Below are 72,089 nucleotides of genomic sequence, written 5' to 3'. Positions count from 1 at the left end.
GAGGTAGTTGTCTGGACTATTATGCAACGAACAAAACCAGATGACTACATTTTCCTTAGGCAAAATGACGACCATTTTCCAGTGTGCACTGCAATGGAGAACAATATAAGTTATTATACTATTATACATTATTTAAATTCATTTGTTCAGTTTAACTTACCCATTCAAGTAGGCTCTGAGGTACACATCTCTCTTTGAATTCTACATTCAGTTCTTAATATAACTTTCTGATTCAAATTGCAATTGTCCAGATCTCTGTATGGACTGTGGCTCGAGGAATCCATACACATCGGCATTCCCCGCTCACATACTTGTCTCGATCATATGCCTATTGCTGTTAAAATAAAGTAAATTATGTATGAATTTAAAACAAATAGTTAGGCAATAAACAATAATGTAAATTGACTTACAAAATCCATAAGTGTATAATAGACATGCGGAGACATTGACCACCGTGTGCTATGTCAAACAGATTTTCATGCTTTACGTACAAGGAGAAGTTGTCATTAAACACTCCAAACACAGTAGCATCCCACATAACCTGCAACGGCTTAAGAAAAAGTTGTGGGATGGTCAATGTCATCAGATACAGGGGATCGTCGACATGATGATCTGGCCTATGTGCAGGTTTTGTCGGTTCCACAACTCCTTGTTTATCCAACACAAGTAATTAACATAATATATATATATATATATATATATATATATATATATATATATATATATACAATGAACACATTAATTGGAAAAAAAACATTCAATGGCAGTGAAATACATGTTCTGATAAACGCTTGACAAGATGTGTCGGCCAAGCAATGAAGGTGTTAAGTGTCTGCCCCACTAACTGAACCTCTTGAGTGGGTACAGGAATGGGAGCATCTGCATCTCTAACTTCCTCAACACTAACTTGTCTTGATCATGGCATAAAGGGATGTTGTGAACGGTTGTCGACCCCTCATAAAGTATTCCTAGGGCAACTAGGCAGGGAGGATTTTCTTCGACGTACAACCCGCATTTCTCTGAGTCACCCGTGTCTAAGTCATTCCCTGAGGGATCAACACAACTCTCCTTTGTGTTGACACGAGCAACTGAAGGACCAACCTCTAGCTCAGGAGTTAATATGAGTCCCTGTGATTGCATGTGTGATTGAAACTGGGATTGCATCTGGCTGAAGGACAACATAAGTTGTTGAGTCACTTTTTTTGTGATCGACTCCTCTAGTTGGTCCCTAATCTTTTGTGTCAACTACTCCAGGTCTTCGAGAGTCATGGACGAAGAAGTGCGAGTGGTCCTTGGAGCTGGTCCAAAGTATTGTTTGATCGTGACACCGGCTCCAATAGTACGCACACGACCAAGGTGTTCTGGTCGCCTAATGGCAACAGTCAATACATCCTGACGTCCATGGGCGACAAAGGAACCTTGTGACCCTGCTCCTCCAAGGAATCCTGTAATGAACATATTTATTGGTTTACTAAAGCACACAATAAACATATGCTAAGTACATTTGAAAGTGACTTACAATCTTGTCAGCAATTTTCTCTGTTGCCTCAAACGTCATTCGGTCAGTTTTCTTGGTGCGGACCATCTTCCACTTCACGTGTCGTCTGATAGGAGATGGAGGATCAATCATGGTGTCAGTGCTTCCGAATTTAGTAGCTTCTTGCAGTTGTTTCTTTTTCCTCTCATCCATCAAGTTTTTTTCTAGAAATTCATAACCTTCACGAGACAACACATGAGGGGTAATGTTTTGTTTCTGAATGGCCCATGCCTTCTTTTGCACTTCCTTTAAAAATTAAACATCATCCAAAGTTATTATTACTGACAATAATAAGTAAATTTAATGTTTAAAACAATGAAAATCTCAAAGTTACCTCCCACGAAGGGTCTCTGCGGCTCTGACAAAATTAGGTCCACTTGTCCTTGCTAATGTCGTACTTTTCACAAACAATGTCATCGACACTGTCCTTGTCGGCTGCAAGTGCCCATTTCGATGTTAAATCAGACTTGAACTGTCTCCACCGCTCCCTCATGGTCTAAAGTATTTTCTTTTTCGTCCTTAAATCATATGCCTCTATGATATCAAATTCAGCCTAACAAACGAAAAATGCATTTTATTGTTAGTCAATTACAATTTTTTTGTTAATCAACAAAATGCAACATTTAAGTCAAATACCTGAATATCCTCCCATATCAAATCCTTCTGGGCAACAGGGACTTGTTTCTAGTTCTTGTATGTGACATCTACCTTATCACGAGCGACGATCCCCAAATATGTTCTTAACTTCTTTATGTGGGGACTGTCGGCTTTCCCCGTTGCAGGATCCACATGGACCAGGGGTTTCTCTGCCCCAACTGGTCTAGTAGCCAATGATCTTAGGCAAGTCACTTTTCTTGTCCTCTTCATGGTAGAAGGTGAATGTGATGTTGAATGAGTAGGAGGAGGAGGAGGGGAACTGGGTGGTGTAGCCATTTGCCTTTTAAGAAAAAAAATTAATTTTAAAAATGATCATAAAAATATTTTATGTTATATAACTAAATAAACTAAAATGAAGTACATGTAAAAAAAATTACATTAGACGATGTTAATAATTCTCCTTCATCATGATCATTACGATTTTCATGAACATCGTCAGCTTCTTCATCTCCAACGATGTTAGGCAAGATTTGTGTGGACAAAGGACTAACATAAGTATCAATGACTGAATCATCATCTTCAACATTGACACCAATTGTTTTCCCGTGTAGAACCACTTATCACCTTTCATCACAAGGGTCTTGAACATAAATACCTATTTAGCTTGTTCTGCCATGATGAATGGATCATTCTGGTAAGCAACTTTCTTAAGATCTACCAATGTAAATCCTACATCATTGGTCCGCACATCGATATTGTTGTCAACCCACTTACATTTGAAAACACAGACGATGAATTTCATATAGTTAAGCTCCCACATTTCTTCAACGAAACCAAAGTAAAGGATGGACGCTACACAGAGATTGTCATAATGTACACTAGCGAAGTGTTGAGATTTAGCCCTTATGGTAACCCCACTATTTTGCATTGTACTTTTCTCGTCTTGTGCTTTTGTATAGAAGGAATAGTTGTTTATATCGTATCCTTGCCAAGTTATAACATTTCTTTTAGGCCCATCTTCTAGCTTTCTTAACATTTCATAAGCATTATCATCAGCAAAGATTATATCTTTAAATCAATCTAGGAAAGTCTTGTTATGCTCTTTCAAGACCTTGTTCTTTGACATTTTTGGATTACTTTCCTTGACTAAACCTTCATGGCGAAGTATGTATGGCAAAACTTCATTACTATTATTCAATACATACAAATGAGCTTGTTGCAAATCTTCTACACTTGGTGTGATAACATGCAGTCTTCTTGAACCCTTACCTCCCACTTTTTCGTCATGTCGAGACTCGGGAAGCCTAACAGGTTTTACTTTTTCAATGTACTCTGAACAAAATTCAATGGCTTCTTCTGCAATGAACCTTTCCACAATAGATGCTTCCGGATGGTGTAGATCTTTGTATACCCTTTTAAGATCTTCATGTATCGCTTAACTAGGTACATCCACCGCAAATAAACAGGCCCACAACAATTGATTTCTCTGACCGGATAAAAAATTAAGTGAACCATGATGTCGAAGAAAGTAGGAGGAAAATACATCTCCAACTGACATAATATAATAGCAGCCTTATTTTCTAGCTCATCTAACTTGACAGGATCAAGGATTTTGCTACATATGGCATTGAAGAATAAGCACAACCGAGTTATGGCAAGCCTGACTTTGTTAGGCAAAATGTTTGGTATAGCCACGGCTAACAATGGTTGCATCAAGATGTGACAATCATGAGACTTTAAGGCTACCAACTTAAGATCTTTCAACTGCACAAGGCTCTTAATATTCAAAGAGTATCTTTGTGGGATTTTGACACGGCACAGCCACTGAAAAAAAAAACTCATCTTCTCCATTCTAGACAAAGTATGACAAGCTGGAGGCAAGTATATTTTTTTACCATCAGACCTTGGATGTAACTGCGCTCGTATACCCATCTCAGCTAGATCTTGACGAGTATTTAAACCATCTTTCGTCTTGCCTTAAATGTTAAGGAGCGTCCCAATGACACTATCACATACATTTTTCTCTAAATGCATAACATAAATACAATGTCTAACATCTAGATCAGACTAGTACGGAAGATCAAACAAAATCGACCTTTTCTTCCATATGCAAGTCTTACTTTTTTCCTTCTTTTGGGTCTTTCCAAATATAGTATTCAAGTGTTGAACCCGCTGAAAGACTTGGTGACCAATTAACGGTATCGACGCAGTTTCATGCTCTTGACTTCCATTAAATGCTTTTTTCAATCGCTGGTAAGGGTGATGAGGTTTCAGAAAACATCGATGCCTAGTGTATACTGTTTTTTATCATGTTTCAGTTGTATGTAGCTTATGTCTTATTCACAAATGGGGCAAGCACGATGGCCCTTAACATTGTGCCCGCTCAAATTCCCATATGCTAGAAAGTCATTAATGGTACAAAAAAGCATTGAACACAAATGAAAAGTCTCATTTCGAAACCCAACAAACAATAAAACCCCATCGTCCCACAACTTTGTCAAGTCTTCAATCAAGGGACTGAGATAAACATCAATGTCATTTCCTGGCTTTTTTGGGCCCGATATCATCATAGACAACACCATATATTTTTGCTTCATGCACAACCAAGGAGGCAAATTGTAAATTACTAGCAAAACTGGCCACAAATTGTGTTGAGTGCTTAAATTGTTGTCGCAACCTACCCTTCGGCGGGAGGGCGACGCGTGACTCGCGGGATGCGTGTTCCACGAAAGGAATACGCGCGGAGTCGCCACCAACGTTTATTTGAGGAAAACGTCGGAAAAACCGGAAAAGACGCGATCTACGAACTTTTTAGTGAAAGGTTCGGGAGTTGTATTTACGCACGGGGAAGGTATTAGCACCCCACACGCCCGTCCCAAGGGACGGCAGCCTTTAATCGAATGTGCAAACATGACTTTGATTTTTATGTTCCCTTTTATGTTCTTATATCCTTTATACCCTTTTTATATTTTTTTCTTTTTTGTGGTCGACAAGGGTGTTTCCCTTTGCTCCTACGTATTCCTCAATTTGGGATGAGAAAATCAGACCTACGTAGTTCTTTTTATCAAGTGATTCTTTTTTACTTAAGTGGTGATCATTTTAAGGCGTTGGACCTTAAAAATGATCCATTTTACTTAGTGAGAAATTGAAATGACAAACTTCAAAAGCCTATTTTTGTGGACGAGCTTGACTAGGCGAGTTGATTTTAGCCTTAGTTTCACCTTAGTTATTAATCAATTCGATTAAGAATGAGAAATCCCAAAGAGAAAACGTCCGATTGATTTTCCGCTTTATTTTACTAAAAAGATTTTTTGATTATTATATTATTTTTACCTCTTTTTGATTTCCAACGTGGTTACGGCACGACCGAACGGTCGGAATTGATTTTAACCGAAGTTAACGGATAATATAATTCAAACGTTCGGTGGAAATTTATTTTATTTTTAAGTTAAGCGAGAAATGACTTAAGTAAAACGGCTTAAGCACGTCAAGAGGGGGTATAAAAAGTAAACAAAACGAGAGTAAAAATGCACGAAACGCAATGTGGACCACCATGGGTGCATAGAATGAATCGAAAAGCTTGGTTCGAGGTACTTACCCGTTGAAGATCGAAGAACGATGAAGAACGAATGAAGAACGTCGAAGAACGGTTGAAATCTTTGCGAAATTCCTCACGGAAAACGTTACGGAAACGTTTCGGAAGCGCCTCGGCTTAGATTTTCTTCACGGAAACAATTTTTCCAAGCAAATTCGAAAGAGAGAAAAGTGCCTCAGGGGCTGAACCCCTTTCTTCTTCACTTCCTCCCCTATTTATAGCAAAATAGGGGAGGTGGTTGCCGCCCAGCTCGCCCAGGCGAGCAGGGTTGCTTCCTCCAGAAGCAACCGCCTTCTGGAGGAATCTTCTGGAGGGCCCAAATGGGCCTGGGTGCTATTTGCACCCCCATTTTTACTAAGTACACCCCCCTCTGCTGTTTTTTGGTGATTCTTTTTTCGTAAAGTTACGGAAACTTACGAATTTCGTAACGATACTTGTTTTTTTTCTGTAATGTTACGGAACCTTGCGGATTACATAATCATCCCCTTTTTGACTTACGGAATGTTACGGAACCTCACTTAATTATGCAACGATGCTTCCATTTGATTTCCGGTGTGTCACGGAAACTTACGGATTGTGCATCAATATTTTTTTTGGTTTTTCGGCATGTCCTGGAATTTCACAAATCGCCTAATGATGGGTGCCAAGCACCTCACGAGGACCAAAGAATGGTCGCACGTCATCGAGCAAAGGTCCCCGGACGAAATTAGGGTATGACAGTTGCCCCTCTTTACTTGTCTTTTATTGGAGATAAAAGGAAAGTAAAGATAAGACACTAATTTCGTTCCTCTCGATTTGGCGAGAGTCGCGGGGGACCATAAAATCTCCACATGCAAATGACTTGTTGTTCCCAAAATTTCACAAATTGCCTAATGATGGGTGCCAAGCACCTCACAAGGACCAAAGAATGGTCGCATGTCATCAAGCAAAGGTCCCCGAAAATCAGTGTATGACACTAATTTCGTTCCTCTCGGTTGACGAGAGTCGCGGGCGACCATGAAATTTCCGCATGTAAATGACTTGTTGTTCCCGGAGGAACAAAAGGTGCAGAAGACTATGTCAGCCTCTGCATGCTATCAAGCGTTCTGTCTTACAGATAGCAAAAGAATGTTTATACGGATAACCACTCGGGTATTTCCGCGTATCATCGGGCCCGCCGCCTCTGGATGACAAAAGGGTGCGGATAACCGTAAGGTATCTCCGCGTATCATGGGTGCAGAATGACCAAACTTGGTCTCTGCTTGTCATCGGGCCCGCCGCCTCTGGATGACAAAAGGGTGCGGATAACCGTAAGGTATCTCCGCGTATCATGGGTGCAGAATGACCAAACTTGGTCTCTGCTTGTCATCGGGCCCGCCGCCTCTGGATGACAAAAGGGTGCGGATAACCATAAGGTATCTCCGCGTATCATGGGTGCAGAATGACCAAACTTGGTCTCTGCTTGTCATCGGGCCCACCGCCTCTGGATGACAAAAGGGTGCGGATAACCGTAAGGTATCTCCGCGTATCATGGGTGCAGAATGACCAAACTTGGTCTCTGCTTGTCATCGGGCCCGCCGCCTCTGGATGACAAAAGGGTGCGGATAACCGTAAGGTATCTCCGCGTATCATGGGTGCAGAATGACCAAACTTGGTCTCTGCTTGTCATCGGGCCCGCCGCCTCTGGATGACAAAAGGGTGCGGATAACCGTAAGGTATCTCCGCGTATCATGGGTGCAGAATGACCAAACTTGGTCTCTGCTTGTCATTGGGCCCACCGCCTCTGGATGACAAAAGGGTGCGGATAACCGTAAGGTATCTCCGCGTATCATGGGTGCAGAATGACCAAACTTGGTCTCTGCTTGTCATCGGGCCCGCCGCCTCTGGATGACAAAAGGGTGCGGATAACCGTAAGGTATCTCCGCGTATCATGGGTGCAGAATGACCAAACTTGGTCTCTGCTTATCATCGGGCCCGCCGCCTCTGGATGACAAAAGGGTGCGGATAACCGTAAGGTATCTCCGCGTATCATGGGTGCAGAATGACCAAACTTGGTCTCTGCTTGTCATCGGGCCCGCCGCCTCTGGATGACAAAAGGGTGCGGATAACCGTAAGGTATCTCCGCGTATCATGGGTGCAGAATGACCAAACTTGGTCTCTGCTTGTCATCGGGCCCGCCGCCTCTGGATGACAAAAGGGTGCGGATAACCGTAAGGTATCTCTGCGTATCATGGGTGCAGAATGACCAAACTTGGTCTCTGCTTGTCATCGGGCCCGCCGCCTCTGGATGACAAAAAGGGTGCGGATAACCGTAAGGTATCTCCGCGGGCTACCAGCTCTTGAGTCATGGCAACAAAAGGCGGTGTGGTCGACAAAAGCGAGGCTCTTGCTCCTACGTATCCTCCAATGAGGAATTCAGACCTACGTAGTTCTGGATAACTTGTGAGACTTGAAAAAGTCTCGTTGTTTTCTCCACTAAAATGCAAACATGCTTTAGCAAAGAGACAAATATTCCAACTGATTTAGAGCAGCATATGCTTTTTTGAGTGAAAAACAATGCGTCTACCGGGGAAGGAGAGTCTGCTGATGAAATCTCCCATAACCATAAATGAGATTTTGGATGTTAGCATTTCGTTTCTAAATGATCATTTAGAGGAAACACTGGGTTTGACAAAAATAGAAGAAATTCACTCAAAGTGTATCAATCTCGCACAGGTAAGTGTTTCATCCTAATTCCGAACCATAGATATGTCATGACTTGACTTTGCAAATTATTTCCTATCAAATCAAAAATTACACACGTGATCATGGATCAAATAGGGCTTCCCTTGGGGATGGGTTCTTTTGGTGGTTTCTTCTTTCGGCTTTTGTGTGTTTTTGGCTTTTGATTTTTCTGGCTTTTTTCTTTTTCTGTTTTTGTTTAGTGCGGGGCGAGAAAAAAAAAGTCGCTAGCGCACGGGATTCTGGTTGGTAATCAAAGGGAGATGACTATTTTAGGTTGTGGTTCTCTTTCCTTCTTTTTTCGTTCATTTGGTGACAATTCTGTATTGTTCAGATATTGTCTGGTCAAAAGACCTTTCTGCACATTTCTTCTAGTTCTTTGATCAAGAACTTTCTTTCCTTCCTTTTTTATTTTCTCCTATTCTTTGGTTGGGAATTTTCTTTCTTTTCTTTTTGACTTTCTCTTTGATTGGAAATTTTCCTTCTTTTCTTTTTTTGCTTTCTCCCACTCTTTGATTGGGGAATTTTCCTTCTTTTCTTTTTTTGCTCCCGAGGGTAAGGATTGACATTCTCACCCTGGGTCAAGGTTTATGGTGAGTTAGGATTTTGGCTCAAGGCTTGTAGAATGGCTAGACATGATACATGTCAGGGTTTGGTTTGGTTCAAGGATAAAAAGGGATGCCCCACATTATTTCCATGACACAAATGCAAAAACGATGATTTGGAAACTTTATGCAAAACTGGTCATGCATGCACCTATGCGGACACTCAAGTGTCAAATCTTTATGGTCATGTGATGCTAGGGTTCAGGATTCATTTCCTCTATTTTAGTCAACCCAACGTTTCCAAAATATGTTCTTTTATCAATTTGTGCATTCATCCGAGTCCATTTCGGGCGTCTGGGAAAATCTTCACAGCATTCACCCTTCAGGTGTATACACATTTTCCAAAAATTGGTTATGATCAATGAATTTTTTCAAAGAAAAGTTGGAAATCGTCTCTTTTCAAAAGCATGTTGGTTTTTCAGCTTAACAACTTATTTTTTCTTTTTTCTACCTTTTTCCTTACTTGCCCTTTTTTTCTTATTTGCTCTCTTTTTCTTTACTTGCCCTCTTCTTTCCCTTTTGTTCTCTTTTCTATTTCATTTTCTTTTCTTTTCTATTTTTATTTTTATCATGATTTTTTTTTTGTTTATTTTACATATATACTTTTGGACGATGTTCCTAAACGAAGAACTCTACACGGTTCCAGAATTTCAAACATCATTGATAGTAGTGATATATAAATACTAACGCAACAACCTAAACAAAAATGTATGCGCTGTACAAATGACAATCGAAACAACAAAAACAAACGTTAGTCTCTCAAGTCAAAACAATAACATAGAATAAAAATGATAAAAGAAATATGAAAGAAAACATGAATCTGGGGATCTCCCAGTCACGTGTCTCCACTCCCTCCCAAGAAGTCAAGCAAATCGGCCATCTCCTCATCCTCGTGGGCTTCTTCTCCATCGCCGGGAGCTTCCGGGGGCGCCTCTCCTGCTTGGGCCTCGGGCCAATCTCCGGGCCATGCTACCTCTGCCCTGAACTGGTCTGGAGTAGGGCATGAAAAAGAAGCGAAGCCCTGGCTCTGCATGCTAAGGCTCATCTGGTACAGACAGTCATGGGTCCGTACATGTGCTCGGTGGTTGGCCGCCTGCTGGCGAACCAAATGCCGTAAATACTGCTCTATGTCAAATGCCCCAGCCTGGCCAGCCTGATGAGGTGGTGGTGGCGCGCCTGCGGCCTGTGGAGCATCACCCTGAGCCTGTCTCTGGGTACAGTACTTCTCAATAAAAGCCCGGGTGATGGGCGGCCGAATCACCTTGGTAGGTGCAACGGGGACTCCGAACGACTGGCAGAGTCCTGTGATCAGTGCGGGGAATCCCAGAGCCCTGTTGGACTTATCTGGGTCCAAAGGGTGCCTAGTGGGCGTCATACCTGCAAAAATATAGATGGCATCAGCGATCAACTGAGCCACATGGATGCTCATCCGTGTCAGGATGGCGTACACCAGCTGGCACTTCGGCATGGGGAGGTCGGAATTATGATCGGTGGGCAGGATGTTGCTGAGGAGCAACGTCATCCATATCTGGGTCAGGGTGGTCATGTTGGTGCGCATGATTCGCACTCGCCTTCCTGCAGCAGTCCGGGCAAAATCTTGCCCCGGTATACATAGCAGCTGGGCGATGGCCTCCTCATCGAACCCATCAGACCGGTTCCTCCTCTGGCCATACTCGCATTCCTGGCCCTCTTCCAATACCATCGGATATCCCAGGAGCTGGCTGATAGCGTCGGCATCGAACGGGATCCACTGACCCCTAACCCAGGATCTCATGTCACGCACGCCCTCCTCTGTTGGCCAAGCATTGGCATAAAACTCAAGGACTATTTCTGGATCAAACTTGGCCATGGGAGTAACCAGTGGTGCCCACCGCCGGCGCCCTATTTCTTCCTGGAAATCAGTATACTCGTCGTCCTTGAGCTGGACGCGTCGCTCCCGGAGAAACGACCATCCCTTAATGGCTTCGAAGCGCTGCTGGTGTATAACGCTCCTAAAGCGGTGACTGTCGTACTCCGGGGCGGAACTAGTTCCTTCGGCCACCTTGTCCTTCCTGGACCTCTTTGAGGCAAGCTTCCTCGGGGCCATTCCTGCGAAGGCAAACATTTGGAAAGTTAGTTTTACCAGTGGGACGTTACTCTTTAAAGCAAAAATGGCATATAACCTCCTCCCATAAATACAAACATCAATGTAAATTTAGAGTAAGCTTATGCGCATACTTCCTTACAAATGTTCTCTTGCACAAGACATTCTATTAACCGAAAAAATGCACCCATATACAATCAAGGCAGCTCCGTTACCTAGATTATTTACACGTATTTCCAAGGTGTATTTGTTACTTACATCACACACATCTCCTTGGCTAAATTCACATACATGCATACCCAAAGCATTTTGGGGTACCAAAAATTGCACATGTACACCTCTTGGTATTTCTAATACCTATACATACACAAACTTTATGATGAATCTTGACTATCTACACAATAAGGTGCTACATTTCATGCTCTTTTCAAGTTTTTGCTACCTAAAGCCGCATGCAAATTCCAGTATATTTTCCTTTGCTAACTAAAATTGTATTCAAATTAAAAGGTATACATTTTTTTGGTAATGTATCTTCTTTACATAACATGCAACATATTTATGTATATTTTTTTGTGAGACATTTTGACTACCAAAAATTATATGTACATACATCCAAGTATTTTGCCATCATACCCAAAGTGTAAATTGCCAAAGGTATTTCGCTACCTATTCTAAACCTACACATTTATGATGAGCAAAATTCCTAACCATCTAGGCATAGGGAAAATATTGTAGCGTGGCCCATAGCTGATTGCTGGCCAAAAGGGTAACTTTACCCAATATGCACCTCCTTTTGTGCTCTTTTTGCAGAAAATTTCAGTTTCTAGGACTAGGATATATGTGGGGCAATTACTCTAGCCTTTTTCGGGAACGAATACATATTCCAAAAAAAATAGAAAATATGCACAAACCAAAATACCCCATGGGTTGTCTCCTTACAAAAGTCACACGCTAATGCCATTGAGGCATTTCACCGAACACTTGGTGGGCGCGCGTTTAGGCATCAATAGCAAGAGAACGGGGACAATGTGGCATGTCCTATTGTTTCAAAATGCATTATAGGCCTAGGGCCATCTCATACCAACCCCTAATAAATCAAAATTGCCCCACATATTTGAGCACACCCCCACAATTTAGAGCACCAAAAGGAGATCAAAATACACCAATGAAAAGCTAGAAAGCTTAGGGATGGAATACTTACTTGTTGGTGATGAACAAAAGCGCAAAACGGAATCAAAAAATGCGAAAAAGGATGACCCTAGGGCTGCAAATTCGTCAATCCCGTGGGTATGGCTTTTGAAAGGGGGGAAAAGAGGTTTTTGAACGTAAAAACGCCCCCCCTTTCGTCATTTTTATAATTTGGTGCAGGGGTGGCTCGCCCAGGCGAGCCCAGCTCGCCCAGGCGAGCTAACCTGCATGCATTTTTTTTTTTTTTTTTTTTTTTTTGAGGGGAACATTAACCATGTCCCCTCCCTTCTCATGGATTAGCATTTTGCCTAACTTGAACTTACTTAGGTTAGAATTAGGCGTTGATTACTTATTTTATTATTACTCTTTTCCTTTTTAAAACAAGCAAATAGTAAAAGAAAGCTGCAAAATACAAAGGATACGGGGCTGCCTTGCAGCGACATTCCCTGCTTGTTTCGCACAGAGCAAGGGCAACGATCGGTCGGTCGTGACCCCATCCCCGCTTGCGTTCATCTTTAAGTACCTGCAAGTAATAAACAACCAGGTATGGCCAATCTTGACCGCATCATTACCCTACCTTGATTGGTTTCTGCCGTTCATGTTTTGTCTCCCCTCCAGAAGGTAGCCCAAGGTGATCCTGCCCCTGTTTTACCACAACAATATACATGCGTATGCGTATGCGTATGCATGGATGTTTTCAAACGCAGAAAATTTAGGGAAAGTTGGTTCAGGTTCAATTCTAATTAAGCGCTTGGGGGATCCCATGAACTGAGCGGAAGGGCTCAGGCGATCACAAATTAACGCAAGGTGTGAAACTAACGTGAGGACTAAAAGCCTCAAATCCATGTTTATTTCTCTGAAAGATCGTAACAAGAGATACAACAGACCGGAAAATCCTGGGGGGAAATCTAGAAAACGCATAAAGATAGAGAACATGCAGCGACATCCTTAATTGCCCCAGCTTCTAAGCATAATATTGTTTGACGACATCAGAGTTCACGGGTGAAGGTAGCTCTTCGCCATCCATGTTGGTAAGCACCAGGGCTCCTCCGGAAAAAGCCCTCTTCACAACAAAAGGCCCTTCGTAGTTCGGGGCCCATTTCCCTCGATGGTCCTTGACAGCATGGGACATTTTCTTTAGCACAAGGTCTCCCTCATGGAACTTGCGTAAGCGTACTTTCTTGTCGAATGCACTCTTCATTCTTCGCTGGTATAAGCGCCCATGACTCATGGCCGTTAAGCGCTTACCCTCAATGAGGTTGAGCTGATCGTAGCGTGTTTGAGCCCACTCTGATTCCTTTAATCCGGATTCTGCCAAGATCCTTAATGACGGGACTTCTACCTCAAATGGTAACACCGCCTCCATCCCATATACCAATGAGAACGGCGTTGCCCCAGTTGACGTTCGTACTGAAGTCCGGTAACCGTGTAACGCGAATGGGAGCATCTCGTGCCAATCCTTGTATGACACGGTCATCTTTTGGATAATCTTTTTGATATTCTTATTGGCGGCTTCCACGGCTCCATTCATCTTTGGCCGGTAGGGTGTGGAATTGTGATGCTGGATTTTAAACTCCTCGCACATTTCCCCCATCATCTTATTATTCAGGTTGGTGCCGTTGTCCGTGATAATCTTCCTTGGCAAACCATATCGGCAGATGATCTCCTTCTTAATGAACCTGACCACCACATTCCTCGTGACATTGGTATATGAAGCCGCCTCGACCCACTTGGTGAAATAATCTATTGCTACGAGGATGAAGCGATGACCATTCGAGGCCTTGGGCTCAATGGCCCCGATGACATCTACTCCCCACATGGAGAAAGGCCAAGGGGCGGACATGACATTCAGAGGATGCGGTGGGGCATTGACATTATCCGCGAATGCTTGACATTTGTGGCACTTCCTCACATGGACACAACAATCACTTTCCATGGTAAGCCAGTAATAACCTGCTCTTAAGATCTTCCTGGCCATAGCATGCCCGTTGGCGTGTGTTCCAAACGAGCCCTCATGGACTTCCTCGATCATGTGATTTGCCTCCTTGGCATCCACACATCGCAGGAGTGTCATGTCGTGATTTCTCTTATACAGTGTGCCTCCGCTCATGAAGAAACTGGCTGCCAACCTCCTCAATGTCCTTTTATCGTTGTCGGCAATCTCTGGCGGGTATTCTTTGCTTTCGACATATCGCTTGATGTCGTAATACCAGGGCTTTCCGTCCCGTTCCTCTTCCACTTGGCAACAATGTGCGGGTTTGCCACGACACTGAAATTCAATGTAGGGTAGGTCCCCGTGCGGTGTTAGCTGGAACATAGATGCCAATGTAGCAAGTGCATCCGCCATTTGATTTTCCTCGCGGGGAACATGATGGAAGGAGATCTCATCGAAAGTCTCAGCCAACTCCTTGATGTAGGCTTTGTAGGGTATCAGCTTGGGATCTCTAGTTTCCCATTCTCCTCTCAGCTGATGGATTACCAACGCTGAGTCGCCGTACACCCTGAGTAGTTTGACATCGGAGTCAATTGCTGCCTGGACGGCTAGGGCACATGCTTCATATTCGGCCATGTTGTTGGTGCAGTCGAATCCTAGCCTGGCTGTGAAAGGTACACATTGATTGTCCGGAGAGATCAACACTGCCCCAACGCCATGACCTAGAATGTTTGACGCTCCGTCAAACCATACAGTCCATTTGTCCCGATCTTCGTCCAACTTTTCCTCGAACAAGGGCATGATGTCCTCATCCGGGAATTCCGGATGCATGGGCTGGTAGTCGTTAAGAGGCTGTTGAGCCAAATAATCTGCCAAAGCGCTTCCTTTTATCGCCTTTTGGGTGACGTAGACTATATCAAACTCAGATAGCAAGACTTGCCACCGGGCGATTCGTCCTGTGAGAGCGGGCTTTTCAAAGATGTACTTAACTGGGTCCATTTTGGATATCAACCAGGTAGTATGGCTCAGCATGTACTGCCTTAAGCGATGGGATGCCCATACTAAAGCACAACACGTTCTTTCGAGCAAGGAGTAATTCATCTCACAGGTCGTGAACTTCTTACTTAGGTAGTAAACAGCGCGCTCTTTCTTCCCAGATTCGTCATGTTGCCCCAGCATACACCCCATTGACTCGTCCAAGATTGTCATGTACAAAATGAGAGGCCTTCCAGGTACTGGTGGCATAAGCACGGGAGGATTCATTAGGCACTTTTTGATCCTTCCAAAAGCCTCTTGGCAATCCTCATTCCACCGGTCAGTTTGGTTTTTACGCAAGAGTTTAAACAACGGCTCACAAATGGCGGTGAGCTGCGATATGAATCTGGCAATATAATTCAAGCGCCCCAGGAAACCTCGGACTTGCCTCTCTGTACGGGGTTCTGGCATCTCAAGGATAGCCTTCACTTTTTCGGGGTCTACCTCTATCCCTTTCTGGCTTACAACGAAACCAAGCAATTTCCCTGATTTGACCCCAAAGGTACACTTAGCGGGGTTCAACCTTAATTGATATTTCTTAAGCCTTTCGAACAATTTCCGCAGGTTGACAAGGTGTTCTTCCTCAGATTTAGATTTAGCAATTATGTCGTCCACGTAGACCTCGATCTCTTGATGCATCATATCATGGAACAAAGCTACCATGGCCCGTTGATAAGTTGCCCCGGCATTCTTGAGTCCAAAGGACATCACCTTGTAACAGAACGTTCCCCACAGGGTGACGAAAGTAGTCTTTTCCATATCCTCGGGCGCCATCTTTATCTGATTGTAACCAGAGAAACCATCCATGAAGGAAAATAAAGCGAAATTGGCCGTGTTATCTACGAGGATATCGATGTGTGGTAACGGAAAATTGTCCTTGGGACTGGCCCGATTCAGGTCCCGGTAATCTACACACATTCGTACTTTCCCACCCTTTTTAGGAACTGGTACGATGTTGGCAACCCATTCTGGATACCGAGCGACGGCCAGAAATCCAGCGTCAAACTGCTTCTTCACTTCTTCTTTTATCTTCAAGGACGTTTCGGGCTTCATCCTCCTCAATTTCTGTTTTACTGGGGAACACCCGGGATTTAGAGGCAATCGGTGCTGCACAATGTCAGAACTCAAACCGGGCATATCTTGGTATGACCAAGCAAAGATGTCTTGGTAGTCTTTTAGCAGGGTTATTAATTCTTCACGGATAGGTGCGGTAATGCCTGTACCTATCTTTACTTCCCTCTTTCCACTGCCAATTCCTAAGTCTACTAGCTCTGTTTCTTCTTGATGAGGCCCCATTTCTTGGTCCTCATGGGCGACCATTCTTTCTAGTTCCGAAGGAAGTCCCACATCCTCATCTCCTTCATCTTCCGTTTGGTTCATTTCTTGCTCGAAGTTGATAGACGGGTCCCAGGTATTAGTACCTTCGGGGGACTCGTCATCGAATCTGCCGTTTCAGAAAAAGAAGTAAACATGCAAATGAATGAGAATGGGTAGAGACCAGGAACAGATGAAGAAAGATCCTTGTATTATAAATTCAAAAACAAAAGACACAAAGCCTTAACAAAATGAAAACTCTAAAGCCTAGGCCCAACTATAGAGCTTTTAAAACCGTAAAGGTTTACATTATGCTTGTTGCGTAAATGCCGGGGCGTTCCTCCACTCGCCAATTTCCCAGCTGGAAATCAGGAGGGCATGGTCGGACCAAATCCGAAGTACTTGGAACATCATCTTCACATATCGCGAACACTTGACCTTCGTCTCCCAGACCCGCACTTATAAAGCTTCTACTTATGTGGCAGGGCGGGCTTCCTTCACTTTCTTGTCTCCAACGCGAGCTCTGACCACTGTTCTTCCTTCCCGCGATGCTTCTTTTCATGTCCGCCTGAGTGGGCTTATAGCCTAAACCATACTTCCCACGATTTCCTTGGGTTTTTATCAGGCTAGTTATGCCGTCATTGTCTTTGCCTAAACCCATCCCGGGTTCATAACCGTTCCCCAACATAACTCGGGCCATCATTACCGCCGCATCGGACAGACAAGGTTGCCCAAAGAGGGAGTCCACGGAGGAAATGCTGACCACCTCAAAAGACTGGAAAGCGGTTTCTAACGATTCTTCTGCGGCTTCCACATAAGGCATGGAGGATGGGCAGCTTACCAAGATATCTTCCTCGCCTGACACGATGACCAAGTGCCCCTCCACTACGAATTTCAGCTTTTGGTGGAGTGTAGAAGGCACAACTCCTACTGAGTGGATCCAAGGGCGCCCCAACAGGCAGCTGTAGGGGGGGTTAATATCCATTATTTGGAAGGTAACTTGACAGGTGTGAGGGCCTATTTGTACTGGGAGATCGATCTCTCCCCTAACCTCTCGGCGAGTGCCGTCGAAGGCCCGAACCACCATTGAACTTGGTTTTAAATGGGAAGCATTGAATGGTAACTTGTCCAAAGTGCTCTTAGGCATCACGTTTAAACTGGAACCATTATCGATGAGTACCTTGGCCACGATATGGTCCATACACTTGACTGATACGTGTAAAGCCTTATTATGCCCTCTCCCCTCGGCGGGGATTTCTTCTTCGGCGAAGGCAAGATAGTTGTTGGCAGTGATATTGTTGACCAGCCCTCTGAAACCTTCTACCGAAATATCTTGGGCCACGTGAGCCTCGTTCAGCACTTTTACTAGCAGAGCCCGATGAGGCTCGGAGCTCATAAGTAACTCTAGCAGCGAGACCCTAGCCGGGGTTTTGTTGAGCTGTTCGATAACCTTGAATTCGCTCTGCTGAATTATCCGAAGGAACTCGCTGGCTTCCTCTAGCGACACCTCCTTTCTACCATCCCTTTTCTCTGGGGGCCCCTTTGCTGGCATATCTTTATTCGAAGCGTGGGGTGCTTCGCCATCTTGTTCCTCCACCACTTTTCCTTTTCCTTTGACGTCGGCAGGTTGGACTGGTAGGTCCGGAGGTGCGAACACACGACCACTACGGGTCACACCGCTCAGCCCCGTGATATTTGTTACTTTAGCTGACAGCGAGCTGACGTCAGTGACTTCTTCTTCCTTCTTCCCCGGAGGTGTATATTTCCACGGGACCGCGTGACTATTTTGGTACGGGAAAGGAACAGGTTTGGCCATTAAGGGGTGCCCGGGCTTTTGCGAGGCTGCACTTTTAGTGAAGTATATCACCAAGGGTTTGGGCTTCGCAACACCGCTCCCCTCCGTAGATTGCATGCATATATGCTGCTCTTCTTTTCCTTTAATGCCGACTTCTAGTCGACCTTGGTCTATCATCCGTTGTAACAATTCCTCTACTTCCAAACACGTCTCCATGTCATGCATCTCGCCGGAATGTAGCAGACAGGAATCCTCCTTACACCCACTATGGGGAATTACACCTCCCTTTTGTAGGGCCTCAAAGATAAACCTCCTAGGGGTTGCCACATCTCCTAAAGGTTTGGACCTGTGGGGCCTATCGGATTCAACTGCATTAACTGCTCCCCCTCCATGATTGGCGAGCGGGTTGGTCCTCACATTGGGCCGATCCTCTTGGAAAGTCAGCCATCCGGCATCCATTAGATGTTGGACCTTGTATTTAAGGGCCAAGCATTTTTCGACGGAATGCCCCGGGGCACCCCCATGGTACTTGCAAGTTGCATTAGGGTCATACCACTTCGGGAAAGGGGGTTCGAGGACCCTTCCGGGAGTTACCACGGCCAAATGATTGGCGATGAGGGATGGTAGAAGATCTTCGTACGTCATCGGGAGCGGGGTGAATTCCGGCAATGGCCTTGGAGGGAAGTACCTTGTCGTGTTGGAATTACCGGCCGGTCGAGCCGTGTTCGGAGTTGGAACTTGGGGAGCTTCCCTCTGGGTGGGTGCCTTAGGCTGCACGGGTGTTGAGCTAGAGGCGTTCCCAGCATGAGCCGAGAAGCTTGGGTGATGTTGCGCGTACTGATGGGTACCATGAGGTGTTTGCTGGGGTTTGACCCATGCGGGTGTTGAAGAGACGGCATGGGCATCTCCTTCCTTCCTTTTTGCCCCTGTTGCCCCGATTCTTTTGGCGTTCACGTTTGTGGAGGAAACGTAATCAAACTTTCCTCTCTTCAATCCAACCTCGATTCTTTCCCCGGCAAACACCAGATCCGCAAAGCTGGACGGCATGTAACCCACTAGCTTCTCATAGTAGAACACTGGCAGAGTGTCTACCATCATGGTGATCATCTCTCTCTCAACCATGGGAGGAGCTACTTGTGCCGCCAAATCCCTCCATCGCTGCGCATATTCTTTAAAGGTTTCACCCTCTTTCTTAAACATATTCTGCAGTTGAGTACGGTCAGGAGCCATATCAGAATTGTACTGATACTGCCTTAGGAAGGCGGTAATCAGATCCTTCCAAGTACGGATACGGGAAGCTTCCAAATTAGTGTACCACACTACCGCAGCTCCGGCCAAGCTATCCTGAAGAAGTGTATCAACAGCTTTTCATCTTTAGAATGAGCGCCCATCTTACGGCAGTACATCTTGAGATGGTTTTTGGGACAAGTCGTCCCTTTATACTTGTCGAAGTCCGGCACTTTGAACTTCGGGGGAATAACAACATCGGGTACTAAGCAAAGATCCGTCATGTCTGCAAACGGATAGTCCCCAAATCCTTCCACAGCCCTCAATCTTTCCTCAAGGAGATCGAGCTTCCTCCTTTCTTCAGTTGCCGGGGGCGGCCCTTCCATAGACAAAACTATTGGCGATGCTGCGATGTTGGGTTGGGGCAACGTGCCTGGTGCCGGCCCTTCGGGGATCGGGGGATAAAACTCGACATCCCCTCCGAGCATAATCTTGAGGGTCTTTATGGACTTCGTCGGGCTGCTGAGGAGGCTCTTTTTTCATGGACGGGAGAAAGCAGTGTGGCCCGCATCTTCTTGCAAGATGGGTGGTGAATAGTTGGGCGGCAATCCATAAGGGTAAGCCGCTCGGTTGTATCCCAAGGTGAGGGCTGCCATCGTGCCCCAGTGTGTCCCTTCCCCGTCCTACTATGTTTGAGGGAGGATGGTGCGTAGTTGCCAAGAGAGTCGGGTCTGCTTCGGCAGCCGAACTGACAGCGGCGGCAGTGGCCGCGTTCTTCTCCATGAGCTGTTTTATACCTAACATGGCCTCCATCATGGAGGCCATTTGTTCTTTCAGAGCCGACATGTCGGCTTTCATCTGTTCCTGTGTCTCCTCTTGATCACCCATCGTTCTAAGATTTGGATTGGTGCGATAGGGATCCCTTGCGGCGCGTTTAGTTATGGTGTTTTTTCCCTAAAAAACCAAACGTGAGGAGTGGGTAAAGGAAGAAAATGCATGCTAGAGATGAGATGTAGGAGTGATTTGATTTGCACAAGTTTTTTTTGGAGTAGAAACATGGGACCAACTCATTTTATTTCAAAAAGGAAGTCATATCTAGTCAAGGTCTAAGAGACCATACAAGTTTCCTAACGATTTCTAATTTACCTTCATCTTCGTTTTGTTCATTTCTTGCTCGAAGTTGATAGACGGGTCCCAGGTATAGTACCTTCGGGGGACTCGTCATCGAATCTGCCGTTTCAGAAAAGAAGTAAACATGCAAATGAATGAGAATGGGTAGAGACCAGGAACAGATGAGAAAGATCCTTGTATTATAAATTCAAAAACAAAAGACACCAAAGGCCTTAACAAAATGAACTCTAAGCCTAGGCCCAACTATAGAGCTTTTAAAACCGTAAAGGTTTACATTATGCTTGTTGCGTAAATGCGGGGCGTTCTCCACTCGCCAATTTCCCAGCTGGAAATCAGGAGGGCATGGTCGGACCAAATCCGAAGTACTTGGAACATCATCTTCACATATCGCGAACACTTACTTCGTCTCCCAGACCGCACTTATAAAGCTTCTACTTATTGCAGGGCGGGCTTCCTTCACTTTCTTGTCTCAACGCGAGTCTGACCACTGTTCTTCCTTCCCGCGATGCTTCTTTTCATGTCCGCCTGAGTGGGCTTATAGCCTAACCATACTTCCCACGATTTCCTTGGGTTTTTATCAGGCTAGTTATGCCGTCATTGTCTTGCCTAAACCCATCCCGGGTTCATAACCGTTCCCCAACATAACTCGGGCCATCATTTACTCGCCGCATCGGACAGACAAGGTTGCCCAAAGAGGGAGTCCACGGAGGAAATGCTGACACCTCAAAGACTGGAAAGCGGTTTCTAACGATTCTTCTGCGGCTTCCACATAAGGCATGGAGGATGGGCAGCTTACCAAGATATCTTCCTCGCCTGACACGATGACAAGTGCCCTCCACTACGAATTTCAGCTTTTGTGGAGTGTAGAAGGCACAACTCCTACTGAGTGGATCCAGGCGCCCCAACAACGCAGCTGTAGGGGGGGTTAATATCCATTATTTGGAAGGTAACTTGACAGGTGTGAGGGCTATTTGTACTGGAATCGATCTCTCCCTAACCTCTCGGCGAGTGCCGTCGAAGGCCCGACCACCATTGAACTTGGTTTTAAATGGGAAGCATTGAATGGTAACTTGTCCAAAGTGCTCTTAGCATCACGTTTAAACTGAACCATTATCGATGAGTACCTTGGCCACGATATGGTCCATACACTTGACTGATACGTGTAAAGCCTTATTATGCCCTCTCCCCTCGGGGGATTTCTTCTTCGGCGAAGGCAAGATAGTGTTGTGCAGTGATATTGTTGACCAGCCCTCTGAAACCTTCTACCGAAATATCTTGGGCCACGTGAGCCTCGTTCAGCACTTTTACTAGCAGAGCCCGATGAGGCTCGGAGCTCATAAGTAACTCTAGCAGCGAGACCCTAGCCGGGGTTTTGTTGAGCTGTTCGATAACCTTGAATTCGCTCTGCTGAATTATCCGAAGGAACTCGCTGGCTTCCTCTAAGCGACACCTCCTTTCTACCATCCCTTTTCTCTGGGGCCACCCTTTGCTGGCATATTTTATTCGAAGCGTGGGTGCTTCGCCATCTTGTTCCTCCACACTTTTCCTTTTCCTTTGACGTCGGCAGGTTGGACTGGTAGTTCCGGAGGTGCGAACACGACACCACTACGCGACATGACATTCAGAGGATGCGGTGGGGCATTGACATTATCCGCGAATGCTTGACATTTGTGGCACTTCCTCACATGGACACACAATCACTTTCCATGGTAAGCCAGTAATAACCTGCTCTTAAGATCTTCCTGGCCATAGCATGCCGTTGGCGTGCGTTCCAAACGAGCCCTCATGGACTTCCTCGATCATGTGATTTGCCTCCTTGGCATCCACACATCGCAGGAGTGTCATGTCGTGATTTCTCTTATACAGTGTGCCTCCGCTCATGAAGAAACTGGCTGCCAACCTCCTCAATGTCCTTTTATCGTTGTCGGCAATCTCTGGCGGGTATTCTTTGCTTTCGACATATCGCTTGATGTCGTAATACCAGGGCTTTCCGTCCGTTCCTCTTCCACTTGGCAACAATGTGCGGGTTTGCCACGACACTGAAATTCAATGTAGGGTAGGTCCCCGTGCGGTGTTAGCTGGAACATAGATGCCAATGTAGCAAGTGCATCCGCCATTTGATTTTCCTCGCGGGGAACATGATGGAAGGAGATCTCATCGAAAGTCTCAGCCAACTCCTTGATGTAGGCTTTGTAGGGTATCAGCTTGGGATCTCTAGTTTCCCATTCTCCTCTCAGCTGATGGATTACCAACGCTGAGTCGCCGTACACCCTGAGTAGTTTGACATCGGAGTCAATTGCTGCCTGGACGGCTAGGGCACATGCTTCATATTCGGCCATGTGTTGGTGCAGTCGAATCCTAGCCTGGCTGTGAAAGGTACACATTGATTGTCCGGAGAAGATCAACACTGCCCCAACGCCATGACCTAGAATGTTTGACGCTCCGTCAAACCATACAGTCCATTTGTCCCGATCTTCGTCCAACTTTTCCTCGAACAAGGGCATGATGTCCTCATCCGGGAATTCCGGATGCATGGGCTGGTAGTCGTTAAGAGGCTGTTGAGCCAAATAATCTGCCAAAGCGCTTCCTTTTATCGCCTTTTGGGTGACGTAGACTATATCAAACTCAGATAGCAAGACTTGCCACCGGGCGATTCGTCCTGTGAGAGCGGGCTTTTCAAAGATGTACTTAACTGGGTCCATTTTGGATATCAACCAGGTAGTATGGCTCAGCATGTACTGCCTTAAGCGATGGGATGCCCATACTAAAGCACAACACGTTCTTTCGAGCAAGGAGTAATTCATCTCACAGGTCGTGAACTTCTTACTTAGGTAGTAAACAGCGCGCTCTTTCTTCCCAGATTCGTCATGTTGCCCCAGCATACACCCCATTGACTCGTCCAAGATTGTCATGTACAAAATGAGAGGCCTTCCAGGTACTGGTGGCATAAGCACGGGAGGATTCATTAGGCACTTTTTGATCCTTCCAAAAGCCTCTTGGCAATCCTCATTCCACCGGTCAGTTTGGTTTTTACGCAAGAGTTTAAACAACGGCTCACAAATGGCGGTGAGCTGCGATATGAATCTGGCAATATAATTCAAGCGCCCCAGGAAACCTCGGACTTGCCTCTCTGTACGGGGTTCTGGCATCTCAAGGATAGCCTTCACTTTTTCGGGGTCTACCTCTATCCCTTTCTGGCTTACAACGAAACCAAGCAATTTCCCTGATTTGACCCCAAAGGTACACTTAGCGGGGTTCAACCTTAATTGATATTTCTTAAGCCTTTCGAACAATTTCCGCAGGTTGACAAGGTGTTCTTCCTCAGATTTAGATTTAGCAATTATGTCGTCCACGTAGACCTCGATCTCTTGATGCATCATATCATGGAACAAAGCTACCATGGCCCGTTGATAAGTTGCCCCGGCATTCTTGAGTCCAAAGGACATCACCTTGTAACAGAACGTTCCCCACAGGGTGACGAAAGTAGTCTTTTCCATATCCTCGGGCGCCATCTTTATCTGATTGTAACCAGAGAAACCATCCATGAAGGAAAATAAAGCGAAATTGGCCGTGTTATCTACGAGGATATCGATGTGTGGTAACGGAAAATTGTCCTTGGGACTGGCCCGATTCAGGTCCCGGTAATCTACACACATTCGTACTTTCCCACCCTTTTAGGAACTGGTACGATGTTGGCAACCCATTCTGGATACCGAGCGACGGCCAGAAATCCAGCGTCAAACTGCTTCTTCACTTCTTCTTTTATCTTCAAGGACGTTTCGGGCTTCATCCTCCTCAATTTCTGTTTTACTGGGGAACACCCGGGATTTAGAGGCAATCGGTGCTGCACAATGTCAGAACTCAAACCGGGCATATCTTGGTATGACCAAGCAAAGATGTCTTGGTAGTCTTTTAGCAGGGTTATTAATTCTTCACGGATAGGTGCGGTAATGCCTGTACCTATCTTTACTTCCCTCTTTCCACTGCCAATTCCTAAGTCTACTAGCTCTGTTTCTTCTTGATGAGGCCCCATTTCTTGGTCCTCATGGGCGACCATTCTTTCTAGTTCCGAAGGAAGTCCCACATCCTCATCTCCTTCATCTTCCGTTTGGTTCATTTCTTGCTCGAAGTTGATAGACGGGTCCCAGGTATTAGTACCTTCGGGGGACTCGTCATCGAATCTGCCGTTTCAGAAAAAGAAGTAAACATGCAAATGAATGAGAATGGGTAGAGACCAGGAACAGATGAAGAAAGATCCTTGTATTATAAATTCAAAAACAAAAGACACAAAGCCTTAACAAAATGAAAACTCTAAAGCCTAGGCCCAACTATAGAGCTTTTAAAACCGTAAAGGTTTACATTATGCTTGTTGCGTAAATGCCGGGGCGTTCCTCCACTCGCCAATTTCCCAGCTGGAAATCAGGAGGGCATGGTCGGACCAAATCCGAAGTACTTGGAACATCATCTTCACATATCGCGAACACTTGACCTTCGTCTCCCAGACCCGCACTTATAAAGCTTCTACTTATGTGGCAGGGCGGGCTTCCTTCACTTTCTTGTCTCCAACGCGAGCTCTGACCACTGTTCTTCCTTCCCGCGATGCTTCTTTTCATGTCCGCCTGAGTGGGCTTATAGCCTAAACCATACTTCCCACGATTTCCTTGGGTTTTTATCAGGCTAGTTATGCCGTCATTGTCTTTGCCTAAACCCATCCCGGGTTCATAACCGTTCCCCAACATAACTCGGGCCATCATTACCGCCGCATCGGACAGACAAGGTTGCCCAAAGAGGGAGTCCACGGAGGAAATGCTGACCACCTCAAAAGACTGGAAAGCGGTTTCTAACGATTCTTCTGCGGCTTCCACATAAGGCATGGAGGATGGGCAGCTTACCAAGATATCTTCCTCGCCTGACACGATGACCAAGTGCCCCTCCACTACGAATTTCAGCTTTTGGTGGAGTGTAGAAGGCACAACTCCTACTGAGTGGATCCAAGGGCGCCCCAACAGGCAGCTGTAGGGGGGGTTAATATCCATTATTTGGAAGGTAACTTGACAGGTGTGAGGGCCTATTTGTACTGGGAGATCGATCTCTCCCCTAACCTCTCGGCGAGTGCCGTCGAAGGCCCGAACCACCATTGAACTTGGTTTTAAATGGGAAGCATTGAATGGTAACTTGTCCAAAGTGCTCTTAGGCATCACGTTTAAACTGGAACCATTATCGATGAGTACCTTGGCCACGATATGGTCCATACACTTGACTGATACGTGTAAAGCCTTATTATGCCCTCTCCCCTCGGCGGGGATTTCTTCTTCGGCGAAGGCAAGATAGTTGTTGGCAGTGATATTGTTGACCAGCCCTCTGAAACCTTCTACCGAAATATCTTGGGCCACGTGAGCCTCGTTCAGCACTTTTACTAGCAGAGCCCGATGAGGCTCGGAGCTCATAAGTAACTCTAGCAGCGAGACCCTAGCCGGGGTTTTGTTGAGCTGTTCGATAACCTTGAATTCGCTCTGCTGAATTATCCGAAGGAACTCGCTGGCTTCCTCTAGCGACACCTCCTTTCTACCATCCCTTTTCTCTGGGGGCCCCTTTGCTGGCATATCTTTATTCGAAGCGTGGGGTGCTTCGCCATCTTGTTCCTCCACCACTTTTCCTTTTCCTTTGACGTCGGCAGGTTGGACTGGTAGGTCCGGAGGTGCGAACACACGACCACTACGGGTCACACCGCTCAGCCCCGTGATATTTGTTACTTTAGCTGACAGCGAGCTGACGTCAGTGACTTCTTCTTCCTTCTTCCCCGGAGGTGTATATTTCCACGGGACCGCGTGACTATTTTGGTACGGGAAAGGAACAGGTTTGGCCATTAAGGGGTGCCCGGGCTTTTGCGAGGCTGCACTTTTAGTGAAGTATATCACCAAGGGTTTGGGCTTCGCAACACCGCTCCCCTCCGTAGATTGCATGCATATATGCTGCTCTTCTTTTCCTTTAATGCCGACTTCTAGTCGACCTTGGTCTATCATCCGTTGTAACAATTCCTCTACTTCCAAACACGTCTCCATGTCATGCATCTCGCCGGAATGTAGCAGACAGGAATCCTCCTTACACCCACTATGGGGAATTACACCTCCCTTTTGTAGGGCCTCAAAGATAAACCTCCTAGGGGTTGCCACATCTCCTAAAGGTTTGGACCTGTGGGGCCTATCGGATTCAACTGCATTAACTGCTCCCCCTCCATGATTGGCGAGCGGGTTGGTCCTCACATTGGGCCGATCCTCTTGGAAAGTCAGCCATCCGGCATCCATTAGATGTTGGACCTTGTATTTAAGGGCCAAGCATTTTTCGACGGAATGCCCCGGGGCACCCCCATGGTACTTGCAAGTTGCATTAGGGTCATACCACTTCGGGAAAGGGGGTTCGAGGACCCTTCCGGGAGTTACCACGGCCAAATGATTGGCGATGAGGGATGGTAGAAGATCTTCGTACGTCATCGGGAGCGGGGTGAATTCCGGCAATGGCCTTGGAGGGAAGTACCTTGTCGTGTTGGAATTACCGGCCGGTCGAGCCGTGTTCGGAGTTGGAACTTGGGGAGCTTCCCTCTGGGTGGGTGCCTTAGGCTGCACGGGTGTTGAGCTAGAGGCGTTCCCAGCATGAGCCGAGAAGCTTGGGTGATGTTGCGCGTACTGATGGGTACCATGAGGTGTTTGCTGGGGTTTGACCCATGCGGGTGTTGAAGAGACGGCATGGGCATCTCCTTCCTTCCTTTTTGCCCCTGTTGCCCCGATTCTTTTGGCGTTCACGTTTGTGGAGGAAACGTAATCAAACTTTCCTCTCTTCAATCCAACCTCGATTCTTTCCCCGGCAAACACCAGATCCGCAAAGCTGGACGGCATGTAACCCACTAGCTTCTCATAGTAGAACACTGGCAGAGTGTCTACCATCATGGTGATCATCTCTCTCTCAACCATGGGAGGAGCTACTTGTGCCGCCAAATCCCTCCATCGCTGCGCATATTCTTTAAAGGTTTCACCCTCTTTCTTAAACATATTCTGCAGTTGAGTACGGTCAGGAGCCATATCAGAATTGTACTGATACTGCCTTAGGAAGGCGGTAATCAGATCCTTCCAAGTACGGATACGGGAAGCTTCCAAATTAGTGTACCACACTACCGCAGCTCCGGCCAAGCTATCCTGAAAGAAGTGTATCAACAGCTTTTCATCTTTAGAATGAGCGCCCATCTTACGGCAGTACATCTTGAGATGGTTTTTGGGACAAGTCGTCCCTTTATACTTGTCGAAGTCCGGCACTTTGAACTTCGGGGGAATAACAACATCGGGTACTAAGCAAAGATCCGTCATGTCTGCAAACGGATAGTCCCCAAATCCTTCCACAGCCCTCAATCTTTCCTCAAGGAGATCGAGCTTCCTCCTTTCTTCAGTTGCCGGGGGCGGCCCTTCCATAGACAAAACTATTGGCGATGCTGCGATGTTGGGTTGGGGCAACGTGCCTGGTGCCGGCCCTTCGGGGATCGGGGGATAAAACTCGACATCCCTCCGAGCATAATCTTGAGGGTCTTTATGGACTTCGTCGGGCTGCTGAGGAGGCTCTTTTTCATGGACGGGAGAAGCAGTGTGGCCCGCATCTTCTTGCAAGATGGGTGGTGAATAGTTGGGCGGCAATCCATAAGGGTAAGCCGCTCGGTTGTATCCCAGGTGAGGGCTGCCATCGTGCCCCAGTGTGTCCCTTCCCCGTCCTACTATGTTTGAGGGAGGATGGTGCGTAGTTGCCAAGAGAGTCGGGTCTGCTTCGGCAGCCGAACTGACAGCGGCGGCAGTGGCCGCGTTCTTCTCCATGAGCTGTTTTATACCTAACATGGCCTCCATCATGGAGGCCATTTGTTCTTTCAGAGCCGACATGTCGGCTTTCATCTGTTCCTGTGTCTCCTCTTGATCACCCATCGTTCTAGATTTGGATCTGGTGCGATAGGGATCCCTTGCGGCGCGTTTAGTTATGGTGTTTTTTCCCTAAAAAACCAAACGTGAGGAGTGGGTAAAGGAAGAAAATGCATGCTAGAGATGAGATGTAGGAGTGATTTGATTTGCACAAGTTTTTTTTGGAGTAGAAACATGGGACCAACTCATTTTATTTCAAAAAGGAAGTCATATCTAGTCAAGGTCTAAGAGACCATACAAGTTTCCTAACGATTTCTAATTATGTGGGCCATTAAGTCTATCATATGCTGACAATAGCCGAGAAGCCCATGAATCTCTTCGGGGGTGGAGTAGGTGTCTGCCATCGCCTTGGCCTTGGCTAACAATCGGGGAAGTTCTTGACTCCCGTTCAAGGTAAGAGCAAACCGATCCATCCACATGGTTGCCTCTTGGTGTAAAGAGTCGATCACCCTTCCTCTAGCCTCTTTTTCCGCATATACTTGAGCATACTCATCCGCGATTCTATGCTCGTGGGCCGTGGCTAGACCTAACTCTTCTTCGTACTTGGCGATGATAGCTAACATGTTGGTCTCTGTCTCGCATAAACGCTGAGACAAGCTTCTTTTGGACCTTGAACAAGCAATCAACTCCTCTTTCAGAACCATGCTATGTGCTCGCGACTGGTCCCTTTCTTCCCTTCGCAACTTGAGTTCACTATTGCTACCCCATAGAGCTCCGCGAAATTTGTTCCGGCCATACTCTTCCTTGCGAGCCCTCTTGGTCTCTCGTTCAAGGGCTCTTGCGGTAATTGCATTCTCTTCCCGTAACCCGGCACACTCCTTCCGAACGTGTGTAGCAGCCAACTTGAACTTCTCCTTGGCGAGTTTTGCCTTTCCTAACTCGCTTTTGAGAGCTTGGACTTCCTCGTCCTCTTCCGGTGCTTCAAAATTCTCTTCGCTGACGACTTTTAACTTGGCGAGCCAATCTAAACCTCGTATGCGAACTTTCAGCCATTCGTGGTACCCACCAATGATGCCATTACGAATGCCTCTAAGCTCTTGATCTTTCCTTAACGGGGTTTCCCATGCCTTATGGATTCTTTGTATAGTCTTGGAATTTTGTGCGCCGAGATCCCTCACAAGGAAAGGAGACATGCTTTCTTCCGTCGGTGCTCCCCTCATGGGGTACCCTAGTTGTCTTATAGCGAGCGTGGGATTGTAATTAATACAACCCCTCGTTCCTACCAGCGGAATGTTTGGGTATCTTCCACATGAGAAAAGGACTCCTTCTCTTCCTTCCTTCCATCGGGGGAACCAACTGATTGTTCTACTTCCTATCCCGGCCAAGAGCTGGTCCCAATCCATTCTCCTCTTTTCAGTACACGAGCGATGGCTCAGGAGCGGACATGGATGTCTTGTGTCTTGTTGGAACAAGTGTGAAACCAACCAAACACAGAGGGCGGGTAAGCAACAGATGATCCGTGCGCTACTCTTCTCGCACCTTCGGTCAAATGTGTCAAATAGATCTGCCAAGACAGCTACCACCGGACTTTCCTTGCTATGGTGGTAGGCAAGGAAAGCGTCGATCGCTGCTAGGCCTACCAAACCATCCACGTTTGGAAAGAGGACGACCCCAAAAATTAGCAAAGCTAACACATCCATAAACGGGACCCATTCTCCTTGATTGGCCATACCCCTCGCTTTGTCTTCTAGGTACTTCTGTGGTAGGCCCGCTATGCCGTTCCGAGTCTGTTTTATGCGGTCCAAACCTCTTGCGGAATCCTTGACCACAGTTGCAATTCTGCTCAAGGAGGGGAGACATCCGGAGGAAAGATATGGTTTTCTTCCCCCGAGAGGACATCCTAGAATTTCTTCAAATTCTTCAATGGTTGGTACTAATTGGAAGTCTCCGAATGTGAAGCATCTCAAAGGCTGGTCGTAGTATTGGGTGAGTGATGCAATGGCTTCTATGGACACTTCTGCTATGGTCAACTCTAAGATCTTTCCGTAAGTCTTGCGGAAGGCTTGCATTTGGAGGGGTTCCATCAACCGCCCTAATTCCTTGATGCTGGTGGTATCTGGGCTTTTGACCTTGACTTGGTAGAACCTCTTGCCGGTTTGATTTGTTCCCATGCTTACTAAAGTGAGACAAAAGCTGGTGCAAATCAAAACTCCGATATCTCATGGGTGGGATGGATGAATGCATGAAGAAATGCATATGACACAGATGCAATTTACGAATACGGGGGTCCGGGGAATTTGTCCCCTTCTTAGATACGATGTCTAGGGGTAGCGAAATGCCCCAACGCACGTTTTTAAGAAGGCGACACGGACCCTCCGTTGGTTGGTTTACAGCAGGGATCAAGACAGAACCCATATGCAATGCCTATGCAAAAGACACAATGCGGGAATGTGCACAGTATGACAATATTTACCGAACATAAGCGAACGGGTGTATGATACTCATGCATGGCAGTGTGAAAAATGGCACGCAGCGTGTTTGCTTCGTGCCCCTATTTAAGGGACCTATAAGGGAGAGAACTAACAAGGCTTTTAGCAATAATCCCCAAGGTAGTCATATCTCTCTTGATGGTTTCTAGAGGTATCATCCCCTTCGAAGAACATATTGCAGCAGTAGGGACTACTAGCAACAATAAGTTTTCAAAGAGAAAAGCTCTAGATGAGGGTTCACTGTAATCAAGCAAGTCGGAGACCTAGCATGATCACAGATTCACCTCCACTCCTTATGTTCCCATGAACCCGGGTATAGGGCCCTTTTTCACTCACAGTGTATGCAAATAGTGTTAGTGTTTGTGTGCATCAAATGAATAAATATTTACCTCATGCATACATTCTAAAACACACTAAAAGCAACAAAAAGTTTATATACACAAGAACATAAGACAAATAAAGGGAAACCAACAAAGGAGAAAGTCATGATAAAACATTGCACAAGATTAAATGGCCTAACTCTCTAAAAATAGTCCCCAGTGGAGTCGCCAACTGTCGCAACCTACCCTTCGGCGGGAGGGCGACGCGTGACTCGCGGGATGCGTGTTCCACGAAAGGAATACGCGCGGAGTCGCCACCAACGTTTATTTGAGGAAAACGTCGGAAAAACCGGAAAAGACGCGATCTACGAACTTTTTAGTGAAAGGTTCGGGAGTTGTATTTACGCACGGGGAAGGTATTAGCACCCCACACGCCCGTCCCAAGGGACGGCAGCCTTTAATCGAATGTGCAAACATGACTTTGATTTTTATGTTCCCTTTTATGTTCTTATATCCTTTATACCCTTTTTATATTTTTTTCTTTTTTGTGGTCGACAAGGGTGTTTCCCTTTGCTCCTACGTATTCCTCAATTTGGGATGAGAAAATCAGACCTACGTAGTTCTTTTTATCAAGTGATTCTTTTTTACTTAAGTGGTGATCATTTTAAGGCGTTGGACCTTAAAAATGATCCATTTTACTTAGTGAGAAATTGAAATGACAAACTTCAAAAGCCTATTTTTGTGGACGAGCTTGACTAGGCGAGTTGATTTTAGCCTTAGTTTCACCTTAGTTATTAATCAATTCGATTAAGAATGAGAAATCCCAAAGAGAAAACGTCCGATTGATTTTCCGCTTTATTTTACTAAAAAGATATTTTTTGATTATTATATTATTTTTACCTCTTTTTGATTTCCAACGTGGTTACGGCACGACCGAACGGTCGGAATTGATTTTAACCGAAGTTAACGGATAATATAATTCAAACGTTCGGTGGAAATTTATTTTATTTTTAAGTTAAGCGAGAAATGACTTAAGTAAAACGGCTTAAGCACGTCAAGAGGGGGTATAAAAAGTAAACAAAACGAGAGTAAAAATGCACGAAACGCAATGTGGACCACCATGGGTGCATAGAATGAATCGAAAAGCTTGGTTCGAGGTACTTACCCGTTGAAGATCGAAGAACGATGAAGAACGAATGAAGAACGTCGAAGAACGGTTGAAATCTTTGCGAAATTCCTCACGGAAAACGTTACGGAAACGTTTCGGAAGCGCCTCGGCTTAGATTTTCTTCACGGAAACAATTTTTCCAAGCAAATTCGAAAGAGAGAAAAGTGCCTCAGGGGCTGAACCCCTTTCTTCTTCACTTCCTCCCCTATTTATAGCAAAATAGGGGAGGCGGTTGCCGCCCAGCTCCCCCAGGCGAGCAGGGTTGCTTCCTCCAGAAGCAACCGCCTTCTGGAGGAATCTTCTGGAGGGCCCAAATGGGCCTGGGTGCTATTTGCACCCCCATTTTTACTAAGTACACCCCCCTCTGCTGTTTTTTGGTGATTCTTTTTTCGTAAAGTTACGGAAACTTACGAATTTCGTAACGATACTTGTTTTCTTTCCGTAATGTTACGGAACCTTGCGGATTACATAATCATCCCCTTTTTGACTTACGGAATGTTACGGAACCTCACTTAATTATGCAACGATGCTTCCATTTGATTTCCGGTGTGTCACGGAAACTTACGGATTGTGCATCAATATTTTTTTTGGTTTTTCGGCATGTCTTGGAATTTCACAAATCGCCTAATGATGGGTGCCAAGCACCTCACGAGGACCAAAGAATGGTCACACGTCATCGAGCAAAGGTCCCCGGACGAAATTAGGGTATGACAATTGTCATATGGATTCATTCCATCAGTGGCTAGTCCAAGTCTAAGATTTCTTGACTTTTTGCCGAAATCCAGATACAAACGATCAATCTTCTTCCACTAGAAGAATTAGCCAGATGACGGACCGTTCCATCGTAGTTTCTCCCATTTGCATGCCATGGGTCTTTTGCATCGTCTCCATTAGCAAATAGACGCTTAAACCTTGGAATGATCAGAAGATACCACAACACCTTCATTGGGGGGCCCTTCTTTGAGTTTTCGTCACTACTACTGTCGTCGTCATCCTTCACTTTGTACCATGATACCCCACACCTAGGGCATTTGTGCATTTTTTTCAAACTCATGTTTGTACAGTATGCAGTCATTAGGGCAAGTATGAATCTTCTAATACTCCATACCCATCGGACACAATATCTTTTTGGCCTGATAGTAACTTTTTGGCAATGGGTATTCCTCTGGAAGCATATCATGCACTACTTGAAGCAGTGAACTAAAGCTTTTGTCACTCCACCCATATATGGCCTTCACATTAACCAGACTTAACACCGCTGACAACAATGTCAAGGAATTCTTGCACCCCGGATACAAAGACTTATTTGAATCAGTTTGCAATGTATCATAGATAAAGGCATGTGCTTGTTGAAAAGACTCTTGTCCAAGATCACGAATCATATCCTCCAAGCGATCTCCCATTTCTACATCAAACGGTTTAGATTGGGACCCACTATGCATGTCTGTCAATTCACCATGTCATATCCATGTTGTATAATTCTTCTTAATTCCATCATGCAACAGATGCTCCTGTATGCCATCGAGTATTTGGCGTTTCCCATTCAAACAATTTATGCACGGACAAAAAATTTCTCATACGTAGGGCTCATGCGACTTTCGTTCATCCAACTTCGATCCATCTAAATAATAACTCTGTGATACTCACAAAGTTATTCGATGCATGAAAATCTCACTTTTTCATTAAAGGTGTGGCCCTATCCCATTCAGGAAGATATTTTTTATGGTAGATTCATATGTCAAGGTTAAGTCTCTTTTGTTAAATTTGACAAAATTTCGGCAGCATTTCGCATTGATCTCTAAGTACATGATGTCATACCCTAATTTCGTTCGGGGACTATTGTTTGATGGCATGCAACCTTTGGTTGACCGCTTCAAGGTATTTGGCACCCTTTGTTGCACAATACGTGAAGTTCCGAGACATTCCGGAAATCAAAAGGAAGCATTGTTACGCAATCCGTGAAATTCCGTAACATGCCGGAAATCAAAAGGAAGTATTGTTACGCAATCTGTGAGTTTCCGTAACATTCCGAAAGCTAAAAAAGGAGTAATTACATGACTCGTAAGGTTCCGTAACCTTACGGAAAGAAAACAAGTATTGTTACGAAATTCGTAAAGTTTCGTAACGTTACGGAAAAAGAATCACCAAAAAAGCAAAGGGGTGTATTTAGTAAAAAAAAAAGGTGCAAATAGCAACCAGGCCCACTTGGGCCTTCCAGGATGTTCCTCTAGATGGCGGTTGCTTCTGGAGGAAGCAACCTGGCTCGCCTGGGCGAGCTGGGTGGCAAGCTCCTCCCCTATTTTCCTATAAATAGAGGGAGGAGTGAAGGTGAAAGGGGTTCAGCCCTTCTGGTACTTCGTAATCACTTAAAATTAGTGAGAAAAATTGTTTATGTGAATAAAATCCAAGCCGAGGCGCTTCCGTAACGTTTCCGTGGGTGATTTCGCAAAGATTTTCAACCGTTCTTCGTCGTTCATCGTTCGTTCTTCGGTCTACAATCGGTAAGTTTCCGAAATCGAACTTTTCAATTCATTCTATGTACCTGTGGTGGTCCCCATTTGTTTCGCGTACTTTTATTCTCATTTCATTTACTTTCTGTACCCCCTTTTGACGTGCTTTAGTCATTTACTTAAGTCATTTTCTCGTCTAATAAAAAAATAATATAAATTTCCACCGATCATTTGATTTGTAATATCCGTTAATTTCTGTTAAAATGAAATCCGACCGTTCGGTCATGTCGTAACCACGTTGGAAACCAAAAAGAGGTAAAATAATAATATAATAATCAAAAATTATCTTTTAGTAAAATAAACCAAAAAAATCAATCGGACGTTTCTCTTTGGAATTTCTCTTTCCTAATTGAATTGACTAATAACTAAAGTGAAACTAAGGCTAAAATCAACTCGCAAAGTCAAGCTTGTCCGCAAAAAATCACTAAAAAGGATTTTAAGGTTCGATACTTCAGTTCTTCTCACCAAGTAAAAATGGGTCATTTTAAGGTCCAACGCCTTAAAAAGGACCTCCTTCCAAGTAAAAAGAATCGCTTGATTCCCCCTTAAGAAAAAACTATGTAGGTCTGATTTCCTCTTCGATGGAGGGTACGTAGGAGCAAGAGCCCCGCTTTTGTCGACCTCAAAAATAAAAAAGAAATAAAAGTTTAGGTACACAATTTCACACAATTCTAAAATTAAGGTTGTTGTCCTTTGAGACAAACATGAGAGGTGCTAATACCTTCCTCAAACGTAAATACAACTCCCGAATCTGGAATATTCTTCATGACCGGTTTCCTTCGGTTTTTCCGACGTTTTCTACAAATAAACGTTGGTGGCGACTCCGCGCATTTTCCTCCTTTGGAAGACGCACCCGTAAGCCTCGCCTCGCTCGCCCTCAAAAGGGTAGGTTGCGACACATGACATGAAAGCAGTGACATTAATTCCCCGACAATCAAGTATGCACTCAGAGAACAACTAAAAATGCATTTTTATGAAATTTCATCAAATTCAACAATCTTAACCTTAATGCATGAATCTGCCATAAAAATATGACTTTTCCCAAACTGTCCAAATGGACAATTCAAGATTCAATACAACGATTAATGCAAACTATCCACAAGAATCATTGTATTCAATCTCAAATGGGAATCTAAGGTTACTCATGATGAACAAAAGTTGTATATAAAGCAAAGTACATTAATCACAGACAACAACATACAAAGGCATTGGTAACAAAAATGAGCATCAAAAGTTTATGAAAAACTTTCATACCTGTGATGATGATCAATATAGAAGACAAATAGTGCCTACAAATTAAATATTTCAATGCTAAGTGAGATATAAGACAAACTTGGATATATCAAGTAAAATTGGGTCATATATATGAATTGAGATGATCATTCTAGACCATAAGCAGTAGGTTGCTAATGATTTTTTATATTGCCTACAATATAAACGAATCCATTAAAAATGTGATACTTAAACTACATTATTCTAACAACAATAACCGAAACATACATCTTGCTATTCAAAATCCAAGAACATACATGTTACCCTGCAATATAAAAGGCAACTTTTCACAAGTCTAAAAGGGTCAAGTTACAAGTATTGATGCACTATCAAGAACCAATCATGTAACCAATGAACAAAATCCCATCAAGGGTAACTAGCATGGTTCAGACCTTGCATTGCAGCAACCATATTTCCACTTCACTTACTCAATCCCAAACCTCAATCAAGGGAAAATTAGATTCATTTTGCATCCTGAACTATTTTTGTTCTCAAGACCATTTTCAAACCTAAATAAGCATCTGTTAACCTTCATTGCAATTTCAGAAAAATCCTAGCTGGTAGACTATTCTAGATTACCTATTTCTTGTTAACAAATTTCAAAAGAACCAAATTTAAAGTTTCAAAAGGTGACATGCAATCGAGTGATGCATACAATCACATCACAAATGCTATCAAGTTTAGAACGGGCATATATATGCTAAAATGACATGGAGAAGAAACCTTCAACAGCCCTCCTATTTTGTACACACTGTTTACTAAAAATAAGATCCAACAAGTCTAGAGTTATTTATGTCATTGTTCAAGTAAAATCCATGAAGTAGTCAAACAATCACATAAAAAATGAATTTTAAGAATCAAATTTGCATGTTAGAATGAGATGGAGTAAAAACCTTCAATAAAATCTCCTCTTTGGCATAAGTTGTTTTATACTAGCCTAGAATAATTTAGGTCTGGTACAATAGACAACTTTGTGACATAATATAAACATACTTGTGTTAGTTGTCTACTTTAATGGTTTCCACATAGAAAGGTAATGTTACTTATGTATCTATGAAGTTAAAAAAAAATGGAAGCATAAGTAAAAAGAAAAGTATTTATAAAATCAAAATGATTCTAATTCCAATTTCTAACATTGGAGAACCAAAACATGACCACTAAATTACTTACAACCATGAGGAAGCAAAAAAAAAAAAACATTCTTAAACATCAAGATATAACTGTGAAGGAACCATAGTAGGTGAGGATGTAATTGATCAGCTTTCAAAATTTAATCTAATTCTACCATATAGTAATGGTAAATGCCCTATTGTGACTAAGTTTAAAATTAATCTAGGAATCATGAACTTAGCACCATAACAAATAGCACTAACAGCAGAATCGTTGACAACAAGCCTCTTATAGCTAGTTAGAAGTATCTCCAATGGCATAACAACCCTCCTCAAATAACTCTCATCCCTATAATTATCATAAACCCACTGAGCATCCATGACATCATCCATGGTGACCCACATAGTCCTAACTCATATCAGGCTTTGTATGCTTTGTTTCCCTTTCAAACATCTGAAACACTAAATGAATAAAACTCTCAACTTCAATTGTTGATCAACCATATATTGTAAATATGCATGAAGGCGAAGAAAAGTTTCATGACATAACATGACACCACACTAACTACATGTTTAGGAATCATTGCAAAATTATGTTTTTGTTGTAAAATTACGTTTGACACAAAAGTAATTTTGTCAAAACATATTAAGATCCTTGTTTTTATGTTTATTTTACTTTTACCTGTTAGATTTGCATTAAAACACACATTGTAACATTTTCAGCTGCAAATCAAACATGAACTAGTAAACTTCATTTGTTTTGTTGAGTGAAAAACTAACTTGTCCCAATTCCCAATACTTTGTCTCCCTGACCAGTGCATTTCATTTAATGACTCCATCCTTCAACAGAAATTAAAGAAGATGATGGTTTCATTTTGTTGCTCTCATATGTTAGTGACTCAACAGATTTGAATGATTTCATAGACTCAACAGATTGATTCTAGTCACTTTCTAACTCTTTTCCAAGGTGCCATTTGTTTCTCAATGACAATGACCACAAATACAATAACCAATAATTGTCATTCACGATGAAAGGACATAAGATTCTAGAGATCAAATCTGCATGGTTTAAAAAATGCAGCTTCTTACCTCCTTTTTGCATGCGAAATCCAAGAACTGGTGGGGCAGTACAACCTAAGTTTGTTAGGATCCTGTCAAATACCTTTTGTGTTTGATCACCAGTCAAGTCCACTCTTTGCTGCAATTTAATCCATAAGATAGTTATCACAACATCAAACCCAAAAGTACTAGGAAATGAAAAATCATAAAAACAACACGATGCAATGAACACACTATAGTAAAAAATAAAAAAAATAAAGGATAGAAGGTTTTATCCAAAACCGATGTTAATCTAGCGATGTTAAATCTATAATTTCTAGTAGTGTTATCCTTTAATTTTCTTATCTTTTACCTTAAAATCTCTTATCTATTTTATCTTCTACTTTTTTATCTTTAAATATCTTATCTCTTTAAATTTTTATCTTATCTCCTACCTCTTTTTATCTTCTATTTTAAATTTATTATCCTTCTTATCCCTTACTTTCTTTAAATTTTACATAATTCTTTATCTCTTTTACTCTTCTCTTCCTTAAAAATTGGTATATACACCAACTCAAGTACGTACAAACTCCCTGTGGATTCGACACTCGGACCTTCGAGAGTAACTTTACTACTTGTGACAATTTGGTGCACTTGCCAATGAGTTAACAAGTTTTTGGCGCCGTTGTCAGGGACTTTGTCCTTTGTACTTGGTTGTTTGCATATTCCAATTTTAAAGCAATCAATTTTTATCTTTTAACTTTTTATTTTTATTTTTTTATTTAAATTTTAAAATACATATATCTCTTTCAATTTTTCTTTATTTTTTTTACAAAAAAAAAAAAATTGAGTCCATGCTGGCAAGGTGGAACCTTAGAAGAACTTGATCCATAGAAGATATTTTTAGTTGTCATCTCTACACCATGGAAAATTCTTGGTGGGAGCAAGAGTTGCACCCTTACAATCAATATGAAGAAGAAAGACTTTCTAATATTGAGAATGTGTTGATGCAATTCATAGAAACATCTGAGGCTAACTTCAAAGCCAATCAACACGCAATCTGGAGATTCAAGTTGGTAAATTAGCAAAAGTGGCTGAATTACCTTTTTTAGTCATAAGGGAAGAAAACTTTGTAGAGGTTAAAGCTCATGAGGAAAGTCTTGTAGAAGTGTATGATTCAAAAGAAAAAGAAGAAAAAGGTGAGGAGAGAGCACAACAACAATGGGAGAAGTGGCTACAAATAGAAATTCAACAAGAAAGTATTCTCCAAGTTAATACCCCTCCTCATCAACTTATTGGCAAGGAAGAAAGGCATGGAGAATGTGATAAATCTTTAAGTGCCATTCTCTCCTTGATCACTAGCACTTCTCTTGCAATGATATGGAAGGAGTTTTCGGGATACATGAGTTTCATGGAGTCTTTAGCTAAGAGGCAATAGTGCAAAGAAGATGTGTTCTATGTGACCTTCATGCCACCTTGAAGGCATTTGACCCGTCAAGCTAATGACGTTAAAGAAGCGCTTACTGGGAGGCAACCCATGATTTCTTACTCTATCTCTCTTTTAGTTAATTGCATTGTGTGCTTTTCTTTTATTTCTAAGGATAGTTGTGTTATTTCTTTATTTTATTTTATTTTATTTTTGTGTATTTTAATTTCAGAAATTTAATTCTGGTAGTATAATTTTAGTCTTTTAATATAAAAAAAATTGCATGATAGAGACATAGGAAATCGGTAATTAGTTGCAACTTGTTCTGGATGAATCGATGAATGAGATATACTATGTACTGATAAGATGATTGTGAAAAAATTTATTCTTATGTGAGCAGACGTCATTGTGAGTGATGAAGTATGAACAGAAAACACAAGAGTGAAGAGGTTAGCATGTTTGAACGTAAATCATGGTATGGTAACCTGAGTACTTCATAAATGTCTGGTGAGTTGTGCGAACCTTAAATTATGAGAGAACGATTGTCTTTAACTTTCTGATTTTGCATGATTCTTAGCTTGTCTGAGTACATACATAATGTGGAAATGATCAAGGCCTTATTTTTGTTAATTGTTTCAGCCATTTAGCCAAATAGCCATCCTGTCATTAGATAATGAATCTCTTGCACCCTGTTGAGCCTAATGTGAATAAATTGTCATTGAAACCCAAGTCGAATGGAATTAATATTGAATAACTACCTTATCTTAGGTTGTAGGAGAGCACTTATGGGTTAAGAGAAATTTGCCCCTAATTTGGGGGAGGGATCTTGGGTGATTTTTGTTTCAGGGACATAATAACAGCATACATCCAAATGTAAATTGTAGCATGTGATCAGTTGCTATAGTGCTATTGTTAGTTAAAAAAAAATTGTGTTTCAAATAAAGAGCTGAAAGCAACTAAGTGTCAAATAAATTTTGTGTGTTGTTAAGAGTAGAAAACATAGAAGTTGGGGCTGTGAAATATAAGCCATGAGTTATTAGGAAAATATGGGTGTGTGCTCTCTTAGAACCTAACTTTGAATCCAAAGAAAAACCATGAGTTCCTTCTTAGCTCGGCCACGTAACAAGCCTAAAATTTCCTTAGTGATCCACAGTATGTGTGTATAATTACATTAACTGAGATGAAGTTCAAAGTTGGGAATATTTTTTTCAGTTGTTGGATTAAAACACACTTTTAGTCGAGACACTTATGCGTTGAGGGAAACAGTAACCTTGTAGGGAATGAAGGGTGGTAAGTCTGCCTTGATGAAGTTTTTACTTGCTAACCTTTTCCATCTCTGTATGCACTCCTTCATTTTTTCATCACAATATCATGAAAAATGCAAGCTCGAGGGTCAGTCATTGAAAGGTTTGAAATGATTCGTAGTTATCTCATGTGTTGGCACATTTAGAACTTTTTAGAAATTTTATTTTGCTTGAGGACAAGCAAAGATTTTAATTTGGGGAGCTGATAATTGTGAAATTCAGGTTTAATTGATAGTCAATTTTGACTAAGAATGATTAAAATTTCTCTACCTTATTGTTGTTTTTAATGAAATAATGAGGATTTTAATATCATTTTAAATTTTGACCAATAGAATTCAAAAGAAAATTACAACTACTTTTGAGGAAACATTGATGCAAAAACTTGAAGAAAAAAACATTGAAGAAAAATTTATTGGGTCAGCACAAGCTTAGCGCGAATAAGGCCAACGAAGAAGCCCAAAGCGCGCTTAGCGTGAATCCTATGCTAAGGGCATGATCACCGTCATACTAGCGAAGCCCAAAAGACCCACTTAGCGCGAAACCCTCTTAGTGCGAGGTTGCATGAATTTTAAGCTACCTTAGGCCTATAAAAGGAGTAGGAAGCAAATGAGAAAGACACACCGAGACTCAAAGCTCTCTAATGAATACATTCAAAGCCTAAGTATCTCAAATAGAGGAAACTCTCTTTCTATATCCATTATCCCCTTCTCCTCCTCTATCCATCCCTCTTCTTCTTTTATCCCTATCAATCCCTGAAGTGTAAAGCCTCTCATGACTATGAGAGGCTAAACCTCATTGTTAGGAGCCTGGCAAGCCAACCTCTTGTAATGTAACTCTTCCTTACTATCTATTGGATCAAGTGACCTCAAAATAATTAAGAAGGGGGGGTTGAATTAATTATTCCTACACCTTTACTAATTAAAAATTACTCTTCTAAGGCTTTTACTAAATTTTTAAGAGAATGAGGAGTAGAAGAGAAACTTAACAGAAAGTAAAAGCGGAAATTAAATGCACAGCGGAAAGTAAAAGAGTAGGGAAGAATGAGACAAACACACAAGAGTTTTGATACTGGTTCGACAACAACCCGTGCCTACATCCAGTCCCCAAGCGACCTGCGGTCCTTGAGATTTCTTTCAACCTTGTAAAAATCCTTTTACAAGCAAAGATCCACAAGGGATGTACCCTTCCTTGTTCTCTTTGAACCTAGTGGATCCTCCACTAGAACTGATCCACAAGAGATGTACCCTCTCTTGTTCTCAGTCAACAACCCAAGTAGATGTACCTTCTACTTGTACCACAAAGGATGTACCCTCCAATGTGTTAAGACAAAGATCTCAGGCGGTTAAACCTTTGATACTTTGTGAATGGGGATACAAAAGAATTATCAAGCGGTTAGTCCTTTGAACACTTTTGTATAAGGGAAAGGGAAGAATCAAAAGAATTCTCAGACTGTGTCATTTTGAATTCTTTGACAAGGGAGAAGGGAGACACAAAAGAATTCAGGTTGTTAGTCCTTGACGAATTCATTTTGGCAAAGGGAGAAGAGAATGAAAAGATGAATAGCACAAGTTTTCAAGGTTTAGAAAACCAGAAAACTTCAGAAAGCTTTTGGTACAAAGAAGAAGAAGAAGTTCAAAGAGATTCAAGGCTAGTAAAAGATTGATTAAATGAATGTTTAAATGCAAAACAAAGCCTTGCTTTTATAGACTCTTCATGTCTGGTCAACACAACTATTAGAAGATTTATGACTTTTAGAAAAACTTAAAAACCAATTTGAAAAAGTCAAAAACTATTTGAAGAGTTACATCTTTTGATTTTATTCAGAAACAATCACTGGTAATCGATTACCAAATCAGTGTAATCGATTACACAAAGCTTTTATGTGAAAGGATGTGGCTCTTCACATTTGAATTTGAATTTCAACGTTCAAAGGCACTGGTAATCGATTACCAAAACATTGTAATCGATTACAGGTTTTTGAAATTAATTGGAACGTTGTAAATTCAATTTGAAAACTTTTTCAAAACAATTTTGCTACTGGTAATCGATTAAAACAATCTGGTAATCGATTACCAGATAGTAAAAACTCTTTGGTAAACATGTTTTGAGAAAAATCATGTGCTACTCAATTTTTGAGAAAAACTTTCCATACTTATCTTGATTAAGCCTTCTCTTGATTCTTGAATCTTGATCTTGATTCTTGAGATCTTGAACCTTGAATCTTGATTCTTGACTCTAAACTTTCTTCTTGAGTCTTGAATTCTTCTTGATTCTTATCTTGAACTCTTGAATTGTTCTTGATTCACTTGAGTTGTTCTTTGGTTGATCTTTGATTCACTTGAGTTGTTCTTTGATTGATCTTTGAGCTTTTTGTCATCACCTTTGTCATCATCATTGTTATCATCAAAACACCTTTGAATCACCTTTGATTCACCATGAAGCTTTGCTTTTACACTATCTATTTAATGCAATTCTAGTTTTTATGGTTCTTTTCTGTGCTTTATTATTGCTGATTGTGGTCTAATCACCCATACTCATGCATTGTTTAGGAAGTAATGCATTGGAAAATGGTTATTTTCTAAAGAACTGGGAAAGGGCATCTAAATGAAATCATTGTTAGGAGTAGAGTGATGTTTGTTTAGCCTATTTCATGCATCTTTTTCCTTAATGTGATTTACTATTTATCTTTGCAAAGGAATTTGGGAGAGAAAATAGATAAATTAGGCTATTCATGCAGGGAACCAAAGATAGAGTATCATAGTAGATGTGATTGGAAATTTGGATAACATTAGATAGAGAAAAATTATTAAAGTTGCATCACAGGTAGCTTTGGCATGCTAGGCCCCAACATATTTTAAATTCTAAATTTATATTTAAGCATTAAAATGTATTATCATTATCTTTATCTTCTAATTTTCTTATCTTTTACCTTAAAATCTCTTATCTATTTTATCTTTAAATCTCTTATCTCTTTAAAAAAAAATTATCTCCTACCTCTCTTTATCTTCTATTTTAAATTTCTTATCAGTCTTATCCCTTAATTTCTTTAAATTTTACATCTATAATTCCTTATCTTTTTTACTCTTCTCTTGCTTAAAAATTGGGATATACACCAACTCAAGTACAAAGAAAGTCTCTGTGGATTTGACACTCAAACTTCTGAGTAACTTTACTACTTGTGACAATTTGGTACACTTGCCAATGAGTTAACAAGGCATTGGAGGTAGTTGTCCGAGTATCTCTGCGTTGAAGGCTTCTTTAAGGATGGTGGCTCGATTTGTTGTTAGAGGTCTGCAACGCTCGTATCTTGGTCCTCTTGGAAGAGGCTAACGCTTGTCCGACTTGTACCTTTTGTCTGACTTGTGTGAGTCGGTCTTGGTGCCTCCTTCCATTTTATCATGCTTGTGTCCGCCCTGTCAAACTTCATTCCTAAACCTAAACATTTCTTCCTTTGGCTCGTTCGTGCAACTTGTCCATGTTATGGGGAGGCTTTTTACACAAGCTGTTCGCGAACTTACCAAGTTGCAGGGCGAGGAGCATGGAGTGTAATGTCACTTCAAGATTGAGGTTTTTAATTTGGACAACAATTTGGTTGACCTATCCATGAACTTGCGAAGTGATTCATCATCCGCCTGCCGCAGACTGACCAAGGCAGCAAAAGTAAGGCAATGTGACCGACTCGTTGCATACTGAGAGCTAAAATGTTGGACAAGGGTTTCGAATCTGTCGACTGATTTCGAAGGGAGTCCTCTGCACCATGTCAATGCTACCCCCTTAAGGGACGTAGGAAAGACTCAATACATGATTGTGCCGTCGTTGGTGTAGAGATTTTCCTGGGTGAGGAACGTGTCAAGGTGCTCGTCTGGATCGATAGTTCCATCATAACGCTCTAGGTTAAGCGGTTTCCAACCTACAGGCAGGTCAACTTCCATAATTCAATCAACAAAAGGATGTCGACGAGTCATCCTTCCCTCGTAGCGATGTGCGCACATGGTATCTTGGTCACCCTGGGTGTTGATGGTTTGTCGAGGGTGTGATTCCCCCTGAGTACGTTCATGAATCATGTGGGCAGAGTGCTCGTTCCCTTTGGGGCGTCGCACACGAGCCTCTAAGTTGGTTGGCCTTCAGTTTTCGGAGTTCCTCCTCATGGAGTCGCTCAATCTCCGCAATACAGGATTGGAGCTGTTGAAGAGTGTCATTGCCTGTCATGGTTGTTGGGGGAGGATTGGATCTTTATAGGGGTGTCTCGCGTCTGAGGTCGAACTGTGTGCTAACCATCGTTGAAGAGAGGCCGCGAGGATAGTTTTACCACGGCCCCACAGTGGGCGCCAAATGTACTTGCCAAAATCTAGAGCAGACTGACGCCAGGGTCGACATAACCAAGATAGGCTTCATGATTTCACATGTTGGACTGTAGGTGCCCTATATTAGGAGAACATGAGTTGAAAATGAATTGAAAGGGGGAGACAGAACCTGGTATTTATAATGTGGGAGAGGGGCTTCAGGTCCTTGGTTGCATGGGCTATTATAGAGGCATAACAACCTTTGTAGATAATTCATTGCTTATAGATAATTCACTACTAGTAGATAAGTAAGTAACTGCATCTTGATAAAGGAATAATAACATTGTCATTTGAATTCAAATATATGCATGTGTATATATATATATATCGTTAGTTTAGTGGCCCATTAGCCCCGGATGCTAAGGGAGTCACGTCCAAGCTCCTGTAGTATGGCTGACAATGAGGGTTGGCATGTATATTTTAATGTCACATCAATTTTGTGGACCCCAAATAGTACACACACACACATATATAGAGAGAGAGAAAAAAAGAGAGAAAGAAAGGATCAAATTACACCGATATAACTTTGACAACCATTACGTGTAAAAAGTGCTTAATTTCATTTTATTGGTTAATGATAAATGAATATGATTGTATAAAACTATCATTATGTTTAATGTTGACTACACATGGTTAAGTATATATGTAAATATGATTAAGTTTGAGGCGCAAGGGTTAAAGGAGATAAAAGATAATCTAATTAATCTATTCAGTCATTTATTCACTCAACCATTTCTTTTACATTAAGCAGGAAATCGTTACACCTATTAAAAACTATCATTTTATTTTGTATATTGTGGTTGTTCAAGAAATTGGTATGATAATTGATAGGGTAAATAACCACTTGTCCTTGAATGTGTAATTTGCTGACAAATGTGTTCCTAAAAGATGAAAATGTAAACTTTAGTCCATGAAAATGTAAAAAGTGCAACAAATATATCCGATCGTTAACTTTCGTCCGTCACCGTTATTAAAATAGTCAAGATTCGAAGAAGTGAAATATGAGACATATTTATCTTTTTTTATAGTAGATTGTGACTAATTATTATAATTTGGAAAATTTTGTAATGATTGGTACACTGCTACAATGTTTATTTTGATAAATTGGTACGATGTTTATTTTGGATAATTTCTATTGTGATAGACAAAATATGGTTGATGATCAATATTATCGTTATTATTATGTTTGTTTTAAATTGTGTTTATCAATATATTTTTTTAAGTGATTATTGTAATGTTATGTTTGTAACAATAAAAAATTGCAAAAATTTATCCTAAAATTATATTTTATTCTTAAATGAAACAAAATTTTGATTCTAGCAAATTAGTTCAATAGAAGCATACTTATATTTAGGTCCAATAAAAAATTATTGACATTTTCGTCCAATAATGATAACTTGTTGAAATTTTTGTCCAATGGAACGTACTAACATTTAGGTCCAAAAAAAATTATTGATATTTTCCTCCAATAAAATATTGACATTTTTGTGCAACAAAAAATGACTGACATTTACGTCCAAAAATTATATCTTACTGACACTTTCGTCCAATCTAGTTAGCATGACCACGCTAACAATCATTTTAGTGACAAATTCTTCTCTATGTGTCACGTAGGTTATTTTATTAACAGCAACGGACGGAAGTTAACGGCCGGATAAATTTGTCGCACTCTTTACACTTTCGGAGACTAAATTTTATATTTTCATCTTTCAAGAATACATTTGTCACTGAATTACACCTTCACTAATAAAAGTTATTATTTATCCTAATTGATATTGATAATCACATGCAATTCTTTTTCGGGTAGTGACAAGTGTAGACTTTCAAAAAAAGTTAGATGAGAAGTGTGTGGAATTAGGCTGCTTATGGTCTATGTCATTGTTTTTCTTCATCTTCTGCTTCATTTCTACCCGGTCTTTGGAGCATTTCAGTGTGCAGGTAATGACGAGCAAAGAACTGAAAGTACAACAAATTCAACCCTCCAAGAACAGCAATGGTGTAGTAATAGTACTCAAGCCTATTCTTATTCAAGTCATTGCCACCTAACCATGGTCTTCTGCTATTCCTTGTCACTGCCACTACGATCCTTACAAGAATAGTGTTCAAGTAATTGGCAATAGATAAACTGAGAAAAAACGTTGCACCGCCTAGTGTCTTCATGCTCTCGGGCCAGTATGAGGTGAGCAACTCCATCATGGGAATTGCGGCAAAGGCCTCAACCAACCCAGATAGTGCAAACTGTGGCACAAGCCACCAAATGCTTGAGGGTGACTCAAATGATCCATGTTTCAGTGCATCATCGCGGCGGTGCACCTCTACTAGGCCAGAAACCACCATGCAGGCAATGGAGAACAAAATTCCTATCAATATTCTGTTTTCAATTGACAACCTTTTGCCCCTTTTGGTTGCTTTCATAGTCCAAGGGACATAGATTTTCTCATAAAGGAAAATCCATAAGGAAAGAGCTATCATGGGTACTAGACCCATCCATGCTGGTGGAACACTGAAATTTGGTCCAATTGACTTGTTTGTTTGCAATGCTTGAAGGATGCCAAAGGAGCTTGCTTGTCCCATAGAGAAAAAACATATAATTCCTGCTAGCCAAACTGGTAATGTAGCTAATATTGATTTCAATTCTTCCACTTGCTGCACACTGCATAACCTCCAACTATCAACAGTTTTTTCATTGCTATCCCTTTCACTTGGATCTGTAACAACAGCAGCTTTATCAAAGTATCTGAACCTATTGGTGTGAGCAAGTTTTGTGAGGCTTTGTTCTGACTCAGAAGCAAGTGGTGGATCATGGAATGAGAGTTCAGAATCCAATTTAACATGGCGTTTCCTACCGGCAGCAACAGCTACTTTTACCAAGTCAGTGATGATGCTTCCTTTGGGCTTCGAGCGAACATATGTGTTGAGTCCCCACAGGAAAATGGTTAAAGAGAAGGCAAAGCACACGGTGGGAATGACAAAACCCAGAAACCAACTAATATTAGTCTGAATGTACACTACCACAGTAAGAGCCACCAAAAGGGCTACTGTGAACAAAAAGTACCACCAATTGCAGAAACTCTCTAATTGAGCTCGCCCTTTCTCGGTTTTGGTATCAAATTGATCAGCTCCGAAGGCAATGTTGCAGGGTCTTAGGCCTCCAGAGCCTATTGCAAACAATGCAAGCCCTGAATAAAGGATAGCAAGCTGTGATCCTGTGGGTTCTATGCAATTAGACTGAGTAGGACAGCTTGGAGGTCTTAAAGATGGTATACCAGCACCTAGAGCCATGAATACCATTCCCTGTCATGTTAAAGGCATGTCTTCAATTATTCATTGATGAAAGTAGAGCACATAGCAGAAATCAAAACTGATTCTATTTACGCAAGTACTAATCATGAGCTATGCTCTATTTTTGTATATATTCTGGCTTAAATTTTAAAGAACAGTAACAATAGCATTAATAGTTTAAGATCAAGGGTGTAAGAATACTTTCTATTTTTAAAAGTTTGTTCAAGAAACAATGGGAACAAGAAAAAGTCCTTTTCACTTTTAATATAAAAATCTAAGAAACTGGAAAATAAAATGAAAACAAAGTCATATTTTTTAAACTAGAAGTAAAAGCAGGGGATAAAAGTACAAAGTATTTTCTTAAACCAAATGCTCCAGCTTTGCTAAATCGGATTTCCTGGAAAATTTAACTTGGCATCATCTGTTTGATTCAAAAGGCAAAAAAAATGAATTGAAGCATTCTGATTATGTGCATGTGTTTACCAGAAATGAAGCAATGCTGCCAATGAGGAGCATGTTGAACTTTCCCATATAGGCATCAGCTAAGTAAGCACCCACTAATGGCAGAAAATTTGCAGAACCAGCCCAAATGTTGAACACCTCTACAGAAACTGTAGTGTCCATGTTGTATTGGGTACGAAGGTATAGCACCAAGTTGGCTATCAAACTCATAGAAGCCAACTTCTCAAATGTCTCGTTCCCTTCAAATAAACAAAATTTAGACTCATCATACGTTACAATTCAGAAGAAGAAGAAGAAGAACATGAATATGAATATGAATAAGGCAATGGTAACTAAAGACTTTACCAAGAATATATCTGACTGCTCTCCATCCTCCTAGTTTCTTTCTGGCAGAAGAAGAATGAGGAAGGTATGGTAAATGATTTTGGCTTTCTGAAGAATGGTTTTCATTCACCATTTCTTCCACCAACAATTCTATAAACCAACACCTCTTCTTGCACTAAGGGTTTTAATCTTTCTTTTGGAGTAGCATGTGACAGGAAAGAGCCAAAGACCTTCCAATTTATAGAAGCAGAGAAAATGCAGAAATGTAATTTGATTTTTAGTATATAATGTTAGGTAAGATCATATTATAAAAACTGCTGGTTCATGGTGAATAGAAAATAGTGAAATAATAGTTTATTACTTTATCTAAATTATGAGTGGCTTTACTTGTTCTTTTTATATCTCCCTCTCAAACCATAGTTAATGAATTTCTGTAACGGCCTTTGTACAAAGCTTTCTTACCAAACATCATTTTGTTGTAACTTTTTTTTGATGTGGTATGCTTGTTGTAACTTAAAAACTTGGACAGGTAGATACATCTCTAAATAGGTAACTGGTTTTGGGAGGTTTCCATGCATAATGTTAGAATTTTGTTAGAAAGAAGAAATATGAACCACTCATTTGTTTCACTTTGCTAATTTTACTTAAGTGCAAAAGTCAAGATGTAAACCCGAAATCGGTTGTGCTAATAACTAACGCGTAGTACGGTAGTAGGCAAACTTTGTTGGTAAAAATGAAATTATTGGAATTTAGATATTTTGAGGTAGGTGAATTAAACAGTTCTAAATAACATTCTTGTCAATGATGACATGTTGTGAGTGATGGATTCCGAATTGAATAATATCTAAAGAGGATTTCCATCCTTAGGTCAGTTTAACCTTTTGCAAAAAACAAAAATCATAAACTTAATTTGCTAACTTTACAATCTTTGGATTTGAAATGCAAGTTCAGGAGGATACATTTCATTTCAAAAGACAGAACATTAATCAAAGAATTTGCTGTTTGGTTTGGATTAAGGTTTAAATATTTTTTACATCTATGTAATTTATCCTTTTTTTATTTTTTTTCCTTAAAAAATTTGTTTACTTTATTTTTTCGTTCGTAAAACACTTTAGATGATGCTTTGAACAATAAAAAAAAATTTAAATAGTGAAAAAAAAAACATTATCTAAAATGCTTTAAAAATAAAAAAAACAAAACAAAAACATTTTGAAAGGATTGAAATGAAAAAAAAAATGAAAATAAAAAAAAGCACTAAAATGCAATGAAGCAAAAAGTATTTAAGCCTTGGATTAATTTTAGGGTGACAATTCTGTTTCATTTGTATAACATTGTGATTCAATCAAATTGAAAATAATATCAAATTCAAACAAAACTAATATGAACTTTTATGATTTGAATTAAGACCGGCTGTTTCTGTTTTTCTCTTCTTTTTTAAAATTTACTTTTAATCAACAAAACAAATAAATTTTCAATAATTAAAATAGAATTCCAGTCCCCAACCGGTATATGAATAATGAATTTTCATTTAAAGAACAATACTTTAGCAATACACGTGGTTCGTTTTGGTTGTCCAAAGGAGAGATGCTGGTTTTGACCAAAATTGATCCTTATCAATTACGGCTAATTATGCAGCAATGCAGAAATGACATGAGAATATATAAGAAACAAATGCTCATGCCTCTAAATTATTTCCTAATAACATTTATAACGCCAGAAGGAAAAAATCTTTCTATATAAAACCATGCAGCCTTAACCAAAGTAATAGCAAAATTCAACCTTTGGTCACTATGGGTCTGGGAATCTATGAATTCCATCCATCAATATCCTGTTCAGTTATGCTTGAAATCTAAGAAAACTGATGGCTAGAAAATCACAACTACATGACTACAATACAGAACAGGATAAAGGAGTTATTGCACACCACTCCACCTAGCCCAGTCAACAAATTGCATGCCACCATACACATTGTTGGCAAAACGCACACCAACTGTGAAAGCCAGAGCAACTGGGGGAACCTGCTTTGCCATTGGTGAAGCTTCAACCAAACGTTCCAGTCCATTGACGACTTGGTATCGCGTGTTGGAAGAAACGGCTAGAAAGACGCCTGTCATGGAGGTTCAGGGAGTCAGGAAACAAGTTACAAACAGGAATAAAATACAAGTCTAAAGATGAAGTAATGTTCAAAAGTCAAAATAACAGTAATTCAGAAAACACCAAATCAAGCATAAGAAATCTTGGTGATCCACATTGTGCATTTGGTAGAAAGAGAAAAGAGACTTTATACCATCTTTGGCAACAAATAGTTAACATGTGACATTTGCACATTTAACACACCTTTTGGTTGATTGTAACAGGTTCTTTTAGCATTTTTCATTAATTGTAGGAAGGGTTATGGGGGCAGGGGGAGAGAGAAGTTAAATTCAGATTGCCAGAAAACAATACAACAAATTATATCTTTGGACAGAAAACTGCAGAAGTCAAATTAATTTCTAAGCAATAGTTCCCTATCTCAATTGTTCCTAACCTGCTCAAAATTTGCAAAGGAAGAGTGCAAAGAGATAATAGATCTTGTATTTTCTACCACTCTAACTGAACCAAACAGTTTTAAATAGATAAGTAAAAGCTTCTAACTACTACATACAATAAATTAGCTTTTCAAAGAATATAACAAGATATGCATTGAATGGTTTTAAGCATTCATAGTAAAACACATACTTCAAAAATATAAAATAAATCTTTTAGTTGTCCTAATATGATTACATTTTATCCTCTAAGAATAAAGGGCATTAAATTTGACCTCAACTCTATGCACAGAAATTAACTTGACTTTTAGAATTTGAACTTAAGGTCTAACTCAACCCCGCAAAAGGTGAGGATTGCCCAAGTTTTAGAAGCTCTACCTAAGCTATATCTATAGTCGATGTGGGACTAAACACCACCCTTGATGTTGCAATTAAGGCAGCCACAAAGAGGCCACAAATAGGCACTACCGCAATTAAGGCGGCTTTCTAAAATTGATAATACTAAGCTTAAAATTGAGAATACTTTCCTAATAATTAAATGAAGATAAAGGTTGTTGTCTTCTAATTGTACAGAAGAGATGAACTAGAAATCATGCAATATTTTTAAACAAAGAACACCATACCCCAAAGAGCAGCACTCTTCACAAGAGGTGGCACAGGTATGTCCTCTTCTGATTTCTTTATGCTCCTGGTATACCAGCAGGAATAGGTGAGAAATTAATTACTCAGAAAAATAAGGATCCATATGCTGTGAATAGTGTAATATAAAGCATCATTCAGTATGTACACTGCTTATTTATTAGATATAATATAACTTTGATATACAATCAACATAAACAGTTTCTTTATCATTACAGCATATGGTGCCACCTGTTTGAAAGTCTGGTCATGATCGTTTATGTCAAGTGAAAGAAAGACCTTAGTTTCTACAAAGATGTGACACTTGCACATTTACTGATTCGGTAGAGTGTTTACATGAACATTATATCAATCAAGTCTTAAAAGAAAATAATAGACTCCAAATAAATGCTCAATTGCTCAAACATATCACCACTCATTTATAACTGAAAATATACCAATGCTTTAATTAATTTTCAATCATAATTATATTTATTAACAGAATCATCATTCTATTAGATGGATCCATGAGGCCAATTGCAGATATATGATTAAAAAGGCCAAAAAAATTCCTTTTAATATGTGGGGTACGAGGGAAGTGGACAGACGGTGTTTGAACAGGGAATGTTACTTTGTGTCTACAACAACAACAACAACAACAACAACGCCTTATCCCACTAGGTGGGGTCGACTACATGGATCAACTTCCGCCATAATGTTCTATCAAGTACCATACTTCTATCCAAATCACTTTGTGTCTACAATGAAGCAAATTATGAAGGGGGAAAAAAAAAAAAACTCTAGAGAAAGAACCATACCGCTTTGCAGTCATGATCATATTTGCAATGCCTTGGCCTATAATACCACATGCAAATCCAACAGCACCATACATTATACCCTGGAATTAGAAATAGGGATTAGAATAAATGCTCAACAAAAATCTTATCATGATTTGGTTGAAAAATGAAATGACCTTTCAATCATTACCTTGTAGAAGTATGTTCCAAGTCTCTGTTGTACAGAAAACCTACATCCTGGCCTTTCTGCTTCAAATACACTGCATAAAGCGAGCAAGATAGAAACTTAGACAAAAGCTTCTTCACTCCAAAGGCACAAAGCAATTAAGATATGAGAAACCTTACTTCCATGTCTTTTTTAGATGGACAATTGTTATTTACATATACACACAAGAATATAAAATTTTTGACATAACAACGCAGTGTTAATGATATGATGAGTAACCTGCTAGGCAAGGCTGCATAAGCTTTCTGCATTCTACCAAGGAATCCACTAGATATTGATGGTTTCCCTAATCGAGCATAGGGTGCCAACATACCTACCAAAGCAACATTAACAACAAGCCCAACGAGAAGATCTGCAAGATACAACTCAAATTCGGCCCAAAAATCTTTGCCTCTCTTTTGTATTTCAGCAAAAGTAGCACAACAAGTATCAATGACTATCTGCATATCATGTGAGAGAAAAATTATATAAATATTTTTTAAACGTCCAAAATTATTCAACTATGCCAACATTACATGAATGATTTTCACAGATACCAGACAGCAGTCTTAATTCTTAAAACAGCCAAAATATGAGGGATACAGCACAACTTTTTTTAATATATAGATACCTTGTCACATAGGAAAACTATTGTAGTACCATAATTTCTAGAGTTCAAGATAAGGAAAGCAGACCAAGGAGAGTCAACTATGTCCTAGCCTCTCAAATAAACAGAGCACATTAATATATAATAATTGTCAACAGTGAACACTTACTGTCGTATGTTACATAAAACTGTAAAAAATTGGATAACTTAAGACACTGCAGTCCTACCATAAAATAATATGAATAGTAAAAGCTAGGATTACTGTAAGACAACCCAACCAACCTCTGAGCCAATTTTGAAAAGAAATGCTGGATCAGCTAGCATTCGATTGCGAAGCATAGAGCACGATTTCATGAAAAATCCTAGAGGCCAAAAAGATCCCTGCAATTAAAACATCACAAATAACAATATTAAGAGTCCAAGGTAATGGTAATCTTGTTTTACACTCGCTGGCACACGTAACCCATTACATAATCACAACTTTGAAAGAACGGGGGAAAATGTATGAACAATTAGAAACTGTACCTGCAGATCCAAATATCTAAGAAGCAGCACCTTGCGGATTCCCACACTCTTAGCAGCCTCTATCATATCCAAAGGAAGGGTAGCTCCACGAGCCTCTGTCTCTCTCATTACCTCATCATATTTCAGTATTGGCCCAAACTCCTCCTCTTCATTGTCATTACCATCGTCATTGCTGCCACCCCCTCCACTCCCATCTCCCGCTCCACCACTTCCAAAGCTCCCATTACCACCACTGCCATCCAATACAACTCCATTATCATCATCTCTATCAATTTTGGAGTCCGATTCACTATCCCGAGTCTCTTGGTCCTTTCTCAGGACACTATCACCTCCCCCTTCTGATAATCCTATTGAACTCACAGCAGATTCCAATTCAGCCTCAGCCGACGGTTGTGACATACTCATTACAAAAAACATTGCTTTCTTTTGAATAGGCACACATGATCTACTGCACTTGCTCCCACGTAGAACTTGAAATGTAGCCTCATTCAACACACCCCTGAAACTCAACCTAATCAAGTTTGTCTTTTGATTCCCCAAAACAATCTCTTTCCTCACATTGGCACAACCAGCCACAGCAAAATTTGAAGAACAACCCGCCATTATCATAAAAAACTGAACTTTCTCTCACCACAACACTACACAGAAAAGTCGACAAATTTTTTTCTTTCTTTCTACTGATTATACAATCAGAAGGAAACCAAACAAACACCCCAAACCTGCAGGGCACACAGAATCAAACAAAACAGTCACTGAGCCAAACCAATGCATGCATCTGGGAATGTAGTGAAAAATGAAAACCATCAACAAGGGCAGCTCTCAAGCAATGAAATTTTATTGAAATCAAAGTGAGAAAGTTCACTAAAAGCAGAAAGTAAAACAGCTGAGAAAATTAAGGAAAATTGCAAGATTAAAAGAAAGAGGGTAAGAAATCAACCTTGTTGAGAAAAGGAAGAATGTCAGGAAGCCAGGGATACAACAGGAAGTGGGTGGATGCGGCGAAGGCGAAGAGAGGGTTAAGTACTTTGTGTTGCTGTTGAAGTTTGAGTTATTATAAAAGATACATGCATATACAAAAATAGTACTACTTAGGAGATTCATCTCTGAGCATAAATAATTGATCGCATATTGCACGTGGGGTCCAACCTATCGTACGCGTGGGTCGCGCAAGATATTTATGAAGGTTTGTTGACTATGAAATTCTTTTTAAGTTGTTATTTGTAAGTTTTATCAGTCTTATTTATATATTATTTAATTATACAATATAAGATAGTTTATATCGTTATATTAAACGATTTGTTAATAAAATTTAATAAAATATCATCTAATAAATTTTAAATTAATCAATTTTAATTAAATATTATCTAATAAAATAATATGATGTCATTATATCTATTGATTTTACAATTATTTTTATCTAATATTAAAACAAATATATCTTTTATGAAGATTAAAATAAATATATCTAATAAAATTTGAAAATATATATTTATCTTGATTTTTTATAATAAAAAAGTTAGAAAGGAAAATATTATGCATTTTAACGAAAAATTGTAAATATTTTTTCTATTTTTTAGTTCATTTAAATTATTTAAATATAATTAAGATAATTAGAACAACTATATCTTTATATTTAAATTTTGAATAAATTAATTATTATTACATGTATATATTTTAATCAAGGTAATTCAAATATTTAAAAATTTTATTATAATAAAAGAAAGCAAGTATGAGAAATAAATCTTATACAATTTATTCAAATATATTTATGTACAAAATTTTAACACTATAACAATTAATTTAATTTATGATATTGTTCCATATGTAATATTTTTTAATTAAAGTATATTTAATAAATTAATATTAAAATATTTATTAGATAATTATGTAAAACTAATATTTTACCTTATTTTATAAATATTAATTAACAAAATTATGTATATAAAATTATTAAACTTAGACATAAAATATTATTTTATAATAAATATTTTAACTAATCATTATAAAAATTTCAACTATATAATATAAAGATTTTCCAAAACATTATTTATTCATAAAATTATTTTATATGATTTTTAAGTAAAAATGATTTTATATGATTTCAAATTAAAAATAAATATTATATTTTATATCTGTGCGATGTACGGTCTGATTAAATTATAAATTTTTAAATTTAAACTTAATATTTTTGTATTTAATAAAATTATATATATATATATATATATATATATAAATTTATCATTTTTTAAAATATTCAGTATCATATAAAATATAATTACATTAAAATTGAGTAAAAGACTAATTATATTTTTAATTATATACTAAAATTTAGTATGTACTTTTAATTATCGTTTTTAGCATATTTAGCATCATATTAAATATAGTTGCATTAAAATTATATACAAAAATTAATTACATCTTCAATAACATATTAATTAAATTTAATTACATTAACTTTTTTTTATCAGACTCATTTGTTCTAAAAGATATATTTATTCAAATGTTGGATAAAAGATAATTGCAAAGATCATTTTATTAGATAATGTTTAATTATGATTGATTAATTTTAAATTAATTAGATAATATTTTATTAAATTTAATTAAATGAATTATCAGATGTAACGATGTAAATCATGTAACATTCCATTGAATAATATGTTGGTTTTCAAATCACACCGAATTAATTGTCAACAATTATCACAAAACATCACGACATTAGTCATATTCAAAATTCTATATGTCTTTTGTATAAAAAAAAAATTGCAAGTTGTTTTTGTTGGCCAGAGCACAAGCCAAATAAAATAAGGTAAAGTAATGAGTAATAAACCATTATCATAGTAACAAAGATGATTAGAAAATCAACATATAATGTGCAGTTGTTAAATCACACTTTTCTATCTCCATAAAATTAAAGAAATTTCACAGGGAAAATAACTGAGGCAAATATACTAGGGCAGGTTTTAGATTTAATATAAAATTAATGATCTAGATAAATTTATTAATCTTTTTAAAAATAATATAAAAAAGTTACATAATTTAAAAAACTAAATGCATTCCGTCGTTGTACCTGTTATTTTATTTAATCTAAAAAAGATAGAATGATGCTATTTTGTACAAATAAAATGTCCACAAATTGCAAGATACATAATATGTAAGGTTACGCAATGTTAAATAAAAATATACTATATAATTTATAGGCAAGATATCCTATGGTTACATAACCTATTCGTGAGATGGTCTAGAGAGGTCACAGTTTACTAGCTATTTTCTGTACACCATGAAGGGCAGACACTAGTAATCGTCTTCAAACAAAAGACAACCTAAAGAGTAGGAACATTTTATCGGCTAACAATAATAGAAAATGTGTTTTCTGCAATACATTTGATGAAATCGCTACTCACTTGTTTTTTGAGTGTCCGTTTTCTTATCATTTATGGACAAGGTGCTATTGTGGTTGGGTCATGGGTGATTTGAGGATTCTTCCGGCTCATCCTATAAGTCACTTTTGGCAACATTCTGGAAACATAAAAGGGAGTAAGGCAAAATCGGTATGGTGGGCAGTTTGGACCTCTTTAGTGTGGGAAATCTGGAATCACAGAACTCATCATTTTTAAGGAAGCAAATATTGATGTTGATGCCATAATGGATACTATTCGGTATTGAGAATGGAGCTGGTGCAAGATAAATGTTAAAGGTTTCGAATTCTCAATGTATGTTTGGCGATTAGACCCATCCAATTGCCTCATGCAAATTTCATAATATATGGAAGGCTTAATTAATTTTTTCCTACCTAGAATATAAATCATTTTCGAAAAACTACTTCACATTCATTTTGTTTCTCATCTGAAAATTTTTCGTGTTTCATTTTAGTACCTGTCGTTAGATGACATCCATTGAGTAATGACGTGGCTGACAGAGTATCATATCATCACGCATAGTCACTTACCACGTCAGCGCTTTTTTCCATGTCATATTTTTCGTTTTTAAAATATTTAATAATGAAATTTAAATGAAGTGCACCCCCTCATCTTCGTTTTTTTGAAGGTTGAACCAGTCCTTTACCTCGCAAGCTTGTTTTCAACCCCGACGTTGTTGCCGGCAGCTCTAACGTCATCTTCTACATCGTGGGTGACCCCTCCGACGTCCTCTTTGTCCCCTCCGTGTAAGGTAGGCATTTGGGATTTTTGAACCATAAGGCTATTTTGGAATGGCTATTGGTTGATGGGTGAAAGAATGAACGCAAAGGGTGGGGCATCACCTTTGTCTTCGTCATGTCCTATGATGGTTAAGTGTAAATGTGAGGTACCTGCTATTATATTCACGTCGCGTAGTGTGAACCATCTGGGAGAAGGTTTTGGAGATGTCCACACTGGGATGTAAAGAAATGTCAACTCTGTGTTTTGTTTTGGATTTTACTCTGTTGAATTGGTATTGTATTTTAGAAATCCAGTTCTTGCAGATTTTTTCAATGGGTTGATGATATTGAGTTGGTGGTAATAATGTTTTCGTAGAAGGGTGTGAGTTGATCCACTATGTTCATGAAAATGAAGAGCTAAAGCTGAAACTTGGTTCATTAATGGAGGAAGCTAAAGCAAATGCAAAAGAAATAGCATAATTGAAGAAAATTATTGTTGTACAAGAAGAAGAATGTTATGCATCCACAACTGAAGTTGTGCACTTGAAGAGTAAAATTGGAAGGAAAAAGAAAAATGTTGTTGTTGAAAGGAATAGGGTCAAGCTATTAGGTTTTGTAGTTGTAGTTCCGTGGGTGTTCATTTCTTTACTAAGCATTGTAATTGTAATTAATGTTGGTGATCATAGAATAAACTGAGTTGGAGTTGAAGTTGTTCATTTCTTTGAGTAGTTGTGTTTTAAAATTTGGTAGGTTGGTAGGATGTAGAACTTGGTAAGTAACTATGTTGTATTTCATATAGTTGGATGTTTCTAATGAAATTAGTTTATGATGTGTTAATGTGATCTTTTGTATTGGCTTAATAAGGCAAACAAGGTGAGGTCTTCAAACCAAAAAGAAATTGAGGTAGTTGAGCCAATTATACAAAAATGGTTTGTTTTGCAGGTACCTTTTTGGAATAGATAAATAATTATAGGTAGTCAAATGAAAATGTTTCATTTTATAGGTACTTCAATATTAAAAAAATTAATTTGGGGTAATAAAATTGATAATTGTTAAATTGTTTACTTGCGGTAAAATGAAGATTTCCTTCATGGACTTAATGTGGCAATATAAATATAAGAGAATAGATATCAATATATTGATAACTATTAATGTGCCCATTGTGCAGAACAAATACACAAAAGGTGCAGGAAATTATGCACATAATTTCCACATCTCACAACAAAAAGTAAAAAGTGAAGCAACTTACATCCCCACACCCCATTACAAAAAGTATTTCACATAGTTTTTATCAATTTGTATCTTTAACTGATGTGTTTGGCTTGGTTTGATTGTCAAGAAATCCAATTCTCAGCTCCATGTTCCTGTTAATAGTTTTTAGTTGACAACCTTTAAGTTTTTTGCTTCTGGGTGCCTTGGTTGTTGTTGGTGCCTTGCGTTTAGGAACAAGTTTCTGTACTTTTTCATTTAAAGTAGTATTCTGTCTACAGTGGCCCTATAAAAATTAAAATTGTGAATTTAATGTGTTCTATAAATAAATAATGCATGTGTTTAAAATTAACACATTCAGTATCGTTGTGTGCCTATTTGTAGGTTTGGTCTGCAAATGTTGTTGAGGACCAATAACTTTTCTTACAGATTGTTATACACTTTTTCCCTACAAAATGAAATTATGAAATTAATCTATATGAAGTGTCATTTGGTATATCTTGCATTTTTTTGTTTGATGTCCATTTTTTATTCTGATTCTGAACTCCAACATGTGCACCCAAAAGAACATTCAGTTGCTCATTGATTTGTCCATTAACAACACCTTCAATTAGACCCTCACCCTCATTTGCACCTTCATTTGCACCCTAAACAACATCTTGAGTTGCACCCTCACCTGCACCTTGATTTGCATCATGAGCTACATCTTAAGTTGCACCGTCACCTGCACCTTGATTTGCATCCTAAGCTCCATTAGGTTCCACATTGTCTTCTTCAGGTACTGGTGGAGGTGGCAATGGACACCTCCTCGAATTATGACCTATTGCCCGACATCTAGTGCATTTATATGGAACTAGGTCCCTTGTTAGTCTAGTCCCGTTAGGGTCCTTATAGGCTTTCTCCTTCACAATTTCTTTGGTCTACCAAGACCCTTTTTGTATTTTGGTGGTTGAATGTCATCAAACTTTGTATCTAGCCACATATACATACCATTGATTGATGCCACCTTATGGTCGCAACAAACACCATATGTTTCCCTTAAGTAATATTTATTTACATAATCCACTACCTTAAAATTTCTGAATTGTATAGCTGTCATTGCATGTCTGCAAGGCATTGCAACCAATCCCCAAAAATTACATGAACAAATCTGTTTGTTGTATCAATAATAAATTTTTCACTTGAATGCAAATGAATAACTTCAAAATCTTCGTCTCCTCCCTAAGCAGTTACCCAATTTCCTAACTTTTCAACCTCCCAGTCCAACCTTTTTAGGGGCTTAGGCATCACCTTACCTTTGTAATATTTCAATTTGTCTCTAAGGGTTGCAAATCTATTCATAAGGTACATTATAATCCTCTCACACATAGTTATGATAGGCTTATCGCTAGCTACTAGTATTGTACTGTTAAACGACTCACTAAGGTTGTTCATCAAAATATCACACGGTAATGAGAAAATGCATACTTACACCATGCTTTCCTCTCCAGGTTATATAACCAATGATATGTAGCTTCATTGATGTCCTTTATTTGTTGCATTTTGTTTTTCCACAGATGTTCATAAGTAACCTTAGCAGGTCCCATCATCAGATCTCTCAGCATTATGCCACCACCAAATTTTTTTTAAAATTGTTGTAAAGATGTCGCAGGCAGAAACTGTGCTCTATCGGAGTTGAAAATTCCAAAAAAAATTGTTGTAATCCCTGCAAATAAATTAAGTCAATAAAATAATCTTAATAATTTTTACAACATATAGAACAATCCAAGAGCATAATTTTTTACCTTTTGTTGATCACTAATAAACACCCATTTGTTGGTTTCAACGCTACCAATATCCTCAAACAACACATTCAGAAACCATCTCCATGTCTCCTTAGTCTCTGTTTCTACAACAAAGGTAATTGGCATGTACTGGTCATTGGGATCTCTACCAACAACAATCATCAGTTGTCCTCCAAACTTTGATTTCAGATGACAACCATCAACACCAATCAAGGGCCTGCATGCCTTTTTGAATGCAAATTTTGGACCTTTTAAGCACATATAGAAACTACCAAATTTTGGTAGCACTTTAATGGATGGTCTCTCCACTCGAATCAAACATGAATTGTTTGGACATCTATCCTCTAGTAATTCTGAACTATTGTCTTCATAAAAATTTTCATCCACGATCCCCTCATTACCACCAGCACATTTCACAAACAACTCCACCTTATAACTGTTAGCAATCGCATAATTAGACAACTCCAATGCATGACTCTCCATGGTTATCTCCTTGTAGTCACCATCACTACCTTTCAACCATACCCTCATTGGTTGATCACCATATCCAAAGTCTTCTTTTAAAATCCCAATTTCTTCAAAGAACGATCACTTGTCAACATCTATATAAATGACACTTATGGAATTGCTAGTCCCAAAATATTGCATCATAGGGTCTCTTTCAAAGAAACCACCATGATGCAATTTCAATTTGAAACTCATGCTTGCAACACATATAGAAACAATGTTTAACTCGGTTAAAACCTAATCAAACCCAGTTAAACAATAAACTAACCCTACACAAAACCCAAAATCATTCGGTGCGTGAAACTTCCAAAAATCGGAAAAAAACACAAATGCAATTTTAAAAATTTTCGAGGACCACAAAATAGTCATCACAAAAAGAAGGTCATGGTAGAAAAGGTGACCACTAACAAATAAAAAGCAAATAAACAATACCATAAAACAACATTACCTGATACAGTTCGAAGACAACTCCTCTTTCGTTTTTGAAGACAATAGGGACCACTAAACAACACGAATGCCACAACAAGTACACATGAACATACGTCAATGAAGATAAAAAGTCAACTCATGTTTGTGAAAGAAAACCATTAACAAATGGAACACTACGATGAACTCACAAAATACATGAACTCACTCCCTCAATAACACTCGCAATCACCCATTGAACAAAGCGAATACCATTGTCAAGAAGATGAAGTGCCATTTTGCGAGGTATGAATGATTTCCAATACGATAGAAAACTCAGTTTCCTTTAAATTTTCTTTTTTAAAAAAAATATTTTAAAAACTTAATTGAAGCCATGTGGTACAATTAATTAAAAATACATGATGTGGAAAAAAAGCACTGACATGATAAGTGAATACGCGTGATGACGTGAAACTCCGTGAGCTACGTTATCACTTAACAGATGTTGTCTAACAGTAGGTATTAAAATGAAACGCAAATTTTTTTAAGATATCTAGGGAAAAAATGAATCTGAGGTAATTTTTAAAAAATGACCTATATTTTAGGTAGGAAAAACTCAATTAAACCTATATGGAATATGATGTGGTGCATGTTCTACTTGAGTGAAAATCATTTGCATCTAATCTTGTGATATGTAATTGTACTGTAATGGCTTGTGAAAGGCCGTATAGGGTGGTATTTCAATAAGAGGTTTCTGTACTTTCAAAGGGGTACCTATCAATATAGGGTACTAAAACTCTCTAATTTTGTAATTGCATATTGACACTTCTTATGTCATATCTAACATTTTCATGTACTTAGAGCCGACAATCAATACTACATAAAAGGAAGAAATTCTCAATGTAGTTCATTATTTTTAATTATTATTCTCATTTATTATATTAAATGATATATGATTTGAGTGTTGGGGTGCATTTATAAATACCAATTTTAATTTTAGCCTTTACATTTTTAAATTGGTGAATTTAGTTGTTTAACTTTATAAAATAGTATATGAATTTAATATGTTAAGAGACTAAATTCATATATTTTTAAAAGTTAGAGGACTAATTTAAGAATTTTGAAATATAAAAAATAAAACCAAGTTTAAATAAAAAATATAAAGATTAAAAACTACATAAAGGAAAAAATTCTCAATGTAGTTCATTATTTTTAATTATTATTTTCATTTATTATATTAAATGATATATGATTTGAGTGTTGGGGGTGCATTTATAAATACCAATTTTAATTTTAGTCTTTGCATTTTTAAATTGATAAATTTAGTTGTTTAACTTTATAAAATAGTATATGAATTTAATATGTTAAGAGACTAAATTCATATATTTTTGAAAGTTAGAGGACTAATTTAACAATTTTAAAATATAAAAAATAAAACCAAGTTTAAATAAAAAATATAAAGATTAAAAACATATTTTTTTTTACAAAATAATTTGTTTTTCAAAACTACATCCAACCACACCCAAAGATATCGTTGTATCAATGTCATTTCACATCGTTGTAGCAATGCTATTTCACATCATTTTATTCACGCGTATTCTAAGCCACATACTAAAAAAGGTGTTTCTCATTTATTTTAATTCTAATTATTATTATTAAGAAAAACCATATAATTTGGAAAATTCAATGACAAAGTGTGCAAAAAATAAGTTGAGTGACAAACACACGGATTTTTTAAAATTGAGTAACAAAGTGTGTAAATTTAGCACTTAATTGAGTAACACGATTATATAATCAATGTGTAAAATTGATGGCAAATTAGTGGTACAGATAAAAGAAAAATGCCATTAAAAAATAATTATATAAATATTTAATGTGATCAAGATTATTAAACTGTCTGGGTGGTGTAGTTGGTTATCACGCTAGTCTCACACACTAGAGGTCCCCGGTTCGAACCCGGGCTCAGACATTTTCCTTTTTAATTTATTATTTTAAATGGTTTAGTATTCTATTTTCCATTTTCTTTTTTTGACAAAACCAAACCCACGAAGGAAGACAAGTCAGAAAATAAAAACCCAAGCTTCATTTTTTTCCCTTCGTTCACTCTTTTCCAGTTTTCTACTTTCCTTCTTCTTCTTCCTTCCTTCACTCGTATATCACTTCCTTCCTCGTTTCGTTAACCTTCTAATTCAATCCATTCCTCACTTCCTTTTCAACCGAAGCTTTTCTCCGATAATCGCAGAGAGAAAGAATAATGGATTGGGGAAACGTAACCGCGGAGGATCTGATCGACGCGCTCCGCGAGGTCGATTGGTCGTCGCCGCCGCGCCCGCTGTCGGAATTCTTCTCGCGATTCACTGTTCCCAGATCTTCCTCTAAATGGAACAGCCGCCTCAAATGCAACCTCTACTAGTAACCTTCCCTAACCCTCTCAGAATTTCATCGCCATCTCACAACAATCCCATGCAGTTCTAAATTTTCTCCTTGTTTCTATCTTTTCGCCGAATTAGATGATCAGCCGAACGAAATTTCATTTCATTTCCTTTATCTTTTGTTTTTGTATGGATTTTTGTTTCCGTGATCTTACCTTTATTTTTTGCCTTATTTGGAGGTTTTACTGTTGATGACGTTATGGATTTGTTTTATTTTTGTTTTTAGGGTTCCGTGATGAATTTCGAGTTACGAGGATGTGATGATTAATTTTAGGATAGTGTTGTGTGTATTTAGGGATAAGTTGCTATTGACTTATTTTGCTATGGATTTTATCAGAGTAGAGAAATTTTAGGATTGAGAAATGATAGTGATATGATTGTGCTTTTGTTTGCCGCAGCTACCCAACCAACTACATCGTATTGTTTTTCTATTTTATTTTATTATAATTTTATCTTCCCCCATACCTTCGCATAGCGAAGAGCCTCTGGGCGATGGGGTATGAAGTTTTATAATTTTATCTTGTGCTCTTTCCGTGATGAATTTCGAATTACGAGGATGTGATGATTAGTTATAGGATAGTGTTTTTGTGTATTTAGGGATAACTTGTTATTTGACTTATTGTGTGCTCTGGATTTTATCAGAGTTGGGAAATGATACTGATGGTTTTGCTTTTGTTTGCTGCAGCTACCGGACCAACTACTTCATTTTGATTGTTTCTGTTCTCAGTAAGTGAGCTTGATGGATGCTGTTTATTCAAATTTTGATGTTTGGGGATGTGTTTGTCTCATTATCAACGTTTTGAATTGTAGTATTGGGTTTTCTTCGAAGACCGCTAGCTATTGTAGCTGCACTTCTTACGGCACTCAGCATTGCTTTTCTGAATGACAGGTAAGCAGTGTTACTGGCTATCTTTATATATCACAATAGATTGGTTTTGAAGTTTATTTGATTTTGCAAACATTTTGGTGTAAGGGCTGTGCTATTTAGGGGGAAGGTTTTGTATCAGTTTAGAACTTACGCATTTGATGCCATTTTTATTGATGTTAATCTGACTTCCTTGCTTGTGCAACAAACTTGCTTCAATTTTATGCTTTTTTATTCTTTTTCTTTTTCATTGTTAACCAGAGCCTCCAATCGCACTGTATAATAGTTTTCTATATTGAATCATCCTATTTACTTCTAGGCTGATACAATATAGATGCCATATTTTGTGAGGGTAGCAGTTTTAAGGAAATCCTGACCTGCTTTTGGCAGAATACTGAATAATACTCTTTGCAGTGTTCAATTGTTCATAGTATTTCCTTATGCAGAAACAAGGTGCTTATTAGAAGCCTAGGGTAAACTGGTAAAGTTTATATATGGGTTGGTATTCTAGATGATATAACTTGAATTTAATTGCAGTCTCAATCCCTAAAATGGATCCTGTCATAAAGCTAACATGGCATCAATTGCATGATAGTTTTACTTCTAGCTTTGGATATAGTACCTTTGTTGCTTGATTTGTGTAGCATGTTAATTTGTTCTATTCTGACAATGATCAACATAGTTTTACCATATATCTTTAGGAAGTACATCAATTTTTTCTTTTGTGGAATGAACCGAAAAATGAATAGGTTTTAATCTGCAGGATGGGAAAGGTTGGCATTGTAGGAAAGTGAGAGCTTTGATCAAATTTAGATTTTAGTATTTCAGTTATGTACATTTTATTTCTACTTGAGACAACTGTGTCAATATCTTTGTTCATGACTTGGATTGGATATAGTGAAAATTTATGTTCTCTACCACTCCACTAGTCTTGTATTTAGAGAGTAGCAATTTAAAATCATTTTTATAGGAGGCTGTGATATTATCATGGTTACCAAAAAGAGAAGAAAAATGAACTTGAAAGGGTTATTACTAGTTATAACTTATGACACAACTGTGGAGTACAATGGGCTTCTTTGAGGAGTTTTGAGTATGACTTTAAATATTTGACTATACTCAGATGATGGGCTATTATACAATTATTTTTCCTAATTAAGATTTACCTCTGGATAATTTGTAAAATATTATAATTTTTACACTCAATCCTGGGAATCTATAGAAGTCTAATAAAGTTTGAACTGTGAAATCTTCATTTAGTCAGCCCCAGTTATACTGTTATGGAAGTGCTTATTTTATCTTTTATATATTTTGCACATCAATTTAATTGGTAATGTTTTGCAGCTTTGCAGGTACCTTTAGTGAGAAGGTAACAAGAACAGTTAGGCAATTTTCACCACATTTAGCTGCCAAAATGAGACCTCCTCTCACGTAAGTATATTTGGTTGTTATTGTCTCTTTTGACTTTTGGAAGTTTATGCATGCTTGTCAATTATTTGAATTCCAGGCCTGTTATTCGTGGACGTCCATCATCCAAGAGAGCAATTTATATATGTGGCCGGCCGCGTTGGGTATTTGTCTTGATATTTTCTTCTGGTAAATAAAGTCTTTGAAACAGGGATTCTTTTAATCATTAATAATGTGGGATGTTCTGTCAATCCTTGCTACCAGTCCAATATTTTTTGATTCCAGTGATTCTTTCCCCGTTTTTCTGCAGCAAGTTTCTTTCTTTGGTTTGTTTCTGCTGGTCTCCTGACAGTTTTATGGGCTCTTGCTATTGGTCTTCTTGGTACGTTGCATACTGAGAAATTTTAATCTTTTAAATATTTTTAGCAACTATGAATTTGCTTTTGAGTTAATTTTTCTTGCTATTTTCAGCTACCATCCTGCATGCAAGCTTTAGAACACCTAACTTGAAAGCTCGTCTAAACACATTCCGTGAAGAATTTCGTGCAGTATGGCGCAATTATAGTGAACTGTAGCTTACATAAAATTTGTTGGACTTGGATGTAAGTGCTTTCTGCCTTAGAATTTGTACATATTAATATGCTTAACGATTTGGTGCTTATTTGAAAAGCTTGTAAAATGCATCTGTCCATTGAAGTGATTGAGAAACAGATCTATATCTTATAGGTGTTAGGTTGAATGTGTATCCTCTTAAGTTGCATATTTTCTGTCATCACATGATAAATTAATCTTATTCTCAATCAATATGTTCATAAATCTCATTCTCAATCAATATGTACTATCGGAACTTTCGTCTAACAAAATGATACATACATATTAGAAGACTGATTGTTTTTCTCTTTTTAAAGGTTAGTCTTGTTATAGATCTGTAAGCAATGCTTGTACTAGTGAGAATTAAAGCAATAACAGAAGCAGAAATACAAAAGAAGGTAGAAAAGGGAGATTAGGAGAGTAATTCCTATAATCTATTTTGGCAATGATTATGTGACAGGAGAGGTGCTGCCAATTGAGCTAGTTATGGAGAGGAGAGGGGGGTGAGTTGGAGGAGAGAGATAAGAAAATACCAAAAAGTCTGGAGGGGTGGTATGGTGAAAGCTTGGGGGACAAGAAGGCAGGAAAGATTTAAGGTAGTGAGAGGGTTAAGCCTATTATAAAGCTGGTGAGGTTCTATGAGGTCCATTGCAGAGTCTTCTTTTTTTCTTTGCATTCTTGGGATTTTTGAGATGCAGTTGAGCTCCCAGTTATTTCCTATTCATATTGTTGGATATATAGGGATGTTTCCAACCAATAATGTTATTGTCTTGGTTCTGTATCTTTAGCTTTATATGTTTTTATTATTATTATTTTTTTATTTTGTACATCCCCAAAGGCTTGTAAAACAAGCTCTCTTTACTAAATAGAATTCAGAGCAGTGTCTGAACAGGACACAAACAAGCTCTCTTTCTAGTAGTAAATATAAAGGTTAATTTTTTTTTAGTCCATGCAAATATAGAGATGTTCACTTTTAGTTCATCAAAGTTCAAAATAAAATCATCTCCTTTTGGTCCTCATTTATGAAAATGTGTCAGATGCGGTCCTTGTCTTTCACAGGAAAATTGTTCCTTTTTGGTCCCTCGTGTAGTCATTTATGAAATGATACATTTTCATAAATATTTTAGGGACTAAAAATGAACATTGCTTTATTTTAATTGGGAGGGCCTAAAAGTAAAAACATATTTAATCATAAACATATTCTATCTGTCTGAAGTTACTATCATGTTTCTTCCAATACGGTTGGGTGTATGTATGGTTTTAAACATTTAATAACATGCTTTTAGTATTTTAGCGGCATTAAAATGAAATAAGCTGTAAACTACCTTATGATCCCCTGAGATATGCACATTTAAAAATTGTACTCGATGTCTGTTTGCCTTATCTTTTGTATTTCATTTCACCACTTTTTATTTCTGTTTAACTTTTGTTCGTTTACTACAAAGGGTTTTTTCCTCCCCTCATTGGTGGCTGAAAAGAGGGGTCAGATGTCATGAATATGACACTTGACTTAATAATCTGATAATGAGTAAACCTGGGGAAGTATATGTTTCTTTTGGCTAGATTTTAGATTTCTCCAGGTTCAGGCTACAGAAACTTGGAGGTTTATCCGTTTATTAATTTGGAATCATGTTCTTCTTTTTGTCAAAAATATCTTACTACTTTAGCAGTGTCAGTTTTTGGAGTACAATTGTGATCTTGTGTCTTCTATTATGCATTTGATTTCTGGAAATAGCAACATTCTAACTTCTTGTTTTTGACATTATTTAGTTTTTCGTAATGCTGACACTGATTGCAGAACTGATGTGACATAAATGTTGTTTTAGGTGTTGCTGCTTTATTGTTGAAGTATTTTCTGTTAATTGGAATGGAACATTCCATGGCAAGCTGCCGACCATTGGAGACTATAAGCAGATTGTAAATTTTCAGGAATCTTGTTTTTTGTAAAGTACACTGTTTTCTTGTTTATGTCTAGCGGAAGCTTTGGAATATTGATACACGCTGTAACCTAGACATTGTCATAATTCTAGTTGCCAAAATTCTTAATTGCTCTGGACATTGGTGACATAAAATACTTCAATTTCTTTTATGTTTGTTATTAGTAGGTTTCATTTTATTTTGATATTGTGGTTGTGTTCTCTGGTAAAGATTGTAACAATGGTTGCTTGCATTGTATGATGCATGCATCTGAAGCAGTTTATTTTAGTAAGAAGTGGGATAGTAGAACTTCAATTCTTGCATCACATATATTATTAACTTTGAATTGCCTGTTAACTTTGTTTCAGATGCTGTTTGTTACTTTTTCTGTGTGCATATACAATCCTTAGTAAAACTGAGGACCATGTGTTTCTAACCTCATTGTGTAAATGTGGTCGGAGTATGCGTATGCCTCCGCTATAGTTCGTGTTAGAGATTGTCACTTAAATTGACTTCATAATTTTTTAATTTCTGATTTTATAAAATGTCATTCAGTTTATCCTTTTCATTACAATCTTCCATGAACAAGTTGATAATGTAATTCATTGCATGAAGTGCTTTTTTTTTTTGCTAGTAATGATTGGGGGGATCTGTTTCGAGCTTTATCTCAATGACAATTAGGGCCTGTTTGAGTACAGGTTGAAAATATTGAGCTTTTTTCGGAAGAGAAATTCTCAAAAGTTCTTCAAATTGTGTATCCAAACAGGCTTATAGCATCAAGGAAGATAATTTTCTTCTTTGCAATGAAAGGAGGTTGCAACGCTCTAAATGGGCTTTTGATTGGGGTTGAGTAAACTTTCATGAGACTAGAGAAGCCACGTCCCTCAAAACATTTTTAAAATTGCATTAAATTTCTTATAAAAAAGATTACACGTCTCCCTCAAATATTATCATTACAAATTAGTATATGACCACTAAAATTTTATGGTTAAGATCTGTTTGGAGAGTTAATATTGCCAACACGCAATACCTGTATATGCTTTGTAATTATTCCTATGGCTAAAACTATCAACTTCTGGTGCTACACTCAAAACTTAAACTACTAGTCGTGGAAAGCGAGGTGAAATGCTTGGTCTAGCTCAGATGGGGCCCTATTCTAGATAGTACCTTTCGCACCTTATGAGCCACGACCTCTATTAAAAATGGGATCATAGATTTTGGAACGATGGCTGTTTATTTTATTTGAAGGCCAGTGTTAACGTTAGTAATCACAGGTGAGTTGCATTAGAGGTAGTTGTGATTGATGGCCCTTTTAACTATAACCAATACTAGGAAAAAATCCAGAGAACTCTGAAGCAGGATACCTAGATGTTATATGATGTCCTTGTTTTGGAGGAAAGAAAAGAGTGAAACATTATATGTTTAAATATTTTTTTGTCCTTACAATTTAGTTTTTTTGTTATTTTTATCATTGTAATTTTTTTAATCATTATAAAATGTGATTGTTTTATTTTTTATTGTTAAAATGCTCTAGATAACGTTTATTTACTGTTTAAAACGTTATCTAAAGTACTTTAAAGATGAAAAATAAAAAAAAAAACACATTTTACAAGATCAAAAACATTTTTTTTTGCAAAGATGAAAATGATGAAAGTACTAAATTATAGGAATGAAAAAATATATTTTAAGTCTAACATTATTTTGTTCCTTGAAAGATCAGGAGCTAGTTATATTATTCCTTAATAAAATTACTATTTTTGTTTTGAAAGCTGAAGATGTAGATCAATTTAATTCCATCAAGCATTGAATTGATGTGAGAAAAGGTAAAAATAATAATTTCCATCTTTGAAGAATTAATGTGACCCATCTCAAACTTTTCAGAAA

General features: G+C 39.2%; 3 protein-coding genes, 1 non-coding gene and 1 pseudogene across 4 annotated transcripts; 2 read left to right on the top strand and 3 right to left on the bottom strand.

Annotated features, from left to right (window-relative positions):
- Positions 1-13,269: 13,269 nt before the first annotated feature.
- On the bottom strand, positions 13,270-37,893 carry LOC114397304 (annotated as a pseudogene).
- Positions 37,894-47,350: 9,457 nt separating this feature from the next.
- On the bottom strand, positions 47,351-49,991 carry LOC114396162 (protein NRT1/ PTR FAMILY 2.8-like). Its single transcript, XM_028358064.1, has 3 exons — positions 49,701-49,991; positions 49,377-49,594; positions 47,351-48,905 (listed from the first exon to the last, which is right to left on the bottom strand). The coding sequence occupies exons 1-3, from the start codon at positions 49,810-49,812 to the stop codon at positions 47,487-47,489; spliced, it is 1,749 nt and encodes a 582-aa protein (XP_028213865.1). The 5' UTR covers positions 49,813-49,991; the 3' UTR covers positions 47,351-47,486.
- Positions 49,992-51,357: 1,366 nt separating this feature from the next.
- On the bottom strand, positions 51,358-56,042 carry LOC114397700 (protein RETICULATA, chloroplastic-like). The gene is made up of 8 exons (XM_028359876.1): positions 55,894-56,042; positions 54,957-55,675; positions 54,714-54,812; positions 54,065-54,285; positions 53,810-53,879; positions 53,641-53,720; positions 52,828-52,892; positions 51,358-51,786 (listed from the first exon to the last, which is right to left on the bottom strand). Exons 2-8 carry the CDS (start codon positions 55,563-55,565, stop codon positions 51,593-51,595), a joined length of 1,338 nt encoding a protein of 445 aa, XP_028215677.1. The 5' UTR covers positions 55,566-55,675; positions 55,894-56,042; the 3' UTR covers positions 51,358-51,592.
- Positions 56,043-64,891: 8,849 nt separating this feature from the next.
- Positions 64,892-64,965, top strand: TRNAV-CAC. Its single transcript has one exon. It is a non-coding gene; the product is annotated as a tRNA-Val (tRNA).
- Positions 64,966-65,058: 93 nt separating this feature from the next.
- Positions 65,059-70,528, top strand: LOC114397698 (PRA1 family protein A1-like). The gene is made up of 8 exons (XM_028359874.1): positions 65,059-65,408; positions 66,114-66,154; positions 66,239-66,317; positions 67,635-67,721; positions 67,798-67,886; positions 68,008-68,079; positions 68,169-68,299; positions 70,115-70,528. The coding sequence occupies exons 1-7, from the start codon at positions 65,251-65,253 to the stop codon at positions 68,270-68,272; spliced, it is 630 nt and encodes a 209-aa protein (XP_028215675.1). The 5' UTR covers positions 65,059-65,250; the 3' UTR covers positions 68,273-68,299; positions 70,115-70,528.
- Positions 70,529-72,089: the final 1,561 nt, after the last annotated feature.

The sequence above is a fragment of the Glycine soja genome, chromosome 18 (genome assembly GCF_004193775.1).
Source record: "Glycine soja cultivar W05 chromosome 18, ASM419377v2, whole genome shotgun sequence".
NCBI classification, from domain to species: Eukaryota; Viridiplantae; Streptophyta; class Magnoliopsida; order Fabales; family Fabaceae; genus Glycine; species Glycine soja.
This window is presented reverse-complemented; position numbering and strand designations above follow the sequence as displayed.

Bases quoted from the DNA above. Each gene is read 5' to 3' on its own strand.
- LOC114397698 (XM_028359874.1), top strand. From the start codon at position 65,251: ATGGATTGGGGAAACGTAACCGCGGAGGATCTGATCGACGCGCTCCGC. The intron at 67,722-67,797 runs GTAAGTATATTT...TTTGAATTCCAG, and splicing joins AAAATGAGACCTCCTCTCAC to GCCTGTTATTCGTGGACGTC. The intron at 68,080-68,168 runs GTACGTTGCATA...TGCTATTTTCAG, and splicing joins TCTTGCTATTGGTCTTCTTG to CTACCATCCTGCATGCAAGC.
- LOC114397700 (XM_028359876.1), bottom strand. From the start codon at position 55,565: ATGATAATGGCGGGTTGTTCTTCAAATTTTGCTGTGGCTGGTTGTGCC. The intron at 53,880-54,064 runs GTTACTCATCAT...CGCTTTATGCAG, and splicing joins TATGCAGCCTTGCCTAGCAG to TGTATTTGAAGCAGAAAGGC. The intron at 51,787-52,827 runs GTATGGTGTTCT...CCTCCATGACAG, and splicing joins GAAGAGTGCTGCTCTTTGGG to GCGTCTTTCTAGCCGTTTCT.
- LOC114396162 (XM_028358064.1), bottom strand. From the start codon at position 49,812: ATGGTGAATGAAAACCATTCTTCAGAAAGCCAAAATCATTTACCATAC. The intron at 49,595-49,700 runs GTAAAGTCTTTA...GTTTATTTGAAG, and splicing joins AGCAGTCAGATATATTCTTG to GGAACGAGACATTTGAGAAG. The intron at 48,906-49,376 runs GTAAACACATGC...TTAACATGACAG, and splicing joins GCAGCATTGCTTCATTTCTG to GGAATGGTATTCATGGCTCT.